A 72089-nucleotide genomic window follows, 5' to 3' on the forward strand; every position below is an offset into this window, starting at 1 on the left:
AATTAAGAGTTTGGTAGCTGAATTGACAGATGTGAAGCAGTTACTTCTTTCCCCAGACTGTCATTGAGGATGATTGCCTACCCATGGACCAGTTTGCTGTGCATCTGATGCCACACTTACTAACCTTGGCCAATGACAGAGTTCCAAATGTGAGAGTGCTACTTGCAAAAACATTAAGACAAACTCTCCTCGAAAAAGGTAGGTGGCTGACTCAGGTGTGCGGAGTGAACTACACGGAGATACATGTTAGGCAGGACTGGTGCTCGTTCATAGAAAATACAATTTTAGTTGTTCAGAGTGGTTCTCTCCAGAGGACACAGAAGATGGAAGATTAAGACTCTGTTTAGTGGATTTATTTTTAAACTCCTGGACATAACATTATTTTTTATAGCTTAAAGCTTAGTAATATTAAAAATGGAACATTGCTCATGACACAGGAAGCTGTTCTTTTGCAATACTCTGATGCCAGGCACTGTGGTGTCGGGTATGCTTTACCCTTCAGCTCCATTCATTCAGCAAAAGCCAGAGGCACCCATTTTATTTGTTTCGCTGCAAATACAGGCTTGGAAGCTTGAAGTTCAACTTGTGCTTTGGTACTGTAACTGCATTGTCTCATAAATATAATCAAGTTCATAAACTCAAGAATGAAGCTCAGAAGCTTCTAAGAAAAAATTAATATTGTTATCTTTCCTTTGCCACTCATGTAAATTTTTGTTTTGTTTTTGGGTTTTTTGTTTTTGTTTTTTTTTGTCGGTCATGGGGCCTGAACTATGGGCCTGGTCCCCTCAGCTCTTCAGCTCAAGGCTAGCTCTCTACCACTTGAGCCACAGTACCACTTCTGGCTTTTTCCATTTATGGGTGCTGGGGAATCGAACCCAGGGCCTCACGCATTCAAGGCAAGCACTCTACCACTGGCCACCTTCCCAGCCCCTTGTCTAAATTTTTAAAAGCACTAAAAGCTAAATGGCTAGACAGATTGTTTTGGTTTTGAGAGAACATGTATAGTTGGTGTTTGGGAATGTTTTTCCTTTTATGAAGCTAATGCATAGCTAAAAGGCATATTTTCATTGTTAATTGAATATTCTAGTTGCCATAGGAAATCATGAGATTTCATGTGTCATAAACACAGTCAAGATAAACTTCACAACTGTTTTTATTACCTTTTCCTCCTATAACAAATCAATTTGAATTACTATTTAGGAGTCAGCATAGTTTGTGTTTATACTTGTAGAAAATTGTGTTTACAGTGACTTAAGAGCTTTTATACTTGATTAAAGTCTTAACATCTGAAGGCTCATCTTGCGCACCGCACAATATGTCGTTTCCAGAATGTTTCTTAACCTCAGCTGGCTGTCATCAGGAAGCCGTGGAGCAGACTGTCATGGCACTTCAGATGGACCGAGACAGCGATGTCAAGTATTTTGCAAGCATCCATCCTGCCAGCACCAAACTCTCTGAAGATGCCATGAGCACAGCTTCCTCAACCTACTAAAAACCATGAACCTTGGTGTCTGTGTCCACAAGAACCAAGGTTCGACCACTGAATGCGGGTCTGGGACAGCTGTGGGGGGAAGAAACCTTCCTCCCATTGACTTATCATAGGTGCCAGTTGCCTACACCTGATACCAGGGGTTTTAAGAGTCAAGAGAAAGTACAGTAAACACTATTATCTTATCTTGACTGAAGGGAAAGTAATTTCTCAGAGGATTGTAATCGTCACCAAAGCCTTAACTCCTTCGTCTTCCTGACTGAATGAAACTTGAATTGGCAAAGCATATTCCTTTTGGGAAGGATGAGGTTCCCAGAGACCTGCATTGCTTTCTCCTGGTTTTATTTAATGACTGATAAGTGGCATTCTTTGGCCAGAAGGCGGATGTGCACCTGGATATGAAAGACCTTCAGTATTAGCCCTAACCATTTCCTCTAGGCATGGATGTTGGGCTCTGGGGCAGGCTAGCCCAGCCCTAAGTGTGAATAGTTCTTGATGTGTGTAAATGGCAAAAGAGATTTGTTTTCTAAGGGCTTGATGCTAACACTAAAATAGAATCTGATTTTAACCCTTAAATGCAGCATATTGCTGTACACATTTACAGAATGTTTGCTGAAAATCTGTCCTTTTTTTTTTCATGCTGGTCATGACCTGAAGGAAATTTCTTAGTACATATATGGTATGTCAGGAGTTTTTAACTTGATCATGGTCAGCTCTGAGGTGCAACTTTTTCTTCCCATGCTGTACATACCTGTGACCACTCTGGGAGTGTGCAGTCTTTAATCATGCTGTTAGAACTGTCATGGTACAAGTTCTCTTGTCCAAATAAAATTTATTAATAAGATCTATAAAGAAAGATATATACACTTTTGATTGTTTTCTAGATGTCTATGAATAAATGAAATATGACCTGTATTAATGACTTAGTATAAAGTGGGAAAACTAGATTAAAATGCTTCTTTTAACTAGTTTGAAGTCTTCGGAATATGCCTTTGTTCATTGGCTCAGTTCTACTCTTGCCAGCCAGCAGAGCCTACTGAAGTTTCTTCTGCAGCCCTGAGGACCAATGGGACAATCTTGTATATGACAGATTATATATATGTTCTTAGTGTATAACAACCTTGAGGTTTGTCCTAAAACTCCTGAGCTACAAGAGCATCTCCTTAGCCTCATCTATATCTTTATCTTTGCTGTTTCTCACAGGGCTGTTTGGCAGTTACACAAGATTATATGAAAAGGCCCTTTGGTAAAAGGCTATGTGTATAGAAATGGTATAGTGACCTTCTACAAGCTTGTGTGAAAAACCTCAGGCCTGGGTCCTTGTGCTTTGTGTTTTGGCTTTACTTAGCTGGCAAAGACTCCTCAGTACATTAGAAGTTCCCTTGAACCTTAATGTGGCTTTCAGAAGCTTGTTTGCTTCCCTTTTAAACTGTTACAGATAAGCTTTCAGTTTGTTACTCTTACATTATAACTCAGACCCCTGAGAACAATGTTCAAATGGATAATCTCTCCAAAAGCTGTACTTTTGAGTTGCAAATTCTGTTACTATATTAGTACACTGCTGCCCCCTCAGCATTTTAGTTTCTACCAAGATGGAAAACTGGACTTCCAAAAGCTAGCACTGTGAGGCAATGTGGAAACAAAACTAGTTAGTACTTTTAATGTCTTAATGGAAAAAGAATTATTTCCCAAACAAAAACTAGCACATAAACATAAACTAGGGAATTAATCTTAGCAGATACTCAGGAATATTGAGTGGGTAGGTAGTAAGAGGAAAGCTGTGCTTTTCATAATGACTTAGCTAGTGCTAAGACTTCTCTCCCTCAGTGCTCCCCAGAACACCTACCCATCCTCTCCCAGGACACAAGGGCCCCCTTCCCAGACCAGCCTGATGATCCCAAACCTGGGTACTTTCTGTGGTCTTTGCCACACTTCTTTTGACTTAGGAGAAGTTAGATGGTGTTTCCTGTATTCTTTGCTGATTTTCCCCAGCTCCAGGTTACCAGACTTCCTGTTTGCCTGAAGCCCTTGCTTGGGGACTGTTTTTTGCATATGACCTTTTTGCTGAAATCTTGGTATCCACTTTTGTTTATCTCAAACCCTCTAACTCCAAATTGAGAGAACATGCTAACAGCTCAGATTGAAAGCCTTGATCATATGTGCTTTGGATGGGTCTTCAAGACTGCTGACAGGCAGGGTAGTCTTGATTCTCAAATGAGTTTGGTGAGGTACTACTTTCTATAAAGGGTGTCTTTCCAGGAGGGCATGGACTGCCCTCAGATGGCTGCACAGGGCAAGAGTGAACTACCATAAAGGTGGCAAGGCTGTGAACTGGCTGTTGGAAGCTACCTCAAGAACAGTGTTGTTTCTGTGAAGTGTTTCAGGAGACAGAAGCAGTAAGCAAAGGGTGAAAAAGGGAGACTTCTGAACCATCAAAACCAGAGCAACATCCCCTCTAAATTTCATACCAAAGAAGAAATTGTGTCAGGAAATAAATTTTTAAAAAAGATTTAGGGCACCAGTGGTTTATGCTATCATCCTTGGGAGGCAGAGATCCAAAAGATCATAGTTCAGGCCAAAAGTTCCTAAGATCCCATCTCAATAGAAAAAGCTGAGCATGTTGGCTTATACCTGTTATCCCAGAAACATAAGGGAAACAGGAGTGTGGTCCAAGTTGGACAAGACCTTATCAAAAAATAATGTTAGCAGCTGGACACTGGTGGCTCATGCCTGTAATCCTAGCTGCTAAGGAGGCTGAAATCAGCATCACAATTTAAAGCCAGCTGAGTCAGGAAAGTCCTCCATTTACCCACCAAAAAGCTGGAAGTAAAGCCATGATTCAAGTGGTAGACCATCAGCCTTGGTTGAAAAGGCTGAAAGGGATAATGCCTAGGCCAGTACCGGCATTTCTCCTCCCCCTCATAATAACCAGAGTAAAAGGGCTGGAGGTGTGCTCAAGTGGTAGAGCACCTGTGTAGCAAGCCCTAATTTTTGAAACCCAGTACCACCACCACTTTTTAATTCATGATAAATCTTTACAGTTCTCATGTTGGATCAGCAGAGCAGGGACAGTAAGGGAGCTGTCATGTTAATAGGTCCTCAACTTTGCCTAGTCCTAAATGTCTAAATGACATGGTAGGGTCATATATGTTTTTCCCTAAAAGACCAGTATGTTTTATCCCAATGGAAAGTTTGAACTTGGCATTCTGTAAACAAAAATTCCCAGGTGGGCACTGGTTGTTCATACTTGTAATCCTAGCCATTCAAGAGGCTGAGCTTTGTGGATCATGGGTTCCAAGCCAGCCTGGACAGCAAAGTTTGTGACACTCATCTCCAATAAACTATCAAAAAAAAAAAAAAAAAGTGGAGCTGTGGCCCAAGTGGTAGAGAACTAGACCTGAGCACAAGACTCAGAGACAGCTCCCAAGCCCTGACTAGAGTTCAAACTCCAGGACCATCAATCTTAAAAAATTCCCACACTAACAAAGTAACAACACACTCTTCTGCAATGAATTCCACTAAGCCTGTTCATTGTCTACTTCCTATAGAAAACTGTCACAAATTATCTTCAAAAATTCTTGGAGCAGGATCAGTGATCAGACTGTTTTAAGTCTGTGAGGTAGTTTGGAACATTGTTGATTTACATTTGTATGTGTGCCAGCTATGGGTCTTGAACTCATAGCTTGTAGTATCCGTGAACTTTTTGTTCAAGGCTAGCTAGTACTTGACTTGAGCCACAGATCCATTTCTGGCTTTTTACTGGTTAACTGGAGTTGAGATTCATGGACCTTTCTGCTCAGGCTGGCCTCAAGCCCCGATCCTCAGATCTCAGCTTCCTGTGTAGCTAGGATTATAAGTGTGAGACATTGGTACCAGCTCAGGCTTTTAGAACATACTTGGTTATCAAATTAGGAAAGGTATTTCCTGTGAGCAGCTTTTTACTGTTAACCCATATTTATTAGATACAGGCTATTTAAGTAGTACATAATCCAGAGGAGCAGTCTATCCCCTTGCAGATATGGTGTGTACACTAAAGCTGCTGCCAGCTTTTCTTCCTGATCACTTATTAAAGTTTTTCTGAGTTTTCATTTTGTCTTGATTCTCCAAAACAAAATCACAAGAGACAAACTTACATGTTTATTGTTGATCTTAATTTCAAACAGAAGAGGATGTGCTGTGTTTTTACATGAAAACCCTACTATGATCAAGTTGAAGCCCAGGGACTCTACCATTGTCCTCTGCAGGGAACTCTTCCAGGGAGATACCTGGGTGACATTCACCAGCATCCGTCTATGTGATGTGCATGGCTGGCCACTAAGTTCCTGTATCAGCTTATATAGTTTTTCCTGTACACTGCAACATCTCTGTGGAAGCAGTTTTAGAACTGCTAAAGAACATTCAAGCAAATCATTGCCAGGTGCCAAGCTAATCACCAGAATTAAGCACTTGGAATACAAAGAGATGAAAGCCTGTTGCCTGCTGGAATGGTGCAGAAAGCCATTGTGGGGGACATGACATCGATGAAGAAATGGTTCAGAAACAAACTAGCATTCACTACAAATAAAGTTCTCTGCCACAGGTTCAAGTAGTCAGACTAGTCTAGCAGTGTCAAATTTCCATCAGAGAAAAAGTATACATGTTGAAAGTCTGCAAGAGCCAGAAATTCAACAGTAGTACTTGTTGGTACTCCCTAAGAATCTTTATTTTGAAAGTGCTAGCAATTAAACCTGGCTTCTGACCTGCTAGCAAGCATTATCATATGTAGGCCATGCTACAGTCCTCTTTCTTTATAGTTTTTTAAGTAATATAACAACTGGCCTTGAAGCACAATCCTCCAATCTCAGCCTTCCAAGGAGCTAGGATTACAGACAACCACCACACCCAGCCCATGTATGGAGTTCTAAGAGCACTCCTGCCCCTTCCTCACACTTCAAGCATATCCTGATTTACAATGTACAACTGTTTTCTATGTGTACATCCAGAGACAAATGCTTACCTTCTCTACCACCTGTATAATCTTAGTGTTCATCTAGTTGCTTTGGGTGCTTTCACTTGTGCCTCAAATGAAAGTAATGACTGGGCCCCTGCATCAAACTAAAGATTGAGACTACAGGAACACCAGGAAGAAAACTCCAGATCTTTGGTCACCCTGGCTGGGCTCAAAAGGTGTATTTGTTTTCTAGGAATTAGGAATAGTGCTGATCCATCCAAATAAACACTAAATAGGTACACTGTTGAGCAATGTGATGAAAAAGAAAATGTCACATAGGTAGCAGATCCCAGCTTGGAAGCTGATCCTAGTACTTACCTGTTGTATCTCCAGATGTGTTAAATAATTATATTTGGGACTGTCCATAAAGTAGAATTACAATGTTAGCTTTATATAATTTAACCCTATTAACAGTATTAATACTGTACTTGTAATCTCATGTTCCTAGGATTGGTCTGTTCCCCACATGCTAGCTGTGCTGAGTTCTCATTTCACTTTTGAAATGCGAGCCTCTCTGAACTGCAACACCTGGGTCAAGATTGGCGAGCTGATTGGACCTAGAAGGCAAACCTTGTTTTCCTAGTGGCAGAATGAAGCTGATCACAGAGAGAAGGGCAGATCCAGTCCCAGTTAGGTTTGCACATAGGCTCAACTGCATGTATGAGTGTGAGGGAAGGTGGTAAACAGCTGAAAGCACAAACAGGATTGTAGTGGTCATCAAATGTGCAGCGAGGAGGAACACAAAGTAAAAACAAAACATCTTGTTCATTCTTGGCCTTGAAGTACCTACACCAACTCCACATCAGCCACAATGTGAACAAAAATACTAGAAGCTTTTTTTCCCCCAAATGGCTGTTGAATTTATTTGCTTGATCAATAATAGTCTTGGCAAAAATTAGATAACCAATGTTGAGACATTTGTAATAGTAATTTCAGAAATCCATGACACCCTGATAGAAATTAGAATTTACACAAACAAAACTGTCAATATTGCCAGCAAATATAAAATGAATATAATATGTCTGACAGGACAGCAAGAAGGCGTTTATACATTTATATTTGACACCTGACCATATTTTCAGTCACCATAATATCTTCTCTCCAGATTTAAAAAAATAGTATGCTGATTTCTATAACAAAGCTTTTTCGTACAAAAATGAAATAATGGCCAACAAGTCACAACAGTGCAATAGGTAGAGGATAAAAAAACTGCATCAAACAGGTGCTGAAAATAAATACTAACTAGGAGAAGAATAGAGCCCTCAGGTGGGATTTGACTTCATCACCTTATTGTGTGGGGCCCAGCAGGGGGATTATTTTCAGAGCCACAGGGTGCCACTCACCTGACAAAGGGCTGCCAAATCAAGCTGCCTAAGAGCTTAGTCTCTCAGAAGCCTTGGGGCAGCCATCTTGATCTGATGGACCAGAAAGGCAGGATGAATCACAGATATAATTACAAGGAGTCATTTTTCTTATTCTCAATCTTGCTAATTAATTGGGAATTCCTTGGTAGGTTCACTGAGATGATATGAATAATTTAAAACTTTAAGAACAGATATATGGCTTATTCAGGCAAAGAGACAGGTACATTCTTGCCCAAGCAAGCAACTGAAGTCATTTGTGGATGTTTTAGGTCAGGGTGAAGATCTTCAACCCACCCCAGTATTTTCAGCCTTTGCTGATCCCTGGCAGTGAAAAATAGGGGCCTGCATTGTTGAGGTCGGCAGCAGGCTCCATGGGCAGCCTCTGTGCAACCAAACTAGGCCATTCTGGTGACTCAGGCTGATATACCATAGTTCAGAACTGTAAAAGGAAAGAGTGACAGGGCAGGGAAAGGGAATACCCAGCGAGAGCCATTTTGGCCAGTCAGAAAATATGAGGCAGCTCCCCACTGAACAATCTGCACCTAGGAGGTGTAAAAGGCACAAGCAAGAGTAGCCAGAGATCCTGCAGGGTGCAGGAGCTCACAGAGGTCCTGCAGGGTGGTAAGACAATGGGAATCCACAAGGCAGGCGCAGTAGTGACCTGGTTTGGTTACCTCCCACCCCTTGAGAAAGAAATCCTGATTCTGCTGTGATTGAAAAAAAAAAAAAAAGCAAAGACAGAGATTTTTGGTTTAAAAAGAAGCCACTCAAGGGTTAAAAGTTATTTTAACAAAGGAAAATTAATTCTCAAGCTGACACTATCTGGAAAACTCATGTGTCCCCTACAAGCCCACAGAACCTCCAGAACCTGAGCCTGACAAGGAGAAGTCAGATGTGTGAAAGAGGAAGTCTCTGAGAAGAACCTTTACAGAATGTACAGCAGGAGAGCCGCGTGGACTCTTGGGATTACAGTAAAACGCACAGGGCCTTACAGTCTGAGGGTTTGTGGCTGTCCCACAGGCTGCTCAGATGGGCGTCTCCTTTCGGTCTTTGCTGGGTGAGGGCTTTGCCTGCTCCTTGCCCACCTTTGGCTGCTCTTTAACTGCTTTCACCTCGAGGATACCATCCTGCGGCAGCATGCCCACGCCACCTCGCCTCTCAGGCTCCTCGTCCTCCTGCATTTGTTGCTCAGACTTGGCTCGCTGCATCTGGAGCAGCCGGAGCTGCACTCGCAGCTCGATGATGGCCTCACGCTCCAAGTGAACAGCTTGGTTCAAGTGATTGTTCTTTATCTTGAGGAATGACAGAAAGGGCAGTTACCACTTAAGCAAGGAGGTCAGAGGACGATGACTCAGGGAAGACCATTCAGTAAGGATCCTACAGAAGAATCTAGTTCTGTTTTAGTCAGCCTAGCTTGTGAAATAGAAGACATGAACATGAACAGGATATGCAAATGAGCTGCATCAGTGTACCTGACTATGGGTAAGAATATAAACTATACTCAGAGTTATCTGGAAAACAATGTATGAACCAAAAACAATTACTTTAATAAATATTCTAGGGATTTCAAATAATAAATATTCTAGTGTTTGAAATTTCTTTTTAAGAAACTGGCTTCTGAAAAGCCATTAAGGAGAATATAAAGGTATTTTTTAGTAGCAATTTAGAGAGGGAGAAATAAGAACAAAGCCTAGATTTCTCTTAAGAACAAAATCTTATTAAATGTGAAATGTGCCAATCAATACATAGAAAACTATAACCAATTATCTTCTAAATTATTTATACACATTCAGCAAAGCTTGAGTAATGCAAAACAGTTACCAATCCCCAGCAGCCTCCATTTCTGTGCCACACCGTCCACCATTCAGCACTGTCCATGCACTCACTCTGACTAAATGAGGCTGTGTGCTACTGGGTAAACACACAAGTGCTGAGTTCCATTTGTGTTCCTCCCCTTTTAACTTCATTTGTGCTCCTCCTCTTTAATTCCTTCCCCTTCCTACTAAGAAAAGGGCAAACTTAGAGCAGCTACTTAGGACCTCAAGTGGAAAAAGCCTGTGTGGAAGATGACAGGCTTGGAGTGTTTAACAAACTACTACACTAATCTTGTTATTATATCAGCCCAACCTTTACCTACACTCCAAGTACTCTAATTCTTGATTTTGTTTTCCTTAGGATTATAATATGCTCTGTAAAGCATAATTAAAGCAAATTAAGATGCCAGTGTGATGCCTTCTAAAACAGAGACCCAGCAACCCACAAGTTACCCTTGCACACACTTCCCCACAACACATTTCTACTGTGGAGAGTACCTCAACTCTGGGACCCAGGGGTAAACCTCTCTACTCTGAAGTCAGTCTGCAAATAGGACTTCAGGGCTAGAGCTTAACGTGTAATTCTAGTTCTTATTCCAGTATAGCTCTACTTTGCTCCAGTAACTATATAAACTTAAATAGGGAAGCAAAGCTGCCTGTTTCCTTTTCATGAAGAAAATGTATTTTCCTCTCATCCCAAGGGCAAAACATCTGGAATTCTCTTGCCTTCTTATATGATGTCCTAGTTTCCTAGGGCTTTATATCTTACTGCTTTATGGGTTAAAAGGACAAAATATTGGCCTTTACTTCACCCATAGCAGACTTTCCTTCCACCAGCATTTTTTTTCTGAGAATCTTCTCTGGAAGTAAACACTAGATCATGTAAAAGTGCTTAAAACGGTCGTTGGTTAAGACTTGCCTTTCCGAAGGTTTAGAAGAAAAAGATCTGTGTGGCACACTAAAGTCAGGAAAGGCCACCAACCTTCAGACAGCCTGAGAACACACGTCATGTCATCTGCTCAGCAGTCTTGGGTGAGCCATGTCCCTAAATTCTTCTCTACAGCCTCTCAGCTAGTAACCAAGAAAACTCCTCCAAGGGGAAACAGGGTCTCAACAGCATTTTAGAAATTTCTATGATGTCTGGCTATCTTCCCCAAACTCACTTCCAGCTCTTCATTCTGTCTCTGCAAGTCTTCCAGAATGATCTGCAGCTCCTCCTCATCCTCACTCTCACTCTCACTCTCAGAGGAGTACTCCTCAGTTTCACTTCGGCCGTGCTGCTGGCGACTGTGAGGGAGATGAAGGGATTTTACGTTCAAGACTGACCAGTGTCCATGAATTTACCTAATACAATGCCTTCCTAACATGTGATAAAGAAGAAACTTAATTTTGAAGCCCAATTTTTACACAGAGCCAAAACCATTATATTTAAGTAAGCATTGTTGAAAACTTTAAAACTCAAGGCTTGGCTGGGAAGGTGGCTTAGTGGTAGAGTACATGCATGAAGCCCTGGGTTCGATTCCTCAGCACCACATAAGCAGAAAAAGCCAGAAGTGGCACTGTGGCTCAAGTAGTAGAGTGCTAGCTTTGAGCTGAAGAGCTGAGGGACAGCGCCTAGGCCCAAACCAACCAAAAAAACCACCACCACCAACAACAAACCCTCAAAGCTTTCCTTTACCTCTGTATCTCAGCAATCTCAGCTCTGAGGCGTTCAATCTCTTCCTTTTCTGAGGCAATTTGCCGACGCAGAAACTGCTCCATAGCCAAGAGCTCCTCCTGTTCAGTCAGGATCTCATTCTCCTAAAATGATAATCACTAGTGAACATCTTCTGAGATAATAGTCTAGTAAAGCCACTGTAGTTTCGTAAATGTTCCCCTGAATTCTTCAGTCCCACTTACTAAACGAATTACATACTGCCCAACCAAAAAAGTTAGCTTCCTCAGTGTCAAGAAAAGGCCTCTTCTTCCAGCCCAGGTAGGAAAGTCCGTGAGACTCTTATCTCCAATAAACCACTAGGAAAAGTGGAAGTGGTGCTGTGGCTCAAGCGGTAGCATGCTAGCCTTGAGCTAAAGAGCTGAGGGACGATGCCCCAGGCCCAGAGTTCAAGCCCCATGACCGACAAAAAAAAAAAAAGGGGGGGGCTTCTTTGAGAAAAGCTATACTAAGTTATTTTGAGAAAAAACAAAACTACACTTTCAGCAATAAAAAGTCCCGTGATGCTGGGCGCTGGTGGCTCATGCCTGTAATCCTAGCTACTCAGGAGGCTGAGATATGAAAATCACGGTTAAAAGCCAGCCCGGGCAGGAAAGTCCGTGAGACTCTTATCTCCAATAAACCACTAGAAAACCGGAAGTGGCGCTGTGGCTCAAACGGTAGAGTGCTCACCTTGAGCTGAAGAACAAAAGGACAGTGCCCAAGCCCAGAGTTCAAGCCCCATGACTGACCAAAAAAAAAAAAAAAAAGTCCCATGAGGGTTCCAACAGAACAAACCCAGAGTTAAGCGATGATTAACCCTGCTTTGACTTCCTGTCTCTTAGGCAAGTGATAGTCAGTCAGGGACAGTCTTTGACAGTGTCAGTAGAAAAGGAGGACCCAGGAGATTTGTGACTGGTGTGTCAAGTTTAAGGAACAAAGGTTACAGAAATCTTTTCTCTATACCACAAGTCACCATCCTCCTCCACCAAAGTCCCCCAAGATAAAATTAAATATTCTGCTTTAACTATCCATTTCTAGTCACCAGTCTAAAGAATGGGGGGAAAAAATCAGTATCTGCATGAGATCCAGACAGTTTCTCCAACCTAGAGAAAAGAAGCAGACAAAACTTGGGGAGCAACCAAACCTGTGGCAACTGAAACCTGGCTAAAGAAAAAAGGGACAAAAATCTTCTGCATGTCTTTCAAACAGGTATTATGGTAACAATACATGGTCAATTTGAAAGCTACCAGGATCACATTCCAATGAACACTGGAAATCTCCCAGAGATGAGATCCCCAGTGCTTCCTAAGGGTTTGTAGACATGTAGGTATTCTTCCTTTGCCTCAGCATATCTGTAAAGCTAATGTTCCAAGAAATACTAGGTTAGAAAACCCTGGAAAGGAAGTGGCGCTGTAGCTCAAGTGGTAGAGAGCTCGCCTTGAGCTGAAGAGCTGAGGGACAGCACCCAGGCCCAGAGGTCAAGCCCCATGACTGACAAAAAAAAAAAAAAAGAAAACCCTGGAAAGACACAATCTGAAACTCTTTTCTCGGAGGACGTTATATCCCTTCTAGGCAAAACAATGTACTTTTCACAAGTGCCAAAAATAAATAAAAGTAAGTTGAAACCCACAGTGTTTTAGTGAGCCACATACAGAAGTTTCTAGAAGTCTAAACAGACTGCTGTCAAAGCCCAGAACTTCATTCCTTCCAGTTTTAACTCTGGGAATTCCCAGAACTGAGGAAGGCTAACTTGAGAAATTCAGAAAGGAGATGAGCTCAACTTCAGCTCTATGCTTAGAATACAGAAGGCTCTCAAAAGATATTTATTCCATCAGGGAAAGAATAAGACAACCTGCCTCCAACAATTTCACTGCAAAGAATATAACCAAAATGTCTAAAGTATTATTAGCAAAAACTGTCAGTTGTAATCTGTGTCCTTATACATTAAGAATCCCAAGTTTGGGGAAATTAGAAATGTGCCTAAATTATTTATTGAAATCATTGATATAGAACTATTTCCATTGACCTATGAGTCAGGGAAAATACTTATAGAGTTAGATATAGATTAATGAGATAAATTAAGTACTTAGAACAAAGCCTCCTTAGGGAAAACTGCTCAACAGCTTCTTTCTCCATGGCTTAGGAATCACTTTATATTTTGGTTAAAAGGTTCTGTGACTCAGCTCTATTTTTAAATGACCATTAAGAGACTTGCAAAATAAAGAGTTCAGCCTACCTGGGCAAGGAGAATATTAATCACTTCTTCATTTTCGTTCATTTCTTCTTTGGAAACATCCTCTTTTGAAAGACTGGCTATTTCCTGTGCAATCTTGGTTTCGCACTCCTATGAAGAAACAGGAATGAAGGAGAATTTAGAGCTTACATGTAATATACACTCAATAGTTTCACACACTATAAAGCTACAAGTTTCCTAGAACTGAAAACAAAGTCAGGTGGGCCAGCAAGATAGACAAGCTAACTGGGCTTGGAGAGTAACAGCAGTTTGTGATGGTACTATGAATATGTTTGCTTCTGGTTAACATGTTTACATTTCTGGAAGCTTTCAACAAAAGTTACCATATTTGATACTTTGTTTGGAGCAGTGGGGATATCAATTCTAAGTTCATTATTTAGTTTTGACAAATGCAGTCAACTACTACCACCAACATGCTATGGAAAATCCCATCACCTCAGAGTCCCCCTTGGGTTCCTCTATCATCTGCTGGCCTCTGGCAACCATCAATCTGCTTTGCATTGCTACAATTTTTCCCTTTCTCAAGTTTCTATAAACAGAATCAATTAGTAATTGTTCTCTGGATTCTTTACTTGGCACAGTGTTTTAAGATGCAGCTATTTCTTGTGTATGTATCAGTAGTTTCTGAATGATGTATCATAGTTTGAATGTACTACATTTTATCAACTCTGCAGCTAAAGAACTTTTAGATTGTAACAACTTTCAGCTATTATAACTAGAGTTGATATAAGTATTTCTTTTAGTATTTTGTACATTGTACAGGTCTTATAAATAATAGAACTGCAAGATCATATGATAACTAACTTTATACTTAATTTTATAATTAACTTTATAGGAAAATGACAAATTGATATTGTGGCTTTTCTTATTTTCAGTCTGTTAATATGAATTAACTAGAATTTTTGAGATTTAAACAAATTATCAAGAATACTATATATTTGGTTGGGCATGATTCTAGACCCAACCCTAAAATCCTAGCACCTTAGGAGGTAGAGACTGGGGGATTAGACCAAAAGTCTGGGAGAATACATCTTGACAGGTCAGTGGATATAATGGCATACGCTTTTCATCCTAGCAACACAAAGAAGCACAAACAGGAGAATCACAGACCACACTGGCCTGGGTATAAAGTAAGACCCTAGCATAATAGTATTTCTGCTTTTAGTCATTTATCCCTCAAAGGGAGAATCATGATGAAATTGGGGGCGGCGGGGGTGGTGGTGGTGGATATTTAGCTCAGTGGAAAACTACATGCCTAGCATGCACAAAGTCCAGGGAGGGAAGAGGGGAGAGAGGGGGGAGGGGAGAGTGAATAAAGAAAGAGTTGGAAACAGAAGAAAGGGTGAGGGAAATGGAAGAAAAGAGGAAAGAAAGGAGAGAACAAAAGACAAAAGAAGGAAGGAAGGTGGCTGGTAGAGTGATGGCCTCGCATGCATGAGGCCCTGGGTTTGATTCCTCAGCACCTCATAAGCAGAAAAAGCTGGAAGTGGTGCTGTGGCTCAAGTGGTACAGCACTAGCCTTGAGCTGAAGAGCTGAGAGACAGCACCCAGGCCCAGAGTTCACACCCCACAACCGACAAAAAAAAAAAAAAAGAAGGGAAGGGAAGGGAAGGAAAGAAAGGAAAGGAAAGGAAAGGAAAGGAAAGGAAGAAAGGAAGGAAGGAAGAAAGGAAGGAAGGAAGGAAGGAAGGGAGAGGGAAGGAGAATGGGAAGGAGGGAGGGGGAGGGAGGCAGGAAGGCAGGGAGGCGGGAAGGCAGGGAGGGAAGAAGGGAGGGAAGGAGGGAGGGCTTATAAAAAAAGGCAATAGATCCCTTTTTGTACTAGCTGTGGTTGATATACCATGATTCCTTTATGGAAGAGCAAAGCAGAAGAAAACTGAAGGTTAAACCTCCAGTAGTACAGTCCCAGGTCAAGAATCTGTTCATTTAAAGGCTGATGGGCAATACCATATAATTAGCAATTACAGTCTTCCCTTGAAACCTGTGAAGTCAATCACTAAGACCTATTCCAGGTTGATACATGAAGGGAATAATCATACAACAAAAGTACAGCTGTAGGAAACAAAAGACCAGCACTCTAGATTACTGAAATAAATAAGAATGCCATAGGAAACAAAAGATAAGACAATCTAGGGGGCTGGAGAAAAGGAAGAAAAACATGTAAAGGGTTTCAATTAGCCTACATGTCCTGGAGTATGGTATGAAATCCCAAGGCTGTGGATCCATCTGACACACTGAGCCTCCATAGACCCAAATCTCACCTTGAAGCAAAGGAAGAATGATTTTGTCTTAAATATAATCATAAAAGTAACGTACTTTGGGGGCTGGGAAGGTGGCTCAGTGGTAGAGTGCTTGCCTTGCATGCCTGAGGCCCTGGGTTCGATTCCTCAGCACCACATAAGCAAAAAGAAAAAAGCCGGAAGTGGCGCTGTGGCTCAAGTGGTAGAGTGCTAGCCTTGAGCTGAAGACCTGAGGGACAGCACCCAGGCCCAGAGTTCAAGCCCCACGACCAGACCCCCCCCCCCAAAAAAAAGTAACCTACTTTTGTTCTTCAAGTCCATGAAGTGCTGGCTGGCTGTTCTTTGAATGTGCTATTTGTATTCTATGATTCACTCTGCACATAGAGTCTAAGAATCTAGAGAAGTAAGACTGCATTTGACAGTCCAGAACTAAACTAGCAAAAGGTCAAAAGTCTGATTTGGGTTTTCCAGATGCATCAACAGTTGAATATCATTTTTTCTTCTTGAGCTTTAAGGACTTTTCAAAGTGCTTATCACTGCTGAGCCACCTTGGCTCAGGCCTGTAATCCTAGCTACTCAAGGAGGCTGAGATCTGAGGATCACGGTTCAAAGCCAGCCCAGGCAGGAAAGTCCATGAGACTCTTATCTCCAATAAACCACTAGAAAACTGTAAGTGGCACTGTGGTTCAAGTGGTTGAGCGCTCACCTTGAGCTGAAGAACGCAGGGACAGCTCCCAAGCCCCAGAGTTCAAGTCCCATTAACAACAAAAAAAAAGAACAAAGTGCTTATCACTGCATTTCCATAGAGCTGACTCATTCCAAGCTCTAATGTCCCTGCAGTCTGAAGATGTCTTACTAAACAGACTACGTCTATTCCTTAGAAAGCTCTGTCTACAAAGCTGCTATAATGCTTATAATCCTAGCTATTCAAGAAGGCTGACATACAAGGACTGAGGCTAGAAACTAGCAGGAAAGCCCATGAGACTCTCATCTCCAATTAACCAGCAAAAAAAAGTTGGAAGTAAAGCTGTGAATCAAGTGGTAGAGTATTATTAGCCTTGAGCAAAACATCTCAGGTTCAGCACTCAGGCCCAGTTCAAGTCCTAAGACTGGCACAAAAAATGAAGGAAAAAAGAAAAGAAAGTTCTTTCTACAGATATACTCACTCATATGGCAAAACATCTTGTAGTAAAATTATGTTTTTAATTAAAAAAATTAGATCTGCCCAGGAGAACAGCTCCCTTCCTGCCTCCCCACCCTTCCTGAAGGAAAGCATATGGCCTTATATAATCATCTGCCTGAAACCAGTAATCACCACTAATTGTCAATCACTGGACTGTGAGTCAGCAAAAGGACCCCAGGCTCTGAGGTCATTTCTGCATCCACTGAGGCCATACCTTGTTGCCTTTCCCTATATAATCTCTCTCTGCCATTAGCTTTCTCTTTGCACACCTACATCTGGTACAGGCAGGCAGTATGGTTCTCCCAATTAAACTCATTTCTGCCTGAACCATGTGGCAGTCTCCTTTCAGTAATCCTTTTACAAAAACTTTCCAAGTTAAATGAAACTTCACTCATACCATTTGAAGTATCAATAATTCAGAGCAAAACCAAGTGCCAGTAACTCATGACTATAATGCTAGCTTCTCATAAGGCTGAGATATTAGGATCACAGCTGAAAGCTGAGGATCACAATTGAGAGCCAGCCCTGGCAGACACATTCTCAAAACTCTCATCACCAATACCAATTATCTAGCAAAGAGTTGGAACTGAATGCACGACCCAAGTGGTAGAGTATGTCCCATATTAACATCAAAAATACATACATACATATATAAATATTAAAAACCAAGAGTAAGGAAAACAGTAAATAAGCCTCCCTTCAAGAAATATGTACATATTATCTTTTGAAAAAAATGACAAGCCTGGCACCGATGGCTCAGACTAATCCTAGCTACTCAGGAGGCTGTGATCTGAGGACCAAGGTTCAAAGCCAGCCCAGGCAGGAAGTCTGTGAGACTCTTATCTCCAATTAACCACTAGAAAACCGCAAGTAGTTCTGTGGCTCAAGTGGTAGAGTATTTGCCTTACGCTTAAGAGCTGAAGAGCACAAGCCCAGAGTTCAAGCCCCACAACAACAACCACCACCACCACTACCAAAAAAAAAAAAAAGAATAACAAGCCAAGCACTAGTGGTGATGCTTTTAATTCTAGCTACTCGGGAAGTTGAGATTTCAATGGCTGAAGTTTGAGGCTAGTCTGGGCAGAAAAGTTTGTCAGATAGCTGTACTATGGCCTGAGAGGATTGAGGATCCAAGATAGCCTGGGTAGAAAAGTCCACAGGACTCCATCTCAATAGAAAAGAAATTGGGTATGGTGGATAGAACTTGTCACCACTGCTATAAGGGGAAGCCTAGAATAGGTGGACTGTAGTGCAGGGACACACCCAGGAAGAAAATGAGACATTTCAAAAATAAGCAGCGCAAAAAAAGGACTGGAAGTATAGCTCAGTGGTAGAGTGCCGGCCTAACAAACTTGATGCCCTAAGTTCCCACCGCAGAATTATCCCTTCAAACAACAACAACAACAACAATAACAATCCTTCTAATAGTATACAAAAGACTCAAGTACATTCTTACATGATCTGCCAAAATAATAAATAAACTCACTTGTCTTTTGGCTTCTCTCAATTTTCTTTTGAGGGCTGTCAAAATTCTTTGTACTTCCCATAATCTTTCTTCTTTAGATAAATCCTTTATCCCACCCTGCAGGTCTCGATGTAAACAATTCAAAAGAAACTCCTAGGAACAACAGTGCACACTGAGTAGTATCACACATCTTACTATCTAAAATGACATATGTAATTTCCAAAGGTATAGAAACAAGTATTTTTCAATTATCACAGAAATGAAGTAAGAGTGTAATATTTTTTTATATTTTTTTCAAGATTACCACTAAAAACAATTTGTTTCACCTGGGAATTAAGGTCTCATTTAATAATAGTTACTTTATATCTTTTACACTGTCCCTCTCTCAGTTATCATGATAAGAAATGGGAGCTTAAAGCAGAGAAGCAGGGATTTGATAATATGCATGCAAACAATCTAATTTCTTAGATTCCTTTTTCAATTTCACATACACATACAAATGGCAGTATTGTTAAAATAATATGGTAAAAAAAAAACCCTCAAAATTTGGGCTAAATCTTGGAAGTATAGTCTGATAATCATGTTCTTAAATTTCATTTTGAGACCTTTCCATATACACAGTGGCTCTCCAAGGACTAGGAGGGAGGTCAGAGCACCTGCAGGCATAAAGCTGGCTGAGACAGAGCTCAATTCCAACAACAAAGGCCTCCTAGGCACAGCTTGGTACAGAGTAAATTATGTAACTTCCCTAATTTCCAGCATCTTATCTGTAAAATATGGATATTAACAACAACTTTGTCTATATAGGCAAACATTTTTTAACTAGATCTGGTCCTTTTATTTTAAGGTATTATCTCACTAGGGAATTCTTCACAGTCAAGAGGATCCATTTTAAAATGAGGATACCAAAGCTGAAAGAGGTGAAGAAAATTGCCTTCAATTAGTATATTAAGAAAGAATGAAGTAGGAATTCAAAGCCAGTCTTTTGATTTAAACCCTACTTTTTTATTTTGAATATTTGACTTATTTGGCATGAATCAATACCAGCTGAAAATGTCTGGGTGCCATGAAAAATATGCCCTAAACAGATCCAGCCATATAAGAAGTGTTAGCAAGACAAGAGTTAATCTTCTTGGCTTCACAGTGGCCAAAGTAGGAGCAAGGGAGAGTTAGGCTCATACCTGTCTTCTGATCTCCTCCTTGATTCCAGCCTGGGTCTCTGGTAATGTGGGCATTGTGGCCATGTTGGACCAGCGCAGAGGTCTTGTTACTGGCTTTAAAACCACATTTCCAAAGAGCTCTTGTGCATGTGTGAAAAGCACATACAGAACACGATTGCTGATCTAGAGGAAAATAAATGTTTGCAGGAAAACAATTAAAATTATTTTATTTCTTAAAAGGGTACAGGAAATGTAATGGGGGGCGCTGAAATTAATTGCAATAAAGCATAATCTTTCCCCTATAACTGATATAAACCAACAAAAAAAAGTCTTTAGTGTCTATCATCCTTCAATCCTGGACACATGAAAGAAAATTCTCCACAGGAGTATCAAAACAGACTTTGCTAATTACTGTTCAACTTAAGAAAAAAAAAAGTCAAGATCTGAGTTAAATCATGTGCTCAAGCACCATAAGGAATTCAAGTGGGGGAAAGCCACAAAAAGGATGCAAAAGTTGATTACCATCAATTTGTTCTTTTCTATTACTACAATATTAACTGATTTGAAGAAGTTAATGTTTTAATTTACAATATATTTTGAGACATTTCCACACACTAATGGCTCTTCTGAGGACTAGGTAGAAGGTCAGAGCATCTGCAAGTTTAAAGCTGGCTGGAGCAGACCTCAGCTCCAGAAGCAAAGGCCTCTTGGGTGTACAATATAGTGAGTGCTCAAAGATAAGGTTCCATGCTAGGAGACTAGGACTGCACACTGGATGAACAGCTAGTAAAATAAATCCTTTCTTCCTCAAACTCACTAACACATTTGGTACTTCTGTGATATTATCAGCTACATTATGTAGATGTACATAATGTAATATTTACCAGATTCTGAAATATGAATACAAATGACCATTACATTGTGAGAAATGAGAAATATTTTATTTCTAAAATATAATAAAAAACTATTGTGCCTTTTTTCTTTGAGCCTGAGTAAAATATCATCAATTCTAAAGGCAAGCACACACTCTATGACAATATCAACTGAAAACAGCAGAGACCAAATATGTATGTTGTATTCATTTCTACCAATTCATAACATCATCAATTCCACAAAAATAAACCTGTAAAATATGTTTCTCTGGTATGAAATCCCATTAAATCCTTGACTATAAGTTAACATTAGGTTCCTTTATTGTTCAATATATGAATGCTATATAATTAAGCAATAATGTTATTTGATAAAATAACTTAAATCTTTTAAATTTCATAGATAAACTATGTAAAGGCAGTTCACATGCTCCCTCTCTACAAAGGGCAGATCATTGTCATCAAGAACTGGCTTGTATGGGGCTGGGAAGGTGGCTCAGTGGTAGAGCGCTTGCCTTGCATTCATGAGGCTCTGGGATCGATTCCTCACCACCACATAAGCAAACAGAAAAAAGTCGAAAGTGGCACTGTGCTAGCCTTGAGCTGAAGAGCTGAGGGACAGCGCCCAGGCCTAGAGTTCAGGCCCCATGACCAGACCCAAAAAAAAAAAAGAACTGGCTTGTAAACCCACATCACAGACTGTATAATATTCAAGTTTCACAGCTATAAGCAAAAGTGCAAATATTACCTTACAGGTAGACACTGTCCACATTTTAAAGAAAAAGACCTTTAAGCAAACTTATCCCTTATCCATCTTTTCAGGTTCATGACACTCAGCAACCATCCTTGACTTCCCAGAGCAGTACTGGGAAACAATGTATAGAGAAGATCCATACCTGTACAGTTGGGCTGAGAACTATAGAGATGTTCTGTATATTCATTTTTGTTTCCAGTTCCTTTGTGATGACGTGGTCCATGTGCACAATGAGCCAGGAAATCAGAAGGTAGTTACATTCCGGGAGCTCCTTGAGCAAACGCTGGAATTCTTGAACTTTCTCAATCTCTGTGGTCCTCCCACAAGCCTCTTCAAATCGGGGCGTAAGCTCTTTGGTAAGCAAATTCTCTGGAAGGTCTCGCAAATATTGCTTCAGCAAACTGGCTATGGTATTAGGCTCATATTCTTCTAAGTTTGGAGACTCCTCTTGGTCATAGGCTGCTTTTAGCTCATCCACCTTTGATTTAATTCCTTAAAACATCCATATTCAGAAGAGAGAATACCAGAAGTCAAACACTCAAGCTTTGTTTCCACTATACCCACCCCTGAGAATATCTACCTAACCAACAACAACTATTATCAAGCTCTTATGTTACCTAAAAGATGATACTTCAAAGGTAAACATAATCAGAAGCTAAATAATAAATGAAAATTTCAATATTCAGAGCATCCACACATGTATTAAGTAACTATGTCAATCAACTAAGGAACAAAAAATATTTTAAAGTAACTAGGTAAAAATTTGGAGAAAAAATAAACTACAATCCAATTGTAAGTCTTGCTCTATGCGGGCAGTCACCAGCCTTTTCTAACCCCTCATACAACATAAAATTGGCTTACCTAAGCATATCTCCTAAGGTTATAGGTAAATTATTTTTTTGTAAGTAAAAGTTGTAACTGAAAAAGGTGAGTTATATATCTAAATGAATTCTTTGAAAAGTATTCTCCACTGAATCTAGTTGTCTCTCAGTCGCTCCCCTTTTATTGTGTGTGCAGAGGGGACAATAGTACTAGGGTTTGAACTCAGGGTCTTGGGCTTGCTAGATAGGCACTATACCATGTGAGCCATGCTCCAATTTGTCACTTTTCAGGTTGGGTATTACATTTTTTCTCAGACCATGATCCTCCTACTCAGGTAGATAAGATTACAGTTGTATACCACCATTATCTGGCTTATTTATTGAGATGGGGATCTAGATAACACTGTTCCCAGGCTGGCCTCAAACTGTGTTCCTCCTGATCTGTGTCTACCAAGAACATGAAATTAGAGGAATGAACCACTATATGTGCCCTAGTATCTGTTTTAGAATTTAAGCTCTTTTAAGTGTTTTCTTAATCCAGACAGAACTAGAACAAAAAAATAAAGCGAAATTTGAGATTATAAAATCAAATTGGCTTTTCTTAATGAACAGAAAAAAACTCAACACCTAAAGTGAATCTTTTTTCAACATAGTATCAGAGTTGAATGTCCAATCCACATTAAGAGACATAATTCAGAGATAGTGATTGTTCATGAGAGTACAAAGTGGCTTTGTGCTTTTTTAATTCTTAAAACCTTAGGTCAATTATTTGAAACAAGCCACAAATTAAGGTTCACAGTTTCTAATGGTAAATGTCATCTAATCTAAATTTTACAATCAACATAGTGTTTACATTTGGAATCTGGCATTCTTTATCTTATGTGAAAACCTTTTAATGGCATTATAATAAGTCTTTATCCAGTACTGACAAAATAAAATAAACCAAATACAAAAATAACATGAATCTGATGTTTCATCTTTATTTTGAGACAAAAAGGCAGAAAATAACTTCCATTTCTTTCCTTTTATGACACTATGAATAAACATGATGAGTCTGATAACGAAACTCTTGGCAAAGGTCTTTCACTCTAATATATGCACTTTATAAACATTTAAATTCTCCCCCAAAGATCTATGTGGGCAAATGGCTTAAGTAGACAATTAGAATACGTGTTTGGCTTGTTTTTTTTTTTTTTTAAATTAGTCACTTCAAATAAAGAATTCCAGGGAGAGAAAAAATATGCAAAAATTGTAATAAAACATATACAAATAAATTATAATGTTTTAAATTATCTTTAATATTAAATTGGAATTGATTTCTCTATGAGAGAACCAAAACTCTTCAATTAAAAAAAAAAAGTGGTTTCAGCACTCAAAAAGCAAATCTGGGCTGGAGATGGAGCTCAGTGATACAGCACCTGCACACAGGCCCAGAACATCAAAGCAGAGGGAAAAAAAGGCAAAGCCATGGCCATCTCTGCACTGTCTGACATGCTGACAACCTGTTAAAAAGAACATACAACTAGCTGTTGGTAGTTTTAGCTACTGTACTTTTAGCTACTCAGGTCAAGATCTCATTATCATGGTTCAAAACTAGTTGGCACACAGCATTATACTTAATGGTGAAAAACTAAAGCCATTTCCTCTTAATTCAGGAATAAGACAAGGATGTCCACTCTCTCCACTTCTCTTCAATCTAGTATTAGAATGCCTAGCTACAGCAATAAGACAAAATGCAAACATAATGGGGATCCAAATAGGGAAAGAAGAAATAAAACTCTCCCTCTTTGCAGATGACATGATCTTGTATTTAAAGAATCCCATAGATTCCACTCCCAAATTACTCAAGCTGATTCAAAACTTTGGCAAAGTAGCAAAATCAATGGCTTTTCTGTATGCCAACAATGAGAAAAGTGTGGCTGAAATTAGGAAAGCAACTCCATTTGTAATAGCCCCACAAAAAATAAAATACCTAGGAATTAACCAAAGAAGTGAAGGACCTCTATGATGAAAACTTTAAAATCTTGAAAAAGGAAATCAAAACAGAACTTAGAAAGTGGCAAAACCTCCCATGCTCCTGGATTAGAAAGATTAACATCGTGAAAAATGGCGATACTTCCCAAGGCTATCTACAAATTCAACACCATACCTATCAAAATTCCAACCTCATTCTTCAAGGAAATAGAAGAGGCAATCCAAAAATTCATATGGAACAATAAAAGAACCCAAATAGCAAAAACGCTCCTCAACGGAAAGAACAATGCTGGAGGAATATCAATACCAAATTTCAAACTCTACTATAAAGCCATAGTAATGAAAACAGCTTGGTATTGGCATAAGAACAGACCTCTGGACCAATGGAATAGAATTGAAAACCCAGAAATGAACCTACAGACCTATAGCCATCTAATCTTCGATAAGGGAGCTAAAAAAATAGAATGGAAGACAGCCTCTTCAGTAAATGGTGCTGGCAAAATTGGTTAACTACTTGTAGAAAACTAAAGCTAGAGCCTTATATATCACCCTGCACCAGAATCAACTCCAAATGGATCAAAGACCTCGGAGTCAAAGCAGACTCTGAAAACATTACAGGATGGAATAGGAGAAACCCTAGGTCTCCTTGGATCAGGCCAAAATTTTCTTAATAGAGACCCAGAAACACAACAAATCAAAGAAAGGTTGGACAAATGGGATTGCATGAAGTTGCAGAGCTTCTGCAGGGCAAAGGACATAGCTAGCAAGATCAATAGAAAGCCCACGGATTGGGAGAAGATCTTCACTAGCCATACAACGGACAAGGGTCTCATATCTAAAATATAGTTGGAACTCAAAAAATTAAATCCCCCAACAACAAATCCTCAAAGAAACAACTGCCCAATAAATAAGTGGGCTAAAGACTTAAAGAGAAACTTCTCTGAAGAAGAAAGAAGGATGGCCAATAGACACATGAAGAAATGCTCAACCCCCCTAGCCATAAAAGAAATGCAAATCAAAACAACATTGAGATACCACCTCACCCCAGTTAGAATGGCAAAAATCAAGAACTCTAAGAACAACAGATGCTGGAGGGGATGTGGACAGAAGGGAACCTTACTTCATTGTTGGTGGGAGTGTAAACTTGTTCAACCACTTTGGAAAGCTGTATGGAGGTTCCTCAAGACTTCACATAGAGCTCCCCTACGACCCAGCAATCCCATTTTTGGGCATTTACCCAAATGTTTACAAACTAGACCACACTAAAGCTACCAGTACAACTATGTTTATTGCAGCATTACTTACCATAGGTAGGATATGGAACCAACCCAGATGACCCTCAGTCGATGAATGGATCAAGAAAATGTGGTATATATACACAATGGAATTCTATGCCTCCATCAGAAAGAATGACATTGCCCCATTTGTTAGGAAATGGAAAGGCTTGGAAAAAATTATATTAAGTGAAGTAAGCCAGCCCAAAGAAACATAGGTCCCATGGTTTCCCTTATTTGCAATATATATGTATGAGTCAAGCAGAAAAGGTCAGATAATGTGATGTTAGGAAAATGAATCCTTAAATATGTATTTTAATGTTTTTTTCTTTTATGCATTTGTTTCTAACGAATTTATAAGATTATTTCTTTGTTGCTTTGTGTGTCCCTCCCCCACAGTATAACCCCTGCTTTCACTATATTTGATGTCGGTATAATTTGTGCAACAATGAGAAGTACAAGTTGTCATGTCGAAAACGAACTTTACAACTTTGGTGCGGGGGGGGGGGGTTGGGGGGGGAAGGATTGGGTGGGGGGGCGGGGGGGGGAGGCTGGGAAGGGATGTGAAGGGTAAAGAAAGGAGGAGGCTGCAATGCTTGTGGGGAGGGAAGGGGGGGAAGGAGAAGGATTGGGATTGGGGGGGAGGGGGGAGGCTAGGAAGGGACGTGAAGGGTAAACAAAGGAGGAGGCTGTAATGCTTGGTAAGAAATGTACGCATTATCCTGACCATGTAATTGTAAACCCTCTGTACAGTATGTTCACAAAAAAAAAATTAAAATTAAAAAAACAAAACAAAACTAGTTGGCACAGAAAAATCTGGGCAGTAAAGTCTGTGAGACAGTTCTCTTCAATTAACCCCCAAAAGGCCAGAAGTGGAGCTGTGGCTCAAGTGGCAGAGCACTGACCTAGAATACAAAAGCTCAGGCACAGCACTGAGGTCCTGAGTTCAAGCCCCAGAACCAGCACAAACAACAACAGTCATGAAAACAGAAGCTCAGCCCCAGGAATTACCTGAGGGGATAACAACTCTGTTTCAATGTTTTTATCACCTAGAGAAAAGGGATGCTAAAACTTTGATTCTCCTAAAGAATATAAACATAAAAAGTAGGTCAGAGACAAAAAAAAAAAAATCCTTTGAACAAAGCTACAGAAACCTTTCAGAGAAACTCACCTAAACAAAATGCTTCATGTGAGAGCTGCAACTTAAATTGCATAAATCTTTTAAAATTACAATTATTCTTAAAAATTTGCAAACTTAAGTCTGTTGAACTTCATAGTATTAATACATTAAGTTATTTTCTAAACAGTACAGAGTATCATTATAGCTAAAACAATTTTTTTTTTTTTTTTTTTTGGTCCAGTTGTGGGGCCTGAATTCTGGGCCTGAGCACTGTCCCTCAGCTCTTCAGCTCAAGGCCAGTGCTCTACCACTTGAGCCACAGCGCCACTTCTGGCTTTTTTCTTTTTGCTTATGTGGTGCTGAGGAATCGAACCCAGGGCCTCAGGCATGCAAGGCAAGCGCTCTACCACTGAGCCAACTTCCCAGCCCCTAGCTAAAACAATTTTAAGTGAGATCATTTTATCAATTTTATCAATTGTGTAAAGTTATCCTAAGTAACAAAATTACCTGCCCTTTCTCAACAAATCTTAAGTATCAAATCTACTTGCTGAAAACGTGTATGAACCAATTAAGTGGAAAACCTTCTTAATTTTGTTATATACTCTAAACGAGTATGACTTACCTCATAAAATCAATTTTTTTTATAAAATAAACTCCTAAACAAAAATGGATGATGTACCAAGGCAGTGAAATTATCAGAATATAAAGATTAGAACAGATATTTAGGGCTGTTCATTCTATTCCAGCACAAAACCATGCTTAGGAAGAAATCTTTTTATTGTACTATATTGTACTGTACTGAGCCCTGGATTCAGGGCCTTAGATCTTATTTAACTGTTTTTCTTACAGCTGATGCTCTATCACTTGAACTATGCTTTAAGTTAATTGGTTAACTGGAGATAAGAGTCTCTCATATTTATCTGACTACATTGGCTTTGAGCCACAATCCTCAGATTTCAGGCTCCTGGAGCAGCTAGCATTATAGGTATAAGCAACAGGGACCTGGTCTTTTCACTTTGAGCAAAAACTCTCAGGAACAACTCCCAAAACCTTAGTTCAAGTCTGCGTATGGGCACACAAAACAAAACACACACACACACACACACACACAAAAACACACACACACAAACACACACACACACACACACACACACACACACACACACACACACACACACACACACACACGTGAAGTATACATCTCCAGTACCTGAAACTCTGTAGATGCCTTCACACTTCATGCCATACTTCTCCATGTAATCCACACATTCACGGAAGACAGCTGGCAGTCGAACACCATCATACATCATGGTCCTCTCTACAGCATCAACCAAAGGAACTCCAAAAATGGGTTTGAAACTTGGAACATCAATCTGAGGCACCTCTGGCTCCTGAATTGGCTTCTTCTTTTTCTTCTTCTCCTTCCACTGTTTAACAACATCAGCTGCTGTCAAATCTTTTGACTTCTTTTCTTTATGTTTTTCTTCTTTATGCTTTTCTTCTTTGGGTTTCTCTTTTATTTTGAAATCTTTCTCCTTCTTTTTAGAGAAGCTGGGCTTCTTAAACACATGGATTCCCTTGGACCTTTTCATCTTGGAAGGACTTTCAGCTTCATCTCCCGAGCTATCTTCTTGGAAGGCAGCATAGCCTTCAGCTATCAAAGAAATATAAGGAGTGTAAGTTACAGGTTTGTTTAATTTCAAACTGTCCATATACTAGGAAGAAGACAAGACAGTAAGTATCATCTGGCACTAGCTAGCTTTTCATTTCACCAACAGCCCCTCCTAGGTACTTTTAACAAATGACAAACTAAATGACGTTCTCCTCAGCTAAAGATGTTGCACTGACCTAGCAAGCCCACTCCTGGGCTTTACCCAACTGACCACAAACAAGACCACACTAAACCTACCAGCATAACCATATTCATTGCAGTATTATTTACCATAGCTAAGATATGGAACCAACCCAGATGCCTCTCAGTAGATGAATGGGTCAATAAAATGTGGTATATATACACAATGGAATTCTACGCCTCCATCAGAAAGAATGACATTGCCCCATTTGTTAGGAAAGGGAAAGACTTGGAAAAAATATTAAGTGAAGTAAGCCAGGCCCAAAGAAACATACGTCCCATGGTTTCCCTTATTTGCAATATCTAGTATATGTCTGAGTCAAGCAGAAAAGGTCAGATAAAGTGATGTTAAGGAAATGAACCCTAATATATGTATTCAAATGTTTTTTTTTCTTTCAGGTGATTGTTTCTAACACATTTATATGATTATTTCTTTGTTGCTTTGTATGTCCCTCCCCCACAGTATAACCCCTGCTTTCAACTGTATTTGATGTTGGTATAATTTGTGGAGGGGAAGGGGAAAAACAAATCGTTTAAATAAGGATACAGGTGGACCTGTTGCAACAATGAGAAGTACAAGTTGTCATGTCGAAAACGAACTTTACAACTTGGGGGGGGGGGAGGAAGATTGGGTGGGGGGGAGGGAGGATGGGAAGGGATGGGAAGGGGAAATAAAGGAGGCTACAATGCTTGATAAGAAATGTACTCACTATCTTGCCCATGTAGTTGTAACCCCTCTGTATAGTATTTTCACAATAAGAAAAAAAATGTGGTATATACACATACACACACATACATACACACACACACATATATATACACACACACAATGGAATTCTATACTTCCATTAGAAAGAATGGCATTGCCCCATTTGTAAGGAAATGGAAAGACTTGGAAAATAATTATATTAACCAAAGCAAGCCAGACCCAAAGAAACACAGGTTGCATGGTTTTCCTCATTTGTAATAACTAGAGTATGTCTAGGATATTCTTAGCAGAGGATCATAATAACTCAATAGCTAGTTGCATAGGACCATATAAAATGAAGCTTATCAAACTCCAAGAAATGGAAACAAGAGGATTTTATAATGTACTGTTGGAAGTTATTTCTTATTTCTTTCTTTTTCTTTGGTTTATGCCTTGTTGTCACTGTTTTTGGTATCTGTACCCTTTGTCTTGTATATAAGTTTATCTGATTTGCAGAAGGAAGGGGGATCATAAAAACTGCAGGACAAAGAGTGAACTAATATGTAACAGTGATATTCACTAGACACTATGTTGGAAATGAACTTTAAACCTGCAGGGGAGGGGAACTGAGGGAAGAAGCATGGAAAAAAAAGAGTGTTAACACTGTTCAAAAAGAAACATATTCGTGACTTTATGTAACTGTAACCCCTCAACACATCAGCTTTACAATTAAAAAAAAAAAAAAAAAAAGATGTTGCAGTGACATCTGCTGACCACAAGAGGGAAAGAAGAAACAAGCAGACAACAATTACTACTTGAAACTATGAGGTAAGGAAAGTGGGTTTTTTTTGGGGGGGGTCCGGTCGTCGGGCCTCAACTCTGGGCCTGGGAGCTGTCCCTCCGCTCTTCAGCTCAAGGCTAGCGCTCTACCACTTAAGCCACAGCACCACTTCCGGCTTTTTTCTTTTTTTCTTTTTTTGCTTATGTGGTGCTCAGGAATCGAACCCAGGGCCTCATGCATGCAAGGCAAGCGCTCTACCACTGTGCCACCTTCCCAGCCCCGGAAAGTGGGTTTTTATAAGTGAAGTTCTGGTGTACTTTTGGGAGCTGTTGGGACATCCTTTGAAGGACACCTACAGGAATGTTCAACAGCTGATAATGTTTCCAGGTCCTTTCAGTTGGCACCTTATTCGGTGGGATCCATTCAAATTGCACATCATTTGAGCATGAAAAAAATTAACATAAAACCATTATAAAATGTAAAATAAATATTTAAGTAGACAGGGACGGGAGGAGGAAACAGGGGGAGGGGGGACGGAGAAGGTAACATTGCCCAAAAAGAAATGTACTCCTTAACTGACTTATGAAATGGTAAAGCCTTTGTATAACACCTTAACAATAAAATTATATTAAAAATATTTTAAATGATGCTCACCTTATTTGCTTTGATATATTCAAAAGCTATACTTAAATTATCCATCCTCACTATTGAATAGAGGCCCTTAATTAAATGTATGTACAAATGAACTTCTGTGTGTCTGTGCTGGTTCTGGGGCTTAAACTCAGGTCCTTGGTACAGTCCCTGAGTTTTTTATGCTCAAGCTAGAATTCTACTACTTTAGCCACTTTTTGGAAATTAATTGGAGATAAAAGTCTCATGGACTTTCCTGCCTGGGCTGGCTTCAAATGCCAATCCTTAGATTTCAGCCTCCTGAGTAGGCATAAGCTATCAGCACACAGCTGGACTTTTTAAAACATTATTTTGAATGACCATGTTTAAAACATGCAATAGAAAACGTTTATCATTTCTGGAAATATGCTCTCTTTATGAGATTATGACTGTAAAATAACTACATATAAAAACAAAGTCACAAACACTGAGACCTAAAATGTAGAGTATAAAAATTATTTTTTTAAGTTTGTGGCTAGGCATATTTTCTTTCTTTTTTTTTTTGGTCAGTTGTGGGGCTTGATCTCGGGGCCTAAGTGCTGTCCCTGAGCTCTTTTGCTCAAGGCTAGTGCTCTACCACTTTGAGCCACAGCACCAGTTTTCTGGTGGCTAACTGGAGATAAGAATCTCATGGACTTTCCTGCTTGGGCTGGCTTTGAACCATGATCCTCTGATCTCAACCTCTTGAGTACCTAGGATTACAGGTGTGAGACACCACCTCACTGGGTAGCCAGACTTAGTTTCAAAAGATAGCTGGTGCATGTGAATAGAATAAAAGCTTATTTAAAATATCAAGCCAGGTGTATCAATTAAGGCTAGTCTCCATTACATAGCCAGATTATGTCTCAAAAAATTAACTGAATAAATCAAAAGTATAGAGAAAAGCACTTACTCCTTTTTTCCTTTTTCTTAAATTTTCCTTTTTTCTTTCCATGATCTTTCTCATCATCAGACACTATATCAGGAGGCTCATGGAGGATGTCATGGGGAGGTGAGGGTTCACTGGTGCGGTACAATCCAGGGAACTTTGTAGGGCTGATCTCTTCAGAGCTGGGGGTCCGGGTTAGCCCACTGCCATGCTGCTCAGCTCTGCGGTGCTCACTGGGGCTGCTGGTGGGGGGCAGGAAGCACTCAGTCATGCTGACACCCTGACAAGAAAGGGATATGGTTCTTCTTCGTTACCTATCCATTACACCTGTACAGAAAGAATGTCAGCAGTTATCACACAATAGTCAAGGCAGAAAATCATCACATACGCATTCAGAACAACAATTACTCTTGCTTTAATACACCAAAACTAGCTTTTTCTATACCCACGCCCTTTAAAAACAACCTTTCATTTTATTAATTCAAATTAAATTCCAGGCATCATATAGTTTAGCTTTTAGTTGAAAGCATTGGGATCTCAGTATTTAAAAACTATACCAAATCAAAGTAAGAGTTAAAGTTCTTGATATAGAATTTAAAAAATCCTGCCAAGCACAATCTCAGCCCTATGTAGACTAAAGCAGAAGGACTACCAGTTTAAGGCCAATCTTGGCTTCACAGTGTAATCTTGACTCAAAAAAAAAAAAAAAAAGAACAAAAGAACAGACAGAGCTCCTTTTAAAAAGAACCCTAGGGATTGGGTGAAGGGGGTAACACTGATCAAGACTCACTGTATTCATAAACTGCTTTGTTAAATGGGTCCTCCCTTTGTGCAACTAGTTAAATTTTAAAAAAAAATTAAAGGGGCTGAGAAGGTGGCTCAGTGGTAGAGTGCTTGCCTTGCATGCATAAGGCCCTGGGTTCAATTCCTCAGCACCATATAAGCAAAAAGAAAAAAGCCGGAAATGGTGCGCTGTGGCTCAAGTGGTAGAGCTCTAGCCTTGAGCAAAAGGAGCTCAAGGACAGTGTCCAGACCCTGAGTTCAAGCCCCAGGACTGGCAAAAAAAAAAAAAAATTAAAGAACTCTCATTAAGAAGGGCTTTTGACAGCTATCTAATACAAAAATCTTACTTATGTCAAGTTGTAACCAAACAATAATGAATAATAAATTACAAATGAACTAGTTTATAGTATATAGTTTGTATTATAATTTAAATTTGCAGTGGTTAAAATGATTCACAAAGTAACAGGTCAATAACAATAGTTAAAGATTGCTTTAAGATACTTGATGTAGACAACAACTAACATATTTTGTATGGCAATTACATTTAAACCAAATAATATTACTCAATCTTAAAATACAAAATGGTTTCACTATAATAGACACTAGAAAGGATAATCATAAAAAGAGAATATTTGTCTGCTATTTCTTTTCTTCTTTATAGTATACATTGAGCACATGTTTGAAAGCTATTTGGAAGCTAGGCAACAGATACTCACACCTCTAGTCCTAGCTACTCATGAGGCTAAGATGTGAGGATAGTGGTTCAAAGCCAGCCTGCACAGAAAAGTCTGTAAGATCCTCATCTCCAATTAACCACTAAAAAGCCCAAAGTAGAGCTGTGGCTAGAGAGTGGTAGAGAGCTAGCCTTAACCACAAAATTCAAGGACAGCAACCAGGCTGTTCAAGATGCAGAACTGGGGCACACACATGTGCAAACATGTGCGCATTCACGTGTGCATACACACACACACACACACAAAGATAACTTAGGCAGGGAACAAAAGGCTCACACCTATAATCCTAGCTGCTCAGGAGGCTGAGATCTGGGGATTGAGGTTCAAAGCCAGCTTTAGGTAGAAAAGTCTGAGACTCTTGTCTCCAATGATTCAGCCAAAATTCTGGACTGGAGCTGTGATTTAAATGGTAGAATATCAGCATGAGCAAAAAAGCCACATGCACATGTGGTACACATGCACATGTGTGCGTGCGCGCGCGCGCGCGCACACACGCGCACACACACACACACACACACACACACACACACACACACACACGGCACACTTAAATGGGTGACAGTGGCTGTAATCATAGATACTAAAGAATCTGAGACCTAAAGAACTAAGGGCTCAGGCAGATGAATCCTCAAAATTCTTACCTCCAATTTTTTTAATTGGCAAAAAGCCAGACATGTAGGTATGGCTTAAATGGCACAGCACCAGCTGTGAGTAGACAAGTGGATCAAGAGTGCCATGAGACCCTGAGTTCAAGCCCCAGTACTAACACACACACACACACACACACACACACACACACAGAGAGAGAGAGAGAGAGAGAGAGAGAGAGAGAGAGAGAGAGAGAGAGAGAGAGAGAAAGAGTTGGGTGTGGTGGGAAACAACCTATAATCCCAGCACTCAGAAGATGGCAGGAGAACTGAAAGTTTCAGGCCCCTCTGGGTTACATAATTTGACCCAGTCTTAAGAAAGGAGGGTAGGGAAGAAACGATGGTAGGGAAAAAACAAAGGAGGGGGTAACAATGCTCGACAGGAAATGGACTCATTACCTTGCTCATGTAACTGTAACCCCTCTGTACAGTACCTTTACAATTAAAATATATATATGTATATGTATACATATATATACATATATACATATATATATATATATATATATATATATATATATATATATATATATGGAGGAGATAGAGAGGAGAGACTAATGCAAGTAGACTTTTTGGGTTGTTGTTTGGGGTTTGAACACAGTGCTGTGCACTTGCTAGACTTGACACTCTACCAGTTGAGCCACACTTTCAGCCCTGCTTTTAACTAGTTATTTTGGAGATGAGACTATATTGAACTTTTTGGCTGGTCTTCAACCATGATCCATAGACGTCTGCCTCCTGAGTAGCTAGGATTAAAGGTGTGAACCTTGAGGGCCAACTAACTCCTCTCTCATGTCATTATGATACTAAACTGAAATACCTTTGAAATTACTTCTTTGTACTCACTTTTAAGGAATTCCTAAAATTAATTATTAAGTGTTGTACGGAAGGGTTACCATTTCGTAAGTCAGGTAATGAGTACATTTCTATTTTTGGACAATGTCATCCCTTCCTGGAATTTGTTTATTTAATGTGTGTGGCTGTTCGTGAGACAGGTTCTTCTCACAAAGACAAAGTCAAAGTCTTCTCATGAAGCTCAGGCTAATCCTGAGCAAGATACTCCCGCCTTGGCCTCTAGATTGTAAGTATCACACCAAACTAAGAGTTTTGCAGTTTTTTAAATGCACAAGTCTTTATCACAATAAAATCCCCTGGTACAACAAGTATATACCAAAAAGGTGAAGGCATGGCTCAAGTGGCATATAATTTATTCTTCCTAGCATGAGTAAGGCCAAGTTTAAACAATAGTACCACATACACACAACAAAGCACCTAATAGATTATCTTGTAAAAATTACTCCAGAAGAAATATTTATTGATTTGTGGACTAAAAGCATTTCACCAAAATCCCTATGTTAAAATTTGGTCCCAAGTTTGAGGGTATTGTCACTTTGGGAAGTTACTTTAGGAAGTGAATAGGTCATGAGAGTGAAGCTCTCATAAATGGAGGGGCTGAAGAGACAGAGTTCATTCCTTCCACAGTAGAACACAACTGAGGGGAAGCCACTAAAATCCAGAAATCGAGCCCACATCAGACACTGATTCAGAGGTGGCACCTTGAGTATGGACTTACTAGTCTCCAGAACTTTGAGTAATACCAGTTTATAGCATTTTGTTCCAGCAATCTAAACAGATTAAGATAATTTGGCTCACATAGAATTGGGAAGAGCTGTAACAATTAAAGGCAGATATAAAGTAATGAAGGGCTAAATGTGGGCTAAATGAGTTTAGTAAGCAAGGAAGGTTATGTTTGCATTAGGACACAACAAACCTAAACTTCATGGAAGAGGAAGACTTCAAATGATCCAAGGTAAATGTAAGTATTAATATTCAAAGGTCAGAATGTAAACAACAAAATTCAGAAATTCTTCTAATACAAAATGAGATTCTGTGTAATTTTCTAAAATTTCAATAAAGAATAGTTATCCTCCACACCCCTAGAAAGGTACAATTTAAAATCCTGCATATCAATTTTTTTTGTTAATCCTGGGGCCCAGGCAATGTCTCTGAGTTTTTTGTTGTTTTGGTTTTGTTTGTTTGTTTTTTTTTTTTTTTGCTCAAAGCTAGCTAGCACTCTACCACCTTGAGCCACAGCACCATTTCCATTTTTCTGGTGGTTAACTGGAGATAAGAGTCTCATGGACATTCCTGCCTGGGCTGGCTTTGAACCCTGATCCTCAGATCTTAGGCTTCTGAGTAGCCAGGATTACCGGTGTGCGCCACTGGTCCCCAGCTATATTAACTTTTTTTTTTTTGGTCAGTCATGGGGCCTGACTTCTGGGCCTGGGCGCTGTCCCTCAGCTCTTCAGCTCAAAGTTAGTGCTCTACCACTTGAGCCATAGCTCCACTTCTGGCTTTTTCTTCTTCATGGGCTAAGGAATTGAACCCAGGGCCTCATGCATGCAAGGCAAGCACTCTACCACTGAGCCACCTTCCCAGCCCTATATTAAACTTTTTTAAAAAAGAAAAAGAATGAAAGTTGGAAACAAGGTTAGGGACTTTATTTTTTGTTCTTTCAATAAAAACTCTGAAAAGGAACAAAAGGGCCACAAATGCTTTATGAGTTGTTAGAAAGTGTGGAAAGTCCTTTTTTTTCTTGGTCAGTCATAAGAATTGAACTTGGAGTCTGGGTGTTGTCCTGGGTGGTAGCTCAAGGCTAGAGCTCTAATACTTTGAGCCACAGTGCCACTTCCAGTTTACTGGTGATTAAATGAGTATCACATCCTTTCCTGTCCAGGCTAACTTTCGCACTGCAATCCTCAGATCTCAGCCTTCTGAGTAGCTAAGATTACAGGCGCTAACCACCAGTCCCAGGCTGGACATTCCTTTTTAAATGTTACTGCTCACACCTTTAGGTCAACATCCCATTTTTCATACTCAAAATCACTAAAATAGGACTATTTCCAATCATTCCAATGAAACCAGGTGGCCAATTCCTATGTAAAAGAACAAGTTTGGTCCAGACAAAACTAAAAGTATTATTTCTGCCAAGCCTTCCTGGGCTTAATAGAGCATCAATCTTGAGCAAAAAAGCAAAGCAAGAGCAAGGGCCTGAGTTTAAGTCCCAGTATGAGCATATAGGCACATACAAACACATACACACACACATACGCACACACATACACACACACACACACACACATACACACACGCACACAAAATGTTATTTATAAGGGCTGGGAGTGTAGCTCAGGGGTACAGCACTTGCCTATTTTTTCAAAAGAAAAAATAGCTACCTCTATAACAAAAGGTACTAAGTTAAAGACACAAAGCAAAAACATATCCCTAGAATTTTACCTTTATTTATTTTCAAGTCTGAAATGGAATAATATTTCAAATAAAAATATCAGTTATGACAATTACAATTAAAATGAAGTAAACAACAAAAAAAAAAAGCTTTAATCAGGGAACTGGTGACACACACTTGTCATACTAGCTACTGAGGGAGGTGAAATCAGGGGATAGCAGTCTGAAGCCAGCCCAAGCAGAAAAGTCTGCAAGACTCCATTTCCAATTAACCAGCAAAATGCTAGACTAGAGGAATGGTTCAAGTGGTAGAGTGCCAGCTATGAGAAAGCAAGCAACCTGACAAGTGGATTTCATTTTTGTAAGCAATAAAAATGGCATATAGTTTTACTCTGAATCAATTATACCACATACTGACTAGTTCTCAATTTTTGTTTGTGAATGAAGTCAGCCACATTTAATGAACTGTCATGCTTCATTACATCATGGGGTCAGTTCTGAAAATAATTCCAAGAGAGTTCTGTAAGGTATATTAAATAGGTAGGTTTCATTAGGTAGCTGATGAAGAGAACACCACGTGCTATTCAGGCAGGAAAAGTTTATTTACTGAACTGCTGCCCCCACCATGCATGGTGGAGAAGCATGGCTAAAAAGGAAAGGGGGTGGGGATAAGACCGACCTCTGGGCCAGGACTTATCTAGGCCAGGGACAGGAAAAGGGGTGGAGGAAAGGTGTGACCACACAGGATCTGGATGTGACCTCAAGGTCTGGGACCCTCCTAAGGTCAGATGGGAGGCCTATGACCAGAGGTGGCCCAGGATGTGACCTAGCAGAAGGGGAAGGTGACTGCTTCCAGGTCTGCCAGTTACCTAGGTAACAGATACAGGGCGGAAACTGAGCCAAGAAGGAAGGACAGTATTTTAGTTTTTGATAGTTTCCTATTAAATAATTGCTTAACTTTATTCAAAAATAAATAGGTTCAATGACTAACATATACTGTATATTCAACAAACACTGATTCCTTTCCTCTACATATTACATTGTGACTGTTTACAAGAAAGTACATATATACACATCTTTTGTGTGTATGTGCCACTACTGGATCTTTCCCTTGGCTTTTTTGCTCAAGGCTGATGCTCTACAACTTGAGCCACACTTCCAAGTTTGGCTTTTTGCTTGTTACCTGAAGATAAGAGGCTCATGGGCTTTTCTACCTGGCTGGATTCAAACCTCAATCCTGAGATCTCAGCCTCCTGAGTAGTAGCTAGGATTAAAAGTGTAAGCCACCAGTACCCAACTTACATACAAATTTATGCACACCTGTTTGCTTGTATGTGTATAAAACATGTAAAAGAATGGAAAGGATTTTGGATGGATCAACAGAAGGGACTGAAGGGACACACATATTTTTTGTACCACAAGCTAATATTAAATTTTGGGTTTTTTTTGTTTTTTTTTGTCGGTCATGGGGCTTGAACTCCGGGCTTGGGTGCTATCCCTGAACTCTTTAGCTCAAGGTAAGTACTCTACCACTTGAGCCACAGCACCACTTCCAGTTTTTGGTGGTTAATTGGAAATAAGAGTCTCACAGGCTTTCCTGCCCAGGCTGGCTTTGAACCACAATCCTCAGATCTCAGCCTCCTTAGTAGCTAGGATTACAATCGTAAGCCACCAGCACCCAGCTAATAGTAAATGTTTTTAACTAAAAATGCAATCATATTATTTCCATCTTACCCAGACCTCCATCCATCTGTAAAGAAACGAGGAACTGGAAAATTAACTAAGTAGAGAGTCTATGGGTTTGAGTGTGATAGATAATATAGGTACAAATCTTAGCTCTCAGTCTGGAATATAGCTATATACAAAATTAGAATATTAAAGTATCTGAATAAAGATATTCTCCACATAAAAGTTTGAAAAGGTGTTTTATGGCTTTCTCTTTCCTTAATTTCCCTTTTTAAAAGACCTTCAGTGTTTATAGTACTATAAACACTGAAACCAGCATGACAATTTACAAAATAAATTTTTTTTGAGATAGTGTCTCACTCTATAGCCTTGGCTGGCCTCTTGCACGCACAGTCCTGCCTCTGCCTGAGTTCTGGGATTACATGAATGTACCACTATGCTAGGCTACTTTTTGAATAAATGACATGACCAAAAAGCACACCTAAAATACACTCATGTATAAATAGAAATGAGAAATGTAAATAAGAAATGTCCTTTGGGACTAGGGTATGGGTGCAAATGGTAGAGAACCTGACTATCAAGCCATGAGGGCCTAAGTTTGAACCCCAGTATCACTAAAAAAGAGAAAGAAATGCTCTTTGAGCCTATCAACACTCGATACTCTAGTAGAAGTGTAAATTGATGGACAACTGAGGGCTCCCTCTCCCTCTCTCTCCACACACACATATGTATGTGTATATAGAGATGCACAACTTAGCACTCTATGTATACATATATATATATGAATACATACACACACAAATATGTGTACAGAGAGATGGACAACTTAATGCTCTCTCTACATACATTATATATACATATTACATATATAATTTTAAAAATACAATTTTTTGGCCACGTGCCAGTGACTCACACCAGGAATCCTAGCTACTCAGGAGGCTGAGATCTGAGGATCACAATTCCAAGCCAGCCTAAAGTCCAAGAGACTCATCTCCAATTTACTACCAAAAACAGCCAGAACTGGGAGAATATGAGGGAGGGAGGAACACTGTTCAAAAGGAGACATACTACTCATCTGACTTATGTAACTGAAACCTCTCTATACATCATCTTTACAATAAAATTCTTTTTTTTTTTTTTTGTCAGTCATGGCCTGAACTCTGGGCCTAGGAGCTGTCCCTTGGCTCTTCAGCTCAAGGCTAGTGCTCTACCACTTGAGCCACAACACCACTTCTGGTTTTTTCTGCTTATGTGGTACTGAGGAACCAAACTCAGGGCCTCATGCATGTGAGGCAAGCACTCTACCACTGAGCCAACTTCCTAGCCTACAATAAAATTCTTTAAAATATTTTTTAAAAGAGCAGCCAGAAGTGGAGCTGTGGCTCAAGAAGGGCTCTAACCTTAAACAAGAAAATCTTAGGATAATATATAGGTAGGCCCTGAGTTCAAGCCCTAGGACCAGCACTGAAAAAAATTAGTATTTTAGCCCGGTATTCTCATGCACACCTGTAATCTCAGTACTCGGTAGGCCAAAACAGGAGAATAGCAAGGAGGCAAGTGTGAACTACAGAGCAAAAGCCTATCCTCTCCCTCACCCCCACCCCGTGCACCAAAAGAAATATGCTGACCTAGCAATTGCATAGTTAGAAACATAACCCCCAAACACATAAAGTAAAATGATACTTATTGGTGCATTATTTTAAACAGCCTAAAACAAGCTTTATCTTACATCTTTAGTAGCCACCTAAAAACCTTTTAAAAGTAAAGGAGAAAGAAAGCATATACTAATGTCTATAAGAAATGCCTCTGAACTATAATGATATGGACAGCTTAAATTTAAGTGGAGGAAAAATAATTAAACTAATAGAAGGAGTGACAGTAATCAAAGTGGTGAAATAAAAGAATTCAAAATCCCACCCCTCCTTAAATTGCAATTCAAAACCGGCAAACCTGTCAGAATCAACATTTTAAAACACAGGGAACTAACCAAAAGCTTGCAGTAATCGGCTAGACAGTTCTTATTTAGGTAAAACAGCTAAACTTTTGGTGAGATTATTGAGCTGGTGATTTAAGGTACTGCAGGTCTACTGTGAGTATCTCAGATCATGACACTCGAAATAGCCACCCTTGCTCCCAGCACTGGTACAGCCAAATAAACATCACTTGCAAACACACTATAATGTATTTGTTTTGGCCTATCTATGGATCTCACTTACTTAAAATGCTTGTTTTATTTCACCTATATAGTTAACTTGGAATTGTCCCAGAGCTAAAACCACAATGGGACACAGGAATGTTTTGAAGAACACAAGCAAGCAAATATTTAGCTGTTGCCACCTGAAGGGATGAACACCCTGACCAGTCTGGTGATGTGGAAGGCTAGATGTGATGAAGAAAAAAACTTAAAACAGCTTCAACATATTGACTCTCATCCTTGGAATCTAGGAGGCAATTGTCATGCTAGAGGCTGTGTTCTGAAGGGGACCTGAGAAGGCACTGTGTGTGTTTTTACCTTAAAGCTCTACACAAAGCTCTACACAAACAAGAAACAAAGCTGATGCAAACGGGTAGTATGGCTGAATGTTTTAGGTGTACTATATCAAATACACTGTATGCACCTACAAAGACTGAGAAATGTTTTTGGTTCTAAATGTTTAAGGACAATCACTCCTAAGTTAATGGAATGGGTACTATAATGGACACACATAACAAAGCTCACAAAAATTAGTTAAGAAAAGTCATTAAACAAGCTGCAAGCACTATCACAAGCAACAATATTCCTGGTGACCGAGGGAAAAAATGATTTCCAGAGTTGTAGCACTATAATATCCAAGACTGTGTTAAATAAAAAAATCCTAGGGGGCTTTCACTATATTTGATGTCAGTATAACATGTGGAGGAGATGGGGACAAACAAGTCGTTTAAGGATTCAGGTGGACCTGTTGCAACAATGAGAAGTACAAAATGTCATGTCAAAACCAACTTTACAATGTCGGTGTGGGGCGGGGGGAGGGGGGTATAATTGGGTGGGGGGAGGGGGGAGGCTGGGAAGGGAGGTGAAGGGTAAACAAAGGAGGAGGCTGCAGTGCTTGGTAAGAAATGTATGCATTATCCTGCCCATGTAATTGTAGCCCCTCTGTACAGTATGTTCTCAAATAAAATTTAAAAAAAAATTAAAAAAAAAAAAATCCTAGGGGCCGGGTGCCCGTGACTCATGCCTGTAATCCTAGCTACTCAGGAGGCTGAGATCTGAGGATTGCGGTTTAAAGCCAGCCCTGGCAGAAACATCCATGAGACTCTTATCTCCAATAAACCACTCAGAAAACTGGAAGTGGTACTGTGGCTCAAGTGGTAGAGTGCTAGCCTTAAGCTGAAGAGCTGAGGGACAAGCCCCATGACCAACAAAAAGCAAACAAGCAAAAAAAAAAAAAAAAAATCACGGGGAAGAACAAGAAAAAATCACCCATGAAAAGTCAAAAAAGCGGCACCTATGGAGTCCAGTCATTGGAATTATTACATAAAAACTGTAAATCTAATATTCTAAGTATATTCAAATACTAAAATACTAAAGGAAACTATGTCAATTGAAAAAAATTTTACAATAAAAAAACTAGGCTTGGGCTGGGATGTAGGTCAGTGGCAAAGCATTTGCCTAGCAAGTGCAACGATCCCCAGTACCAAAAAAGAAAAGACAAAAAAACAAAAAACAAAAAACTAGGCTTGGTAGCACATGCTAGTAATCTCAGTACTAGGTGATATAATCAGGAGAAGCTTGACTTCTAGACCAGCCCAGGATTTGAGACCATGTCTCAAAAAGGTAATACTAGGGTTGGAGGCATGGCTCAAGTGGTAGAGCACCCACCTCCAATCCTAGTGCCTCAAAAAATAAAAACTAACATTATAGGGATATACATTGTTTATAAATGATTCAATCTGTAGTTGGACAACAGAAATGTTTACTAAAAGGCTCAACAGCTGATTTGTGTAGGTAGAACAAAGAAACAGTGTATTTGAGATGGGTCAGTTGTAATAAGGAAAAAAGAATGAAAAATAAGAGAGCCCAAGAGATATGAGACACCATCACACATGTCCCAAAAGAAGAGAAGCAGAATGAATATTTGAAGAAATAATGACCCAAACTGTCCAACTGGGGCTGGGAATGTGACTTAGTGGTAGAGTGCTTGCCTAGCATACATGAAGCCCTGGGATCAATTCCTTAGTACCACATAAACAGAAAAGGCCAGAGGTGGCACTGTGGCTTAAGGAGTAGAGTGGTATTCTTGAGTAAAAGCTCAGGGACAGTGCCCAGGCCCTCAATTCAAGCCCCAGGACAAAAAAAAAAAAAAAAAGAAAAGAAAAAGAAAAAAAGAAACCAAACTGTCCAACTGCATGAACAAACCCAACAAACTTCAAACCCAGAGAGATGTATACTGAGACAATTTTTAAACAAATAGTAGAAAGAAGCAAAAGACAGTATTAATAATGACAGCTGAATTCTCATTATATCACAGCAGAATCTAGAGTGATGATACCAAAAGAAAAAAAATACCAAAAGAACAAAACCAATCAGGCTAGGCATAGTAGTGCACCACTATAACTTTAGGTCTCAGAAGACTCAGAAAGGCATGAGTTTGAAGTTAATCAGGTGAGAGGTGGAGTGGGGGAAAATTGGAAAAAGATACTTTATGCAAACAATAACCAAAGAGTAAAATGAATATACTAATACTAAACAATACTGCCTCTTGAATATTATTAAGTGGGCAAATCCACCAACAAGATATAACAATTATAAACATCTATCTAGTAACAGAGCCCTTCTTGCCTCAGACCTCTTGTGTACATGGGATTTCCAACTAACCATTCATTGTTGGTTCCTGTGGCAACCAGCCCCCACCCTGAAATTATCTAGTCCACCCCCTTTTCCAAGTCTCTTTATTAATTCAAACACAATATGACTGAAAGGGGGAGGCTGAAGGCCAGGTGCTGGTGGCTCATGCCTGTAATCCTACCTACTCAGAAGGCTGAGATCTAAGGATTGCGGTTCAAAGCCAGCAGAGGCAGAAAAGTCTTATCTCCAATTAGCCACCAGAAAACCAGAAGTAGCTCTGTGGCTCAAATGGTAGAATGCTTGCCTTGAACTGAAGAGCTGAGGGACAGCACCAGGCCCAGAGTTCAAGCCTCAGGACTGACCTTCCCCGCCCACACCCCCCCCTCAAAAAAAAAGCCAGGCTGAAATCAGCAAAGCTCTAGTGATAGAGTACCAGCCAAACAAGCAAGCTGAGTTAGGCACTGATAAACCCTGGCACTGCAAAAAAGAAAAAAGAGACCACGGGGGGTCTGGGGGGGGGCCCTAAATGGATGATCCCTGAAAAACATTTTTTTTTTGGTTGGCCATGGTCTTGAACTCTGGGCCTGGGTGCTGTCCCTCAGCTCTTCAGCTCAATACTAACATTCTACCACTTGAGCCATAGCACCACTTCCGGTTTTCTGGTGGTTAATTGGAGACAAGAGTCTCACAGATGTTTCTGCGGGCTGGCTTTAAATTGTGATCCTCAGATCTCAACTTCCTGAATAGCTAGGATTACAGGTGTGAGCCACTGATGCCTAGCTCCTGAAACTCTTACGTTAAGTAAAAGAATCAGACACAAAAGGTCATATATATAATTTCATTCATATATGAAACAGAACAGGCAAATCAATAGAAAGTAGACTACTAGGTAGATGGAACAGTACCTGCTGTTAAGAGGTTTCTTTAGTGGTATAAGGAAAATATGCTAAAAAATGATTATGATGGTTGTTCAACTCTGGATACACTAATACCACTGAATTTTACCCTTTAAAAGGTTTAACTTTATGGGTACATAAATTATTTCTCAATAAAGTTTATTGGGGGAGAGGCTGAGACTGGGTCTTACTATGCCTCAGCCTCTAGAGTGCTGGGATTATAGATGTGCAGCACCATGTTACCAGCCTAAAACTTTCTTTTTTTAAAGCAGGCCTGGCAATGTTTAAAATCCTTCCTATAATAACCTTCTGCCACCACCTCTTCCTATTTTTTCATCTTCTCTTTATGATGCACACCTGCAATTGCCAGCATTCAAGAGAATGAGGCAGGAATATTAAAAGTTCTGTTTTTGTGCCAGTCTTAGGGGTTGAACTCAGGGCCTTCCACTCTCACTAGGCTTTTTTTGCTCATGGCTGGACTCTACTACTCAAGCCTTGCCTCTAGTTCAGCATTTTTCTTGCTATTTTCTCTTACGCTTTTATAAACCTGGAGTGACTTAGAATCTCGATCTTCTGATCTCAGTCCCCTGAGTAACTAGGATTACAGGCATAAGTCATCAGTGTCGACATGAGTATCTTGAATTCTATAGAGTAAAACCCTTTCTAAAAAAAAAAGGAGGGAGGGAAAGAGGGACAGATGGAGGGAGAAAAATAATCTCTATTTGCTTTCTCTACTCTCTGGCCCCAATTAACTCCTCACTCAATGAATATGGAGCTGCTTCTTCAAGCATTCTACCCAAATTGCTACTACTTAGCTGTCAAATTCAGTAAATTCCTTGTTCTCAAAGTTAATAGACTCCTATAGACTCCTAATAATCCTTGTTATTCAATTACTCACTCACATCTGAAGTAGGGCTTTCTCTCTCTCTCTTTTTTTTTTTTTTTGCAGAGTTGGTTGAGAAATACAACCTCCTTTAAAAAATGACCCTATTGTAGTTGAAGGTAGTTCAAGTGATAGAACACTTGTCTAGCAAGAGTAAGTCCCTAAATTCAATTTCTAATACTGATAGATATCCTACTTTGGCTTCTTACCATTTTCTCATAATTTCTCTACATCTCTAAACACTCTAGAATTTCCTTTCCTAGCTCTCTTCCCTCTATTTGGCTTTAAATGTTGTTTCTAAAAACTATTTCCAAAACTACTTGTTCTCAGTCAACTCTTCCTGTTTGGTGATCCCTAAATCAAGGGCTTCTTACAATATGCCACTCATAATATAGCCTGATGAGTCACACATCAAAACTTCTCTCTTGAAAATGGATGGATCTGTAATAAATTATGTTAAGTCAGGCCTAGAGAGACAAATTATGCTTCAAATTACACCCAATTTATACATATATGTGAACATATATAGGTTCATATGCATATATACACAAACATAATAACTAATGTATGGTACACTCAGGGGAGAATTCCAATGGTCTAACTCCTCTAAACGACAAACCTACATCTAACAAAATGAATACCAGGAAGCTGGAACATGAGAAGAAGAGTAGTAGACAAATGAAGAAAGGAAGGGTAAGAAAATGTCATAATATTCTAAGTATATATGTGAAAATAGAACTAGGAAAATTGAGGAAATGGGTAGAGTTTGGAGATGAGGGATAATAATATAAGGGTGACAACTGATTGAGACACATTGTACTTATAAACTGACATGTTGAACTGAAACTCCTTTGTGTAACTTCCTCTTTTTGTTTTGGGATTGGTTTGTTTTTTTTTTTGGTCAGTCCTGGGGCTTGAACTCAGGGCTTGGGCACTGTCTCTGAGCTCTTTTTGCTAGAGCTGGAGCTCTTCTACCTTAAGCCACTGTGCCACTTTCAGTTTTCTGATGGTTAATTAGATACTAGAGTCTCATGGACTTTTCTGCCCAGGCTGGCTTAACCATGATCCTAAGATCTCAGCCTCCTGAGTAGCTAGGATTACAGGCATGAGCCACCAGCGTCCTGCTAAAAATAATTTTAAAAGAGAGAACAAAAGAAAAAAAAGGATTTTATCTTGGGAGCATGGCTCAAGTGACAGAGTGAATGCCTAGTAAGTATAAGACCCTGAGTTCAAACCCCAGTAGTGAAAGAAAAGAGAGAAGAAACACTCTTACACTCCAAACCTACATATGTAATACTGCAGCAGATCACAGTCTGGAGGCTTCACAGATATTTCCATTCAATATGTCCAAAAGCTAACATAATGATCTTCTTGAAGTCTGTTCCCCATTCTGAATTCCCTGTCTCAGTCTATTTTACCATTTTCTACTCAAATTATACAGGCTGACATCCAGTTCATTATATCCTATTATTTTTCCCTCAATCATTCTTAAACCTTATAAATGATACTTTCTAAATATTTCCATTAACCTACTCCTCTGTCCTAATATTTCATTAGTTTAGACCCTTATCTCTCATGTTACTGCAAAACCCTCCTATACAGTCTTTCTGCATCCAATGTTACCTATCTTCTGATATTCATACTCTAGAATGCTTTTCCTAGAATGAAAGCATTATGTCTTTCCTGATTAAAATCTGTAAACTTTTTTATTATAGAGTAAAACCTTAGAAAGGCATGCAACACTTAAGAATTTGTGTAGCTTCATTCTCTGCTTACTTCCATAACCAATATTATAGCTATAGAAACAACTTTCTATTCTTAATAGTATTCATTCTTTCTTCATTCTTAAAAGTGTTCTTTTCTCTCCTACCAACTTTCTCTCTGTCCAACTTTCCTTAGGCCTTAAGTTTTCCCCCAATTTCTTTTTTCTTTCCTCACCCCCGCCTACTTGGTGCCAGTACTGGAGTTTGAACGCAAGGCCTAAGTGCCATCCCTTAGCTTTTTTGCTTAAGGCTAGCAATCTATCAGTTGATCTACAGCTCCAATTCTGACTTTAATGGTTAACTGGAGATAAGTCTCAAGGACTTTCCTGTCTGGGCTGGCTTCAACCTTTCCATCCTCACATCCAAGCCTCCTTAAATAGCTATAATTACAGGTGTGGACCACCTGCATCAGGCTGGGATGTTTCTTTTGGTCATAGGGGCTTGAATTCAGGCCCTGGATGCTGTCCCTGAGAGTTTTTGCTCACAGCTAGTTTTCTACCACTTGAGGCACAGCTCCACTTCTGGATTTTTGGTAACTGGAAATAAAAGTCTTATGAACTGAGGCTTCAAACCATAATTCCCATAATTCCTCCTGAGGAGAATATACTTTTGAGTAATGTTCGGGACTTAATCTCTCCTTGCCAAGCAAACAACTGTGCAAATATAACTGCACAAACTACAGTTAATATATACTTTTGTTTAATATGCAGTTAATATACACTTTCTGATACTTTTCTTTCAAATGGTCTCTGTAAAGTCTGTAATATGAAACAATATTTTTTAAGAAATAGAAATTTTAATTATTTTACAGTTTCTAGATACTTAAAAGACACTTATAAGCAGTTAAATTGTTAAATTAGCCTTCCCCACTTAAATATGTGGGACAACTGATTGAAAAATGGGAACTAATCTACTGACTTGCTATCCATACAATTGCTAATAACAGCTCACAGTAATCATTCCTTTTCGGGAAGAGACTTAGAAATTATCCAATCACTAAGGCAATTCCTAGGACAGAAAGTGATGTTACCTTTTCATTTACCAGGTTTGTTTCTTCTTTTAGAAGTGCTGCCTTCCTAAGCAACAGCCCCCATATAGGCCTATTCCTTATCACTTACATATTTTGTGAATAACTACCTTGTCTGATGGAATGTTACTCAAGTTACCTCAATATTAGAACATGTCTAGTTTATTAATCAAAATAACCAGTGAAGCTGGAGACTGATGGCTCACATCTGTAATTTAATCCTAGCTATTCAGGAAGCTGAGCTCTGAGGAACACAGTTCGAAGCCAGTCTGGGAAGGAAAGAGTAATGTTCTGTATTTGAGCGAAGTCAAAGGACAACACTGAGGTTCAAGCCCCAGTGCCCCCCCCCCCCACACACACTTTTTTTAAACAGCTGCAGTTCTGTTCCGTGAACGTTGGTACCTCCAACTAAAATTTTAATGACTGTCAAGAATGCTACTAGGCCTTGGGGCAAAGAGGCTACTTGTTCAGGAAGGACTGTAATAATCTCAAAACTTGAACTAGCGAAATTACTTCAGTTAGACTGAGGCGTGGACTACTCTGTAAAACTTGTTTCACAATGATAAATTCAAAAGATAAAAAGAGGAAACTTATCTCAGAGCCTTTTGGCGCAAACATATTTGAAAATGAATTGGGAAAGGAATTCTCTGCGCCAAATCTGTCCATCCATTCCCAAGGAAACCTGGGCCCAAAGATGGCCCCCTCCCCCCACCATGCCAGCCATGGCAACATCAAGAGCGAGGCACCGAGACAAGTCCATAAGCCAACTACGACTCTCAGCCCACAGAGCTGTACAAAAGACGGTGCCCCACTCAGTCCAGGTGTACCCTATAAAGAGCTCGCTCCCCCGCGGCCTGGAGGCTCGGGGAGAAGAGCTCGGTTCTCAACTCGCCCGGAAGCAGAGCGCCAAACTTGCAGGGGCACTGAGGGAGGTTTGTCGGGCAGCAAAGGGTCAGACTCCAAGGGACAAGCCTGGGGGTGCAGCCTTCCTGGAGGAGCCCACAGCAGCCACGCCCCCAACCCCCAACTGCAATCCAGAACGGAAGAGCCCTGAGTCCCGCACGCCGCCAGACAGACGCAAGCGCGAGGGCGGGCGGGAGTGCGCTCCGCGAGCACCGAAGAGGACAGCCGGGACCCCGCACGCCACCGCTCCCAGTGACTGACCTGCCCCACTGCCGCGCGTCCGCCCGCCACGCCGCTACCGCTGCCTCCACGCGCTCACACTGCCGCTGCAGCTACGGTCACCGCCTCCTGCGCCGTGCCCCTGGTCGGCCCCCGGCGCCCCATTCCCACCCCGCCCAGCCTCCGCCTGTTTACAATGATTGGGACAGAACTGGACGAGCCGGCTCTGCGCGCACGCGCATATCCTCCTCCTGCCGCAGCTTGCTTCCCGGGTCCTCAGCTTTCGGCTCTGACGGCTAAGGCCATCGAGGGCAAACGTCCCGTGTCCTCGAGCGGAGCACGCCGGGAGTTGTAGTCGAAAGATCACCTCCAACACCCTAGCCTCCCGAGGCCTCTAGGCCTAAAGCGAACTACAACACCCAGAAAGCATTGGGTCTCTCGACCCAAGCTCACTAAAGAGACAGCGCGCGAGAGGACTAGCCAAACGCTAGTGCTCTACAGACGCCTGCGCAGTGCCGGATCTTGGAAGAGTGGGTGGGACACGCTCCTACCTGAGGCGAATTGTTGTGAAGACCGTTACAGTGCAACTCCTGATATAAAGAGGAGGCACAAAGCGCCTTCCTTCTCTGCGCTCTGGCTAACCGGTCCCCAGTGGCTGAACGTGCTCCCTTCTCTCGTACTGGAGCGCTTCCAATCTTCCAACCAGTCAAACCAGCCTGGGCCCGATGACCCAGCCCTCTGCTGGGCGGGGAACCTTCAGGCTGCCTTTGGGTGGGGATATTTGGTGTAGGATGGAGACTCTTGGGTGGGGGGTTAGGAAAAAGGAAGCTCCGAGGCCTGTGTAGAGAACTTTACGTGAACTCCTGTGCCATCCACAGAATTCTTGAAATGGATATTGTGGAACTCGATGTCTTCACCACCATCCCTTTCTCAACTCAGCATTTGCAAAACGGCGCCTGGATGAAAACTACTGAGCCTGTATGTTTTACTCAAAAATAGAAACAACTAAATTTCTACAAAGAGTTGAAGAATAATTCTCTCAAATGTACTGAAAGCTGGAGAGCAGCGATCTTTTATTTTTTTTAAAGACTTCTGGCCTTATAAAATGTAGCAGTTTATTTGAAGAAAGATGACCCTTCACACCACTTTATTCCTAAGAACCATGCTGTAAAGTGTGTTGCCTAATTTAGGCTGAGTCTGGGGCATCCATATATCCTAGCTTTCCTCAGGACTAAAACCATTGAACTAAAAAGGCCCCCTCAAATATTTCCAACTGCGGCTGAGAATATGGCATAGTGGTAGAGAGCTTGCCTAGCATGCATGAAGCCCTAGGTTCAATTTCTCAGTACCACATACACAGAAAAAGCCGGAAGTGGCACTGTGGCTCAACTGGTAGAGTGCTAGCCTTGAACAAAAGAAGCTCAGGGACAGTGTCCAGACCCTGAGTTCAAGCCCCAGGACTGGCCAAAAATAAAATAAAATAAAATAAAATCCCAGCTGAACAATAGGATCCCAGAAGAGTATTCCCATTGCCTCTCTTACAACACACCTGTCTCCCGTGACCACAGGATGTCCATTCGAATGTGGCCTTTGGCAGTACTGATGTGGTCAAAGGATAACCACTGACCCAAGCAAGGAATTATGGAGCCCTTGCCTGAAATTGCTATAGGTTGCAGAGAAGGAAGAGGAGATTTTTACTGAGATCTAATTGCTGATGGTCATATTTTCTTTTTTCTTTTTTTTTTTTTTGGGGGGGGGGGTCCGGTCATGGGGCCTGAACTCGGCCTGGGCGCTGTCCCTCAGCTCTTCAGCTCAAGACTAGCGCTCTACCACTTGAGCCACAGGGCCACTTCCGGCTTTTTTCTTTTTTGCTTATGTGGTGCTGAGGAATCAAACCCAGGGCATCAGGCATGCAAGGCAAGCGCTCTACCACTGAGCCACCTTCCCAGCCCCATGATGGTCATATTTTCTAAAACATAAAGTGGCCTGTTGGTCATAGAAACTAATGAGGCAGCCGGGCGCCAGTGGCTCACTCCTGTAATACTAGCTACTCTGGAGGCTGAGCTCTGAACATCGAGGTTCAAAGCCAACCCAGGCAGGAAAGGCTGGAAAGTGGCGCAGTGGTTCAAGTGATATAGTGCTAGCCTTGAGCTGAAGAGCTCAGGGACAGCACCCAGACCCAGAGTTTAAGCCCCATGACCGACAAAAAAGGAAAAAAAAAAAAAAAAAAAGGAATGAATGAGGTTGAAAAGGAGGGAAGAAGACCCAGAAGAAGCAAGAGCTGGGCAAGTGATAATGATTTCTCTCAGTTGCCATAATTTCTGTAGCTCTTCAAGTGCTATTTGTATGTGAGCCTAAATGATTAAGCAGTACATCACAATATGCACTGTATATATAGTTGTTTATTTATGCTAATGAAGTTGAGATTTATAGAACATAGTTGTTATTTGTCTCCTTAACAGTCTTTCTTCCCACTAAAGCCATGCAGCTATTCCCTTAATCTCAGGGATGGTCATGTGACACAGCTAGAACCTATGACCCCAGGAAGACTAGAGTTGGAACTTCAACTAAACTGAAGCTTACATGTTCTTCTAATGCAGTAAGATAGAGATGTGTAAATTTAGTCATATTATACTTACAAAAGGAAAGCCTAGAAGGATGATAATTCACAGGGAAGACTCCAATACAATATGAAAATGAAATCAATACCATGTGTTTGGTGAAATATCAAACCTTGACTGATTTATACTATCAAATGTCTTGTAAACTTCAGAATTATGATCCATAAATTTCCTGTGGTGTTTAAGCCAGTTAGTAGTATTAAACAGTCCTAATTCACACTGAAAGGCCTGACTAATTCTACTTCTTTAAAAAGAAACTGTAAGCTGGGTTCCAGTGGTTCATACTTGGAATCCTAGCTACTCAAAAGGCTTAGAGAAAAAAAAACTAGCTCAAGGCCTTAGGTTCAGTAATAACAAAAACTATGCAAGGAACATCATCAGTAATTCTCTGTACACAAAACAAATACAAAACTAGACAAAATAGGAAGAAAAAAGCATTTCTGAGTACTGGAAATCAAAAAAATTTGACCAACACTCTTAAAATCTGCTAGAATTTCTAGGAAGGAATCAATGCCTGTGGCCTTGCCTAAGGCTTCTTCTCTCACACCTTGTTGCTCAAGAACTGGAGTTTCACAAATGTGAGTAGGACTAGTCATGAAAACCAGCCTCTAGCAGATGGGACAATTTGTGATGAGTGATCAAAAAGACTGACAACTGAAAGTGACAAGAAAATAAACAGGAAATCCCCACAGCATTGCTTACCAAAGATTACAAATGGCAAGCGAGCCATAATTAGGGTGAAATTTTTAGAAATAAGAGTCATGCCAGGGCTAAGATAACCCTCCACACATCTCTGACAGCTAGAAAGCAAGCACTTGAATGAATTGCACCCAAAAGGTCTACTTAACTGAAAAAATGGATGTGAAAACTAGTGGTAACTTTGAATATTTCTTCTTTCCTTCTTTCCTTCCCTCCCTCCCTCCCTCCCTCCTTTCTTCCATTCTTTTGTTGTTGTTGGTTGGTTGTGGGGCTAAACTCTGGGCCTGGATGCTGTCCCTCAACTTTTCATCTCAAGGTGAGTATTCTACCACTTGAGTCACAGTGCCACTTCCAGTTGTAGATAGGAATCTCACCAGCTTTGCTGCCCGGACTGGCTTTGATGAACTATGATCCTCAGATCTCAGCCTCCAGAGTAGCTAGGATTACAAGCGTGAGCCACCTGCACCCAGCTCACGCTCACACTCTCCTGCTCTCGTTCTCTTGTGCATATATGTGTGCTCTCCCTCTCCCTCTCCTTCCCTCTCCCCCTCTCTTTCTCCCTGCCCCCCCCCCCGCCCCTCTTTTTGTCATCGGGCTTGAAAGCTAGCACTCTTCCACTTTGAGCCATAGTGCCACTTCTGCTTTTCTGTTGATTATTTGGGGATAAGAGTCTCATGGATTTTCCTTCCCCGGGCTGGCTTTGAACCATGATCCTCAGATCTTAGCCTTCTGAGAAGCTAGGATTACAGGCATGAGCCACCAGTGCCCAGCACATTTTTTAAAATCTTGAACTCAGAGTCCTGGGCATGAACTCATGAGTCCTGAGCTATTTTTGCTCAAAGCTAGTGTTCTACCACTTGAACCATAACTCCACTTCTGGCTTTTAGGTGGTTAATTGGAGATAAATCCTACAGACTTTCCTACCCATGATGGATTCAAACCATAATAATCAGATCTCAGCCTCCTGAGTAGTAGATTAGAGGTATAAACTACCATTGCTGGTTGAATGCATTTTTCACTTGCATGCTTGGCAGAAGGAACAAGACTCACAGACTCAAGGTATTTTAATCCATTATTGCCCAAATCATTGGCTGACCATTCAACTATGCAGACATAGGGCAAACCCAAAAACATTAGGATTGAAAATAAAGCTGCAGGGGCTGGGAAGGTGGCTCAGTGGTAGAGTGCTTGCCTTGCATGCATGAGGCCCTGGGTTCGATTCCACAACACCACATAAGCAAAAAGAAAAAAGCCGGAAGTGGCACTGTGGCTCAAGTGGTAGAGCGCTAGCCATGAGCTGAAGAACTGAGGGACAGCACCCTGGCCCAGAGTTCAGACCCCACGACCGGACCCAAAAACAAAATTTAAAAAAAAAGAAAAGAAAAGAAAGCTGAGAAAAAAACAGGAGATACCAGTAGTCAAACAACAGATTTTATTTGTTTACATCTAGGGAGATCACTAAAAACAAATACCAAGAAATATAAAATGCCCACATTTCATCTAAAAATTGCTTCATATGGTGAAATAGGAAAATGCTACCTACACTCAAGAATAAAGTCATAATAGAAAATTATTCTCAGGGAGGAGAAAGCAAAGAAGAGGGTTATTCTGAGCAAGGTATAACATATACATATCTGAAATATCATAGTGACACTCCTTGGTGGATCTAATATACATGGAAAAAAATGACAAGAAAGTAAAACAGACTTGGTAGGGGAGGACAGAAAAGGGAAGAGAGAAGGGGAATAACAGTGAATAAGGATAAATATAGTCACAATTTGCATATATAAAAATAGAGAAATCTGTTGAATTTTTAAGAAGGAAAAGTAGGATGAGGGGATCAGATTGTTAAGAATACATTTATTAAAGGTGTGGAGATATCAAAATGAAACCTCCCTTGTACAACAAATGTATACTAATAAAGTTAGGGCCTGAAGGTGTGATTCAAGTGGTAAGAGCACCAGTGATAAGCAAGAAAGCCAAGCAAGCCCTGAGTTCAAATCCCTGTCCCTGAAAAGAAAAGAAAAACTTTAACAGACCCAACTATTGAAAACAGGTATTATAGTTTTTAAAGGGGCTGGGAAGGTGGGTCCTTGGTAGAGTGCTTGCCCTGCATGCATGAGGCCCAGAAAAAGTTGGAAGTAGCACTGTGGCTCAAGTGGTAGAGTGCTGCTAGCCTTGAGCTAAAGAGCTGAGGGACAGCACCCAGGCCCAGAGTTCAGGCCCCACCACCAGCAAAAATAAATAAATAAATAAAAATAAAAAATGGGTGATTTCCAAAACTTAAAGAGAAATGTAATGAGAATTCTTTAAAAAATACAAAATCTCAATAGGGAAATGGACTCCACCAAATACTACCAATTTGAGTCACACTCAATCCTGGAAATTGATCTCAATGGGAGAGACCTGAAATGGCACAAAAACTCAAATATATGACAATAAACAAACAGAAACTATTAGATGCAAAAGACAAATACAAAAGTGATTTTAAAAATAAGAGAAATAAAACACATTCACACTCTTCTGTGTCTCAGGACTGAAAAGATTATCAATGACCCAGACTGAGGAGCATGAGTTTATAGCTGTAAAACAGAGAAAGGAATTAAGCATAGGGGTAAATTTCTTTTTTTTTTTTATTAAGTTTTTTATTTGAAAATATTGTACAGAGGGGTTAGAGTTACATAAGCAAGGTAATGAGTACATTTCTTATCAAGCATTGTTACCTCCTCCTTTGTTTTTCCCCTACCATCCCTTCTCTCCCACCTCTTCAACTACCCTACCCCACCCCCCAGCCCTGTCCCTGCCTAAACTGTAAAGTTCGTTTTTCGACTTGTACATCTGATTGTGGCAATGGGTCAACCTGTATCCCGTTTTTTTGTGTGTGTGTGTGTGTGAAAATACCATACAGAGAGGTTACAATTACATGGGTAAGATAATGAGCACATTTCTTATCAAGCATTGTAATCTCCTCCTTAGTTTCCCCTTCCCATCCCTTTGTATCCTCCCCACTGTCCCCCCCCTCCACCAAAGTTGTAAAGTACATTTTTTTTACATAACGACTTGTACATCTCATTGTTGAAATGGGTCCTCCTGTATCCCTGTTTTAACGATTTGTTTTTTCCCTTCCCCTCCACATACACCAACATCATACATAGTGAAAGCAGCGGTTATAATGGAGGAGGGACATACAAAGCAACAAAGACATAATCTTATAAATATGTTAGAAACAATAGCATGAAAGATCTCTCTCTCTCTCTCTCTCTCTCTCTCTCTCTCTCCTTCTCTCTCTCTCTCTCTCTCTCTCTCTCTCTCTCTCTCTCTCTCTCTCTCTCTCTCTCTCTCTCTCTCTCTCTCTCTCTCTCTCTCTCTCTCTCTGTTACTTGTGGGGCTTGAGCTCTAGGCCTGGAAGCTGTCCCTGAGCAATTCAGCTCAAGGCTTATGCTCTACCACTTGAGCCATAGCGCCACTTCTAGTTTTCTGGTGTGTGTGTTTTTTTAATTGTGATTAAGTGATTACATAATTTCCCAAATTTCACAGTATTGTGGGATAATGATGCTCATTTAAAGTCACAAACTTATTCTAACTTACCTGGAGTAAATTGTCTATCACGGTCTATAACATATAATGGTGTACACATATACACCATACATGTGATCAGCAGCATGGGGTTATTTAGTAGTGGTTCGACCAGATGAGTGGAAGTTCTTTGTTTCTTAAGTCCTGTTAATTTTGTCATATCACCTAACATTTTGGATCTAACATCCACTTATCAGGGAGACCATGTACCGTTTGTCTCTTTGCTCTTGGCTTACCTCGCTCAACATGATTTCTTCTAGCTCCATCCATTTCCCTGGAAATGCCATTATTTTGTCATTTCTAATGGCTGCATAATATTCCATTGTGAATAGATACCACAATTTTTGGATCCATTCATCTGTGGTGGGACATCTGGGTTGTTTCCATATCCTAGCTATTATGAACAGTGCTGCAATAAACATGGAGCTGCATGTGTCCTTGTATATTGATTCCTGTTATTCAGGGTAGATGCCTAGAAGTGGTATGACAGGCTCATAAGGGAGGTCAATATTTAGCTTTCTGAGGATCCTCCAGACTGCTTTCCAAAGTGGTTGTATAAGTGTACATTCCCACCAGCAGTGTAATAGGGTTCCTCTTTCTCCACATCCCATCCAGCATTTGTCGTTGGCTGACTTGTGGATGTGGGACATTCTGACTGGGGCAAGGTGGTATCTCAGGGTTGTCTTTATTTGCATTTCCTTCACAACCAGGGATGGTGAACATTTCCTCATGTGTTTCTTTGCCATTTTTATTTCTTCATCTGAGAAGTCCCTCTTTAGTTCCCTTGCCCATTTAGTAATTGGTTTGTTAGGTTTGGGAGGGATTAGTTTCTTGAGTTCCCTGTATATACTAGATGTTAACCCCTTGTCTGATATATTGCTGGTAAATATATTTTCACAATTAGTGGGTTGTCTTTGTAGCTTGGTTGCTATAGCTTTAGCTGTGCAGAAACTTTTTATTTTAAGGTAGTCCCATTTGTCGAGTCTCTCTCCAATTTGTTGTGACCCTGGGACTCTCTTCAGGAAGTTCCTTCCTGTGCCTATGAGTTCAAGTGTCTCTCCTACTCTGTCCTGCAGTAGTTTCAGAGATTCAGGTTTAATGTTAAGGTCTGTAATCCATTTTGAGTTGATGTTGGTGCATGGTGATAGGCTGGGGTCCACTTTTAGTTTTCTGCATGTGGCTGCCCAGTTTTCCCAGCACCAGTGGTTGAAGAGGCTGTGTTTCTTCCATTGTATGTCTTTGGCTCCTTTGTCAAATATCAGCTGACTGTAGGCCTGTGGATTTATTTTTAGATCTTCTATTTTATTCCATTGGTCTTCGGGTCTGTTTTTGTGCCAGTACCATGCTGTCTTTGTTATTATAGCTCTATGGTAGAGTTTAAAGTTCGGCATGGATATCCCTCCCATGTTGTCTTTATTCCCTAGAATTGTTTTGGCTATTCTAGGTCTTTTGTTGTTCCATATGAATTTTTGGACTTTTTTCTGTATTTCAGTGATGTATGTCATTGGGATTTTAATAGGAATTGCATTGAATTTGTATATTAATGTTGGCAGTATTACCATTTTCACTATATTAAGTCTGCCTATCCAAGAGCATGGGAGGTCTTTCCATTTCCTAGTGTCTTCTGCAATTTCTTTCTTTAACTTTTTATAGTTTTCATTAAATAGTTCTTTTACATCTTTGGTTAGGTTATTTCCTAAATATTTTATTTTTTGGGAGGTTATTGTGAATGTGGTTGCTCCCTTTATGATTTATGATTTCTAAGAGTTTGGGGATGGAGTTTTTGGGATCGTGAAGGTATAGTATCATGTCATCTGCAAAAAGGAATAGTTTAACTTCTTCTTTCCCTATGCGGATCCCTTTAATGTCTTTTTCTTGCCTTATTGCCCTGGCTAAGGGTTCCAGGACTATATTGAAGAGGAGTGGAGGTAGTGGGCATCCTTGCCTTGTTCCTGATTTTAGGAGAATTGGTTGTAGCTTTTCCCCATTAAATATAATATTGGCTATTGGTCTGTCATAAATGGCTTTTATTGTTTTAAGAAATGTTCCTTCTATTCTTATTTTCTCCAGAGCTTTTATCATGAATGAATGTTGAATTTTATCAAAGGCCTTTTCTGCATCTGTGGAGATAATCATGTGATTCTTGACCTTGGCTCTGTGTTGGATTACATTTATTGACTTATGTATGTTAAACCATCCCTGCATCTCTGGCATGAAGCCAACCTGGTCGTAGTGTATGATTTCTTTTATGTGTTTCTAGATTCTGTTAGCTAGGGTCTTGTTAAGGATCTTTGTGTCGGTGTTCATCAGGGAAATTGGCCTGTAATTCTCTTTTTTGGTTGGGTCTTTGCCTAGTTTGGGGATGAGTGTGATATTGGCTTCGTAGAATGAGTTTGGGTTAGCTCCCTCCTTCTCTGTTTCTCTGAAGAGCTTGAGGAGTATGGGTATTAGTTCTTCTATAAAGGTCTTATGGAATTCTGCTGTGAATCCGTCTGGTCCTGGGCTTTTTTTTGTTGGAAGACTTTTGATTGCTTCCTGTATCTCGTTGTAGGATATTGGCTTATTTAATTGATTTACTTCTTCTTTGCTCAGTTTGGGCAACTTGTATTTCTCTAAAAATGCATCCATTTCTTCCAGGTTTTCTTCCTTAGAGAGTATAACTTTTGAAAGTAGTCCATTAAGATTGTTTGGATATCTTGGGTATCTGTTGTGATTTTTCCCGTGGCATCCCTAATCCTGTTAATATGGGTTTCCTCTCTTCTTTTTTAAATTAATCTTACCAACGGTCCATCAATTTTATTTATTTTTTTCAAAGAACCAGCTTTTTGTTTGGTTAATTTGGGCTATAGTTTTCTGATTTTCTAATTGATTAATCTCTGCTCTTAATTTGGTTATCTGGCTCCGTCTAGTAACTTTAGGTTCCATTTTTTCATGTTTTTCTAGCTGTTTTAATTGCAACATGAGATTATTTACTTAGGCTGTCTCTATTTTCTTGATGTGGGCACTGAGGGCAATAAGTTTGCTCCTCGGGACTGCTTTTGCTATGTCCCATGAGTTTCTTTGCGAGGTATTATCATTTTCATTGAGTTGTAGGAAATTTTTTATTTCTTCTTTGATCTCTTCCATTACCCAGGCATTGCTAAGAAGTGTGCTGTTCAATGTCCATGTATTAGAGAAATTTCTTCGGTATGCTTTGTTATTGAGAACTAGCTTGATTCCACTGTGGTCCGATAGGATACAGGGGATTATGTCAATCCCTTTGTATTTGCTTAAGTTCCTTGCATGAATTATGATATGGTCTATTTTGGAGAAAGTTCCATGAGCTGCTGAGAAGAATGTGTACTGTGTTGTTTTAGGGTGAAATACTCGGTAGATGTCAGTTAATTCTGCTTGAAGTATGGCTTCACTTAATTCGGTAGCTTCTTTGCCAATCCTCTGATTGGTAGACCTGTCCTTTGGTGAGTGGGGTGTTAAAGTCTCCTAGTATGATCATATTGGGATCTATTTTATTCTGTAAGTTTGAGAGTATTTGATTAACATATCTGGGTGCACCAATGTTTGGGGAATATAAGTTGATGATGGTAATATCCTCCTCTTGGATTGTTCCCTGTATTAATATATAGTGTCCGTGGACATTAATGGCAAAGAGAGAGCAAAGAGAACCTGAAATTAAACAAACTTCTGACCATTTACCATTGCAGTAGCAAAAACTGTCTACATCTGAGAATGGCATAAAATTAGGCTCTCTGGCTTTCCAGGGAGTGCAGAAGGCATTTCAAAGGGGTTTCACGGCTCAGGTGTGATTTGCAGCACCCCATTAAATGTGTAGGAGAGTAAGTCTGGTGAGTGAAGGAGCTGACCAGGCAGAAGCGGCATCCCGACTTCCCCCAGAGCCCTCTAGAGAGAAATGGCCAAGCCCCCAAGCCAAGCGTCCTTGGCTTCAGAGGTGACTGGCCTTTCAGCTAAAGGCTGTAGGAGCTGTCTGGCGTGGTGCCATGTCTGGACAGAGACTGAGTGACAGAGAGCCATAGAGAGTAGTTTCACTCACCAGAGTAGAGAAGTGGTGTGGATGTGGATGTGAAGGCCAGCAATGGTATCGATGCACTGTGTCTGCAGCAGACAGGTTCACAAAAGGCCATCAGAACTGTGGGTATTCCTCAGAGCAAAAAGGGAAGAACAAACAAAAAAAGAAAAAAGAGGGAAAAAAACCAGAGAGGAATCCCACCTATCCTGACTTTAAGCCCTTTATCCAAGTCACAGCACCCATTTATGTTAGGTTTTTTAAAAAGAGGTAGCCGAGTAAGAACAGCACCACACATGTGGTATTCAGGTAAGGGGTAGGTTTATTCATTGCTCTGGCTGGCACCAGGGCTCAGGGATAGCGCCCAAGCCCAGAGTTCAAGACCCACGACCAACAACACCAACAACAAAAGAATCATGCAATAGTAATTCACCTCACTGTTTAGTGGCTTTAAACAGTGATTTTTGCTTATGATCACTCAAGCAGTTGTCATTTGGTGGGCTTAATGCAGCAGTTACTGACCACGCAATGGGCAATGCTCTTTTGTCTTCCATGTTCTCAGTACATGAGTACTTTTCAAAGCCTTCTTTGTATGTTGTTATACACCATTGTCATCTGATGCTGGTGAAAGTTTGTAAGGTTTCCCTCTCAAAGAGGGTTCTTGACCTCTATCACAGAATAAGGATTTCTGGACAAGTCACAATGGTAAGAAAACTTGGCAGAGATTTATTGAGTAAGTAAGCAAACAGGCAAGCAGACAACACACAAACCACTTGAGCCACACCTTCAGTCTAGCTTATTTTTTCTAGTTAATTGGAGCTAGATTCTCACAAACATTTTTTTTTCCTCTCACACAGACTTTTCTACCCAAGCTGGCTATGAACTTGATCTTCAGATCTTAGCCTCTTATATAGGTAAGATTACATGTAAGATTACATGGCATTCTGCTTTTAAAATTTTTTTCTTCCTTTTAATGGTCAACCAGAACTTTCTTTATAGGTAACTGTACTGATAGAAGTCCATGCAACAATTTGTTTTCCTTTCCTCTTTTGTTTTTGTTAGAACTCAGGGCTTTGCAGGCTTTGCACTTGCTAGACCAGACAAACAGACAAGCAGAAAGGCAATAGTACACTCTAACAGAGTGCGAGTGCTCTCAAAGGGAGATACATGCATGCATACATGTGTGCGTGCGCGTGAGCATGCACTCACACACATACACACACACATATACAGAGTTCCTTGGCTGTTGGGGTATTTAGATGGTAAAGGAAGGGGGTCTGACTTTAAAATTATTCAAAGAGGTGTTTTATTTTTGCTCTAATCATTCCTGGTGTTATCTGACTTTCTGGATGTTTCTTCCAGGTAAGACTGCATCTTGCAGATGCTTATCCTTGACATAAGGAAGGAATTCTGTTGTCTGCATTTTGGATAGGAGGTTGATTAGTTTTTGAGGGAGCCTTTCTCTCAGGAAAGCATACATCCTGCCAAATAAATGTTAATTCTTAGGGTAAGAAATGCATCTTAGAAAAGAATGCATCTTGTTGCTTTTCTTTGAAACACAGATGGTGTTTCTATGTTTCTAAATACCATGTTTCTGAGTTACCTTCAGCAGGCCACATTTTCCTCAATTTATCCTGCCTCATTTTCCCCTAAAATGACTTTGATTCCTTAATCTTAAGGGAAGTAGATTAATGACTGTCTCCTGTGTTTGTTGTAAGCTTACTAGGCCTCATTTCCCCTAATCTATCCTACCTCATCATGTCCCAAATTCAAGAATGAGAAAAACAGGCTCTGTCACTAGATAGGAGGTCATTAAAATAATTTTTGTCATTTTATTTGTGGTCCATGTTAAGAACTTTTAAATTTTCGTGGCTTCAGAAAGCATGATTTCAAAGATCTATAAATTACTGTGAGTGTAACGTTTGAGCTTAACCATCTTTTTAGGGTTGTCAAAAATATGTGTGTAAGTAGAAGCATGAAAATTTTAAGTGTGTATTTGCCATTTTATTTCTGATGAGCAGTAGAGAACACAGCATGTAACAGATGCTTAATACTTTTTTTGGTGCAATGACTGGGGCTTGAACTCAGGACCCTGACTTTTTTTTTTTAACTGAAGATTGGTATTCTACCACTTGAGCCACACCTCCATTTTCATCTTTTTGCTGGTTAATTGGAGATAAGAGTCACATAGAGTTTTCTATCTGAGCTGTCTTTAAACAATGATCCTCAGATATCAGCCTCCTGAGTAGCTAGGATTACATGCATGAGCCACTGGTGCCCCTGAATAATAAATTATGTGGAATAAAACTATTATAAAATGATAGAAATCCAATCCAAAAGCAAACAGAAAGGGAGAATTTCTCAGAAGTTTAAGATACTGACTTCTGCTGGCTCTAGGAATTCGAGGCTGGCTTTCCATATTTGGTGGTTCTATGTGTTGGATTCATATTCTGATAGATTTTCCATATACTCATAAAGGTATCACTAAGTTTATATTTGGGAATGTTGTAAATTCAGTGGTCTTCTTCTGATGCTTCAAATTCACTAACAAGCATCCACTATTTATGGAATGACTAAGTCAAATAATGTATACTTAAGTCAAATGCATTTCCTTTCCATTACATAAATATTTATATCATACTGGCTAAGATTCTGGAGCCAGTCTGTCTGGATCTGTTACACTTAACAATTTATAGTTAATACCATCAATGTCATTTGTATTTACATTTGAATTATGATAGCTAGTTGCAACATTAGACCTTCCTCTCAGACAAAATATCTGAGGGAACAATACATTGGAATAAAGATTTTTCAGATTTATTTTTTAATTGTCTTTGAATAGTTGCACAAAGGGGTTTCAATTAAACTCACCAATTTCATTTTATGTAGCTCTTGTGTATGTTCCAGTAGTGAGCTTGAACTTAAGGCCTGAACCTTATCTCTTAGCTTTTTTGCTAAAGGCTGGTACTTTACCAATTGAGCTACAGTTCTACTTCCAGCTTTTTTGCTGGTTAATTGGAGATAAAAATCTCTCAGAGTTGATTGCCTAGGCTGGCTTTGAACCAAGATCCTAATATCTCAGCCTCTTGAGTAGCTAGGATTACAGACATGGGCCATTGACTACTATAATATCTCACTAATTGTCACCCCTTTCACATAGGGAGAAGGATTTATTTTGGCTCTTGGAAGGCAGGTATCTCAGAGCTATTTGACTTATGGCAGCTAAGGCCAGAGCCTTCATGATCCAATCACTTCCCAAAATCTTGCTAGCTGGCAACAAAGCCTCCAATACATTAGCAAAAGTGTAACAATAGTGTTTAAATGATCCTTACAACCTTTCAAATTAACAAGATAGGTCTTAGAGACTGGGTCAAGTGGTAGAACATTTATGTAGGTAGCAAAAGGCTATGGGATCAAATTCTACTATTGCAAAAATAATAAAAATAAAAATAAATCCTATGACATAATACTAATGATGTAATTCAAAGTATGGGAGTGGGATTTAGTTGATGATAATGTTATTGGAAGACTATTAAACCAGGTACTGGTGGGGCATGACTATAATTTTAGCTAATCAGGAGACAAAATTTGAGGAACAAGATTAAAAGCCAGCCCAGGCAGACAAATTTGTGAGACTCCACAGATAGAGAAGTAGCCTTGAGCAAAAAAGTTAAGCAAGATTGTGAGGTCCTGAGTTCAAGCCTTAGTACAAGTACACATACACACACACACACACACACACACACACACACACACACACACACACACACACACACACACACAGACATGATAAAAAAATGGAGTTAGTTATCCAGTGCCAAATCTACTATCTTCTCTCCAGAGGCAACAGCTCTTTTGTTTTAGACAGGCAGGGTGTTGAGGATTGAACACAGATTTTCATGTAGGCTAAGCACATGTTGAACTGGTTCAGTGGTTAGGCTAAGCATTCACAAGCCTGATGGTTGAGTCTGATGACTTGTGTTAGAAATAAAGCCACTGGCTGAGCATGGGTGGCTTATGCCTGTAACCCTAGTTACTCAGGAGGCTGAGAACTGAGGATCAAAGTTCAAAGCTATCTAGAGCAGGAAATTCCAATTAACTGCCAAAAAACCAGAAAGGGAGCTGTGGCTCAAAGGGGTAGAGACAAAAGCTCGGGGAGAGCGCCCAAGCCCTGAGTTCAAGCCCTGGCACCAGCACAGAAAGAAAAGAAAGAAAGAGAGAAAGAAAGAAAAATATAGAGAAAGAGAGATTGTCCATTTCTAAGACGAGGCATTTGATTCAGATTGGAAAATTACCAGCAACTTTTGTGTATAGCAAATTGAGGATGTTACAAAGTTCACACATTGGAAAACCCACAGATAAACAAGGCAGTTTAGAAGGAGGTATTACCAGACAGAGGTGAGGTTTGGTGAAGCTCCCCTTTAAATATAGGAACTCTTCACTTAGGGTCCGTGACTTCGATCACAGAATAAGAATTTCTGGACAAGTCACCATGGTAAGAAAACTTGACAGAGCTTTATTATGTAAACAAGCAAGGAAAGAGACAAAAAAAAAAAAAAAAGCAAATGGAAGGGCAGGGGCATACTGTAGCAAAGTGTGGGTGCTCTCATAGAGACACAAAGACACAGGCACAGACAAACACAAGGAGACGCCCAGAGAGACACACAGCTGTTGGGTATTTATAGGGTAAAGGCAGGGGGGGTCTGACTTTAAGTTATGCAAAGCTAGGTGCTTTGTCTTTGCTTTAACTACACTTGGTGTTATTCTGAGTTTCCAGGTAAGAATGCATCCTGCCATAAAACAGATCCTTATCTTTGAAACAAGGAGAAGCCTTGCTATCTGCATTTTGGCAGTTGTGAATTCTTGGGTGAGAAATGCATCCCTTAGGAAAGAATGCATTCAGTTGCCTCTCTTTGAAGCAAAGATAGCATTTCTAAGTTTCTAGATACCATATTTCTGAGTTGCCTACACCAGGCCTCAGTTTCCTTAAGTTATCCTGCTTCAGAGCCTGGGACTGATTAGCATAAGGAAGATCAGGCCACAATAAAACCAGAAAATTGGTAGCAATTTTGTGTGTGTCAGAAAGCCTAAAAGCCTTCCCCAGGAATGGAGGCAACCCAAAGCTTACTTCTAAAGTTCAACCACCTCAAGTGGCGAATGTAATAGAAAGTAATGTAACTTAGGTGACCGTGGAATAAAAAAAAAATGTGAACTCCACATTTCTCAGACTAATGAGGAGTTGGAGACAGGTGTCTCCATGTGTTAGATATAACTTTGCTATTGTAATCTCAGAGAGTGTGCCTATCAGACAGATACCTGACTTTGCAAAGCCACCATTAAAGAGTTAGCTTTCCTGAACATTTTCTATTTCTCTCTTTCTTTTTTCTTTTCTTTTCTTTCTTTCTTTCTTCCTTTTTTTTTTTTTTTTGGTGCCAGTACTGGTGTTTGAGCTCAGGACCTGGTGCTATCCTTTAACTTTTTTTTAAAAGTTAATTTCATTTTATTTGTGAACATACTGTACAGAGGAGTTACAATTACATGGGCAGGATAATGCGTACATTTCTTACCAAGCATTGCAGCCTCCTCCTTTGTTTACCCTTCACATCCCTTCCCAGCCTCCCCCCTCCCCCCAATCCCAATCCTTCTCCTTCCCTCCCTTCCCCCCCCCCACTGACGTTGTAAAGCTCATTTTGGACATGACAACTTGTACTTCTCATTGTTGCAACAGGTCCTTATCCTTAAACAACTGTATCCTTAAACAACTGGTTTTTCCCCATCTCCTCCACAAGTTATACTGACATCAAATATAGTGAAAGCAGGCGTTATACTGTGGGGGAGGGACATACAAAGCAACAAAGAGATAATCTTATAAATGCGTTAGAAACACATGCATGAAAGAAAAAAACATTAAAATACACATCTAAGGGTTCATTTTCCTGACATCACATTATCTGACCTTTTCCACTTGACTCATACATATACTAGATATTACAAATAAGGGAAATCATGGGACCTATGTTTCTTTGGGCCTGGCTTACTTCACTTAATATAATTTTTTCCAAGTTTTTCCATTTCCTAACAAATGGGGCAATGTCATTCTTTCTGATGGAGGCATAGAATTCCATTGTGTATATATACCACATTTTCTTGATCCATTCATCTACTGAGGGGCATCTGGGTTGGTTCCATATCTTAGCTATGGTAAATAATGCTGCAATAAACATAGTTGTGCTGGTAGCTTTAGTGTGGTCTTGTTTGTAAACATTTGGGTAAATGCCCAAAAGTGGGATTGCTGGGTCATAGGGGAGTTCTATGTGAAGTCTTTTGAGGAACCTCCATACTGCTTTCCAAAGTGGTTGAACAAGTTTACATTCCCAACAACAATGAAGTAAGGTTCCTTTCTGTCCACATCCCCTCCAGCATCTGTTGTTGTAAGAGTTCTTGATTTTTGCCGATTTAACTGGAGTGAGTTGATATCTCAATGTTGTTTTGATTTGCATTTCTTTTATGGCTAGGGATGTTGAACATTTCTTCATGTGTCTATTGGCCATCCTTCTTTCTTCTTCAGAGAAGTTTCTCTTTAAGTCTTTCGCCCACTTATTTATAGGGCAGTTGTGTCTTTGAGGATTTGTTGTTGGGGGGTTTAATTTTTTGAGTTCCAAGTATATTTTAGATATGAGACCCATGTCCGTTGTATGGCTAGTAAAGATCTTCTCCCAATCCGTGGGCTTTCTATTGATCTTGCTAGCTATGTCATTTGCCCTGCAGAAGCTCTGCAACTTTATGCAATCCCATTTGTCCAACCTTTCTTTGATTTGTTGTGTTTCCGGGTCTCTATTCAGAAAATTTCGGCCTGAGCCAAGGAGACCTAGGGTTTTTCCTATTCCATCCTGTAATGTTTTCAGAGTCTGTTTGACTTCAAGGTCTTTGATCCATTTGGAGTTGATTCTGGTGCAGTTTTCTACATGTAGTTAACCAATTTTGCCAGCACCATTTACTGAGGTTGTCTTTCTTCCATTCTATTGTTTTAGCTCCCTTATCGAAGATTAGATGGCTATAGGTCTGTAGGTTCATTTCTGGGTTTTCTATTCTATTCCATTGGTCCTGAGGTCTGTTCTTATGCCAATATCAAGCTGTTTTGATTACTATGGCTTTATAGTAGAGTTTGAAGTTTGGTATTGATATTCCTCCAGCAGTGTTCTTTCCATTGAGGAGCGTTTTTGCTATTTGGGGTCTTTTATTGTTCCATATGAATTTTTGGATTGCCTCTTCTATTTCCTTGAAGAATGAGGTTGGAATTTTGATAGGTATGGTGTTGAATTTGTAGATCGCCTTGGGAAGTATTGCCATTTTCATGATGTTAATCTTTCCAATCCAGGAGAATGGGAGGTTTTGCCATTTTTTAAGTTCTGTGTTGATTTCCTTTTTCAAGATTTTAAAGTTTTCATCATAGAGGTCCTTCACTTCTTTAGTTAAGTTAATTCCTAGGTATTTTATATTTTGTGGGGCTATTACAAATGGTGAACAGTCCCCACACATGTTCTGTCCCTTGGTGGGCTGTTTTCAGTATTTTGCCCAGTCCCATGTATGTCCTTTCTCCAGGTGAGTGATTGAATCTGTCCTCCAGTTCCACATATGTCCTGTGCCCTAGTGAACAGTACCCACCCACGTCCTTTCCCCTAGTTAGTAGTTTCCATCTGTGTACAGATGTACAGATCTGTAAGCAAATCCCAGGCATGTCCTGTCTCATGGTGAGCAGTTCTGAGTATTTTCTGCAAGCCCAAACATTTCCTGTCCCTTGGTGGAGCGATTCTGAATCTTTACTCCCAGAACAACGTGTGCCCAATACCTTGGTGAGTGATTCTGAATCTTTTCTCCAAGACTGTGCCTGTCCTTTCCCCTGATGATCAGTTCCCATGCATATCCTGTCCCCTGTGGAGCAGTTTCCACAAGTGTCTTGTCCCCTGATGAGCAGTTCCATGTGTGTCCAGTATCCTGATGAGTGTTCTGAGTCTTTTGTCCAAGTCCATGCCTGTCCTGTCCCTTGGTGGTTGGACCTGAGTATTCTGCCCAGTCCCATACATGTCAAGTCACTTGTTGAGTGGTTTTGAGTCTTTTCTCCAAGCACATGCCTGTCCTGACTCTTGGTGGACATTCTGAGTCTTTTCTACAAGTCCACTTGTGTCCAGTCCACAAGTGAGAGGTTCTGAGTCTTTAATCTGAGATCCATGTTTATCTTGTCCCCTGGTGAATAATTCCCATGCATGCCCTGTCCCCTGCCTAGCATTTCCCATGCATGTACAATACCCTGGTGAGCAGATATCAATCTTTTCTCTAAACTCACATGTCTCCTACCCCTGGTGGGAAGTTTTGAGTCTTTTCTCCAGGCCCCACATGTATCCTTTTTGAGCAGTTCCAATGTGTGTCCTCTCCTCTACTGGGCAGTTCCCATGCATGTCTTCTTCACTGATGAGCAGTTCCTATGCATGTTCTTTCCCCTGATGGGTGGTTTTGAGTCTTTAATCCAAGTCAACCCATGTCCTGTCCCCTGTTGAATAGTTCTAAGTGTTCTCTCCCAGGCTCATGTGAGTTCTATCCACTGATGAGTAGTTCCGAGTCTTCTCTCCATGCCCACTCATGTCTTGTCCCCTGTTGAGCAGTTTCTATGTGAATTCAGTACATTGGTGAGTTCAGTCTTTTTCCCAAAAGTTTCACATATCCTGTCCCCTACTGAGTATTTCAGAGCCTTTTCTCCAGCCTAGGTGTATGTCTTATCCCCTGGTAAGCAGTTCCCATGCATGTTCTTACCTTGGTGAGCAGTTCCCACCTGTGTCCTGTCCCCTGGTTGGCAGTTCTCAGCAGTTTGTCCAGACCCACGCATATCCTGTCCCCAGGTGAGTGATTCTGAGTCTTCTCTGCAGTCCCATGTGTGTCCTGTGCCCTGCTGAAGCATTCCCACCAATGTCCTGTCCCCTGGTGAGCATTTCCCATGTGCATCCTGTTCCCTGCTGAGATGATCCAAAGCATGTTCTGTTGAGTAGTAGTTCTGAGGTTTTTCTGCAAGCCTATGTGTGTCCTGTCCCCTAGTGGGTGGTTATAAGTATTTTCTAACAGGTCCAGGCCTGGTTGGTAGTTTACACAAGTGCCCTTCCTCTCACCTCATGAAGAGTTCCCATGAGTTTCCAGTACCCTAGTTAGTGGTTATGAGTTTTTGTCCAAGCCTATGCATGTCCTGTCCCCTGTTAAGCAGTTCTCACATGTGTCTCAATGACTTGTGAGCAGTTCTCCTGCATTTCTTCTCCACTGGCGGGCAGTTCTGAGTATTTTCTTCTGGCCCATGCAAGTCTTGTGCCCAGGTGAGCAGTTGTCATGCAGTCCTCTCCCCTGGTGGGCAGTTACCACGCATATTCTGCACACTCATGAGCAGTTCATATTTGTGTCTAGACCTTGGTGCATGGTTCTGCTCTTCTTCAAGGCCATGTATGTACAGTCCCCTCATAAGAGGGTTCTGTTGATCTAATAAGGTTTTTTTTTTTTTTTAAAAATTCAGGCCTTGAACAAGTGAAAGCTCCACTTGGCATAAAGTGTTTCCACCTGGCTTTTCTGAACAGCTGCAATTTGTTAGTAGATTAGGAGGTTTTAAAGATTGCTCTACTCCTTCACTAGGTGGGCAGTGCATACATTAGGCCTCAGACTTGTAGTTCTTCACCATCCCTACCATCTCCAACATTAACAGAAAGGCTGACATTCATGGTGAGAGTTTCCTTTATTCTCTAGGTCGTGCTTCCACTTTGACTACAGTTATCTTGTTTTGTGGAATATATTTTTGTTCTGAGACCTGAGTAGTAGGTGCATTAGTTACTGGAGTTCTAGAACATTTATCCAGAATAAAGGTACAAGTAGAATCATAACCTAGCTCCCAGGTGAGTAAGTAGGTCTGACTAGGTCTGAGTATTCACCCCTGTAAGACAATCCTTTTGGTGTTGTTTAGGTAGCACTTCAGTCTCACTATAGGGAAGATGATAGAGACAGCCTGTTTGTTAACAAGGTGGTCATGAAGAAGATTGTTGATTTATATTATCTAACAAACTAGTTCTTATATTTGATTCTATTTCCACACTGGCTGACCATCCTGTGTATTTCAAATTCCACCCCTATTGAGACTGCCTCTGAAAAATGAGACTGGAAAGGGACCCTTATTTTCCGGATGTGAAGAGGAGACATGCTCTAAATATCAAGCTGCTTGTTGTGTAGGGGTTGGCCAGGCACAGTCTGGACTCTGGGAATCTTCATTGGCAGATAGATGCTTTTTTCCTACACTTTGTCTTGTGCTTTCATTATCTTGAATTTTTACCTTTGTTAATAACATTGGTTTGGCTGCAATTCAGTAAACATATTAGAATCTGTGGGGCTGGGAATGTGGCTTAGTGGTAGACTGCTTGCCTAGGATGCATGAAGCCATGGGTTCAATTCCTTAGTACCACATAAGCAAAAAAAGCTGGAAGTGACACTTTGGCTTAAGTGGTAGAGTGCTAGCCTTGAGCAAAAGAAGCTCAGGGATAGTGCCCAGGCCCTGAGTTCAAGCCCCAGGACTGGCAAAAAACAAAAACAAAAACTAAAAACAAAAAACAACAACAAAACAGAATCTGTGGTATGGTTTGATCCAGTAGGTCTGGACATGATTCTGAGAATTTAATTCACATTAGTAAAATGTTCCTATAGGATTTGGATGCTGCTGGTTTGGGGGACCACATTTAGACCCAGTACTGTTGTCCCCCGCCCCCCCACACACACGTGCATGCATATATACATCTACATAGATCAGTTTCCTTTTACCCTCACTACCACCTCAGTGCCATCATTAACTGGTTGAGAGCAAGCTGGATAATAAAAAATGTTGGAAATAAGTCCTATGAAGTGTAATTATGTATAACTTAAATTTAGTCACTTGTGAGATTTTTAGAGGTAATTTTGGAGGTCTGAATTACAACTGATTTATATACTAAGCAGACTTTCCAACAAGAGAAGGCCATAAAGTAATTAATTAAATTGATTTTCAGACAATTCCTAAAGAATTTACTGAGAGATAAATAAAGAAAAACCAAACCCCTGTGTTTTATATTGAGGAGATTAAGAGAATGATATTTAAAATTGTGGGAAACTCAGGGGAGAAAAAATTCTAAGACCAGAAAAAAAAGAAAGTTATACGAGACAGTGAACTCTAAAAGGGAATAAAGGAGCTACAAATGTTCACAGAAAAGGGTTTGCAGACTTAAAATGAGGATGCAAATTACCCTGAGTATAGCCAAGTCAGAAATGCTTCTGGTAAGCTACCTTACAGAGTGATGTCCTGGAAGTGGGAGTTAGACATCCAGATTCTGGTACTCAATCAGCTTTCATGAGTTTTTCTCAGGAAAGAAAATTTTACCCAACTGCAGAACTCAGTCCTGAACAATGTAGCTATTGAGAATGCTCTATGTGGTGAGTGTGTTCCTATTTCAGTTTCCTCTTCTCTTTGTGAGGTAGAATAGTCTCCAGGACTAGACGTGGCAAAGGGGGAAATATTACATATAGGCACAAGCATTTTTTCTGGAGTAACAGAAATGCTCTAGTTGTATTATGGTGATTTCTACACAAGTATAAATATTCTAACACCTTGAATTTTATATAGTCAGTGTGTGAATATTGTGTAAATTATAGTTGAAAATGTCTCAGTTGCAGTTCCCATGTGTGGCCTTTTCCCTGATGAGAAATTCCTGTCCCGTGCTGAGCTTTGTGTCCTGTCCCCTAGTGAGTGCTTCTCAGTCATTTCTCCAGGCCCAAGTGTGTCCTGGTCTTCTGGTGAGCAGTTCCCATGTTGTCCAGTATCCTCCATTTCCTGTCCACTAATGGGCAATTCTCAGTATTTTTCCCAGGCCCACATGTATCATGTCGCAGGTGAGTGACTGAGTCCTTGCACCAGTCCCAGGCACATCCTATGCCCTGGTGAAAAGTTACCACATGTGTCCTGTCCACTGGTACACAGTTCCCATGCCCGTCCTGTGCCACAATGGGCTGTTGTGAATCTTGTTTCCATGCCCTGCTGAGTAGTTCCCATGCATACCCAGAATGCTGGTGAGTGATTTTGAGTTTTTTCTAAAAGCCCACGCATGTCCTGTCCTTTGGTAGGCAGTTCTGAGTCTTTCCTCCAAGCCCACACATGTCTTGTCCTATGTTGCTCTGTTCTGAGTCT

At 40.3% G+C, this 72089-nt stretch overlaps 2 protein-coding genes across 6 annotated transcripts in view; one reads left to right on the forward strand and one right to left on the reverse strand.

Annotated features, from left to right (window-relative positions):
- Ppp4r1 (protein phosphatase 4 regulatory subunit 1) overlaps positions 1–2461 on the forward strand; it is a 69225-nt gene extending 66764 nt beyond the window's left edge. For 2 of the 4 annotated variants that reach the window (XM_070029642.1, XM_070029643.1), the window contains exons 18-19: positions 57–198; positions 1329–2456. In XM_070029642.1, coding sequence (XP_069885743.1) covers positions 57–198; positions 1329–1492 — 306 coding nt within the window. In that variant the 3' untranslated portion in view covers positions 1493–2456. Of the gene's footprint in view, positions 1–56; positions 199–1328 lie in introns of all 4 variants that reach the window. The other 2 variants (XM_070029644.1, XM_070029641.1) reach the window with 2 other exon arrangements.
- Positions 2462–7313: 4852 nt separating this feature from the next.
- On the reverse strand, positions 7314–49575 carry Ralbp1 (ralA binding protein 1). Of its 2 annotated transcripts, none has more exons than XM_070029646.1 (10): positions 49492–49575; positions 31350–31652; positions 27678–28121; positions 21421–21770; positions 19677–19838; positions 18517–18648; positions 13590–13697; positions 11336–11457; positions 10821–10944; positions 7314–9135 (listed from the first exon to the last, which is right to left on the reverse strand). In XM_070029646.1, exons 2-10 carry the CDS (start codon positions 31594–31596, stop codon positions 8869–8871), a joined length of 1956 nt encoding a protein of 651 aa, XP_069885747.1. In that variant the 5' UTR covers positions 31597–31652; positions 49492–49575; the 3' UTR covers positions 7314–8868. The 2 variants fall into 2 exon arrangements, with proteins under 2 accessions (XP_069885747.1, XP_069885746.1); XM_070029645.1 differs by lacking the exon at positions 49492–49575 and adding an exon at positions 48983–49210.
- Between the last annotated feature and the right edge of the window lie 22514 nt (positions 49576–72089).

Source organism: Dipodomys merriami, unplaced genomic scaffold (assembly GCF_024711535.1).
Source record: "Dipodomys merriami isolate MVZ:Mamm:240054 unplaced genomic scaffold, mDipMer1.0.p SCAF_2, whole genome shotgun sequence".
Taxonomy (NCBI): Eukaryota; Metazoa; Chordata; class Mammalia; order Rodentia; family Heteromyidae; genus Dipodomys; species Dipodomys merriami.

Coding starts and splice junctions, on each gene's coding strand:
- Ralbp1 (XM_070029646.1), bottom strand. CDS start 31,596: ATGACTGAGTGCTTCCTGCCCCCCACCAGCAGCCCCAGTGAGCACCGC. Junction 19,839..21,420: donor TTCTCAGCCCAACTGTACAG/GTATGGATCTTC, acceptor ATTTTCCTCTAG/ATCAGCAATCGTGTTCTGTA. Junction 13,698..18,516: donor TGAGAGAAGCCAAAAGACAA/GTGAGTTTATTT, acceptor GTTTCTTCATAG/GAGTGCGAAACCAAGATTGC.